Source organism: Perognathus longimembris, chromosome 18 (genome assembly GCF_023159225.1).
Source record: "Perognathus longimembris pacificus isolate PPM17 chromosome 18, ASM2315922v1, whole genome shotgun sequence".
NCBI classification, from domain to species: domain Eukaryota; kingdom Metazoa; phylum Chordata; class Mammalia; order Rodentia; family Heteromyidae; genus Perognathus; species Perognathus longimembris.
Genome location: NC_063178.1, coordinates 43,663,926 through 43,728,991, shown reverse-complemented (window position 1 = coordinate 43,728,991; position 65,066 = coordinate 43,663,926). Strand labels below are relative to the sequence as shown.

Genomic DNA, 65,066 nt, shown 5'->3' with positions numbered 1-65,066 from the left:
AATGCCTTTTGACCTACACGCTCTGGGGCCATTATGACAGCATGTATGGCCTTACACCCACTGTTTCACTCACATACATTGTCACTTCAAACCTGTTATGACCACAAGCCTGTTGGGACCACACACTCACTGCAACCTATGCCCATTATTATCTAAGATACCTACTTATTTTGACCTCACACCCTTTAGGAATTCACAGTCAATAGGACTAATGCCCACTGTGACCTCAAATCCATTAGGACAAGACATCTCAAACCATTGTGGCTCCATGCCCATTGTGATCGTGAAACTCCCATTAGGCTCTCATGTCCAATGACCTACCCACTGTAACCTCACATTCCTCATAAGGACCGCTCATCCATGAAAATCTGATAACATTCATGACCTCATATCCATATTGACCTCACATATATTAGGTTCTCAAACCAGTTGTGACCTCACACTCATTGTTCCTTCAATCTCACTGTGACCTCACATTTATTGTGCGTTTGATCTCACTGTGAACTCACATTCAATATTTATACAGTGATCTCACACCTCTATTAGGACCTCATGTCTACTGTGACATCATGCTCATTAGAATCTTATGCTCTCTCTTATCTCAGTCCACTGAGACCTGACACCTACTATAATTTCATCCTCATTAGGACTCAACATTGTGACCTAACAACCATTAGGACCTCCTTTCCATAGTGTCTTCACATCCATTATGTTTTTTGTTTTTGTTTTTGTTTTTTGCCAGTCCTGGGCCTTGGACTCAGGGCCTGAGCACTGTCCCTGGCTCCTTTTTGCTCAAGGCTAGCACTCTGCCACTTGAGCCACAGGGCCCCTTCTGGCCGTTTTCTGTATATGTGGTGCTGGGGAATCGAACCTAGGGCTTCATGTATGGGAGGCAAGCTCTCTTGCCACTAGGCCATATCCCCAGCCCCCATTATGATTTTACATTAGGATTTCATGCCCATTGAGACCTCACATAGATTGTGACTCCTTTAAGTATTCCTGCACATTGTAATCTTATGCACTTTGTGAACTCACTCTCATTATGTCTTCACACAAATTAGAACCTCACACCCATTGTAACCACACACTAATTGTCACTTCATATCTCTTACGACCTCATGCCCATTGAGAACTAACCTTTGCTAGTACCTTTGCAAATTAGGACCTCATAAATATTGTGACCTCACCTATATTATGACCTAACACTCATTGTAGCCTAACACACATAAAGACCACAAATTCCGTATTAATACCTCAGGCACATGTAACCTCACAGCCATTACGACCTCAGAAACATGGGCTTGGCACCCACTGTGGCTCACACTCTTTGAGATCTTAAAGTGTGTACCTCACAGCCATTGTGACTCTATACTCTCATTAGAACTTCAAAATTACTATACCTAATGTGACATCATCATGGCTGGGAACAGTGTCTCATTGTGATATGTTATTACCAACTAACACCAACTAGGATTGTTTAGCTCTAGTATGTACTCACAACCATTGTGACCTCACACTCATTATAACTTCATGCCCATTTGGCTTCACATAAATTGTGACCTCATATCAGTTAGAACCTTAGCCTACTGTGAACTCAAACTCATTATGTCCTCACATTCACAGCCCCCTCACACCCATTAGACACGTATTCACTGTCACATCACAATGATTAGGACGTCAATGCATTGTGAACTCACACCCACTGTGACCTCACATCTGTCAGGACCTCCTTATGAGGTAGGGTGTCTGAGTCTAAACCACTTCTTGCAGCCATCCGAGTGCTTCATGCTGGGTTACAGGAATTCTCATTGCAGTGATGAAAAGCCTAGTGATAAGAGAGACAATTCATTGAATTTAGGTGCCCAGCTGAAGGTGAGATAGGAGGCCTCTGCTTCAGAGAAGTGCAGATGTCATAGCGTTAGAAAAGCTTTGCATGTACAGAATGCTATGATTCTGCCTTAACTTCCTAAATGGCTTGAATCAACCACCCATGTTAAGTGTATTTTCTGATTGCTGGTCTTGGAGACAGGAGTCCACCACGCAGTTGTCAGCCTTTTCATAAAACTCCAAGATTTTATCTCTCAAAATGAGGCTTCTCTATTTTCTCACCTTAAAATACTATTGTGACATCACAGCATTTAGGATCTCACACCCATTGTAATGTCATACTCATTGTGCATAAACATTAGGATCTCATGCCTATAACAACATCACACATATTCTGAGGTCACACTTTCCCTTTAGATTTGACAGCCACTCTGACACCCCTTGTTTGCCTATTAGGACTTTGTGGCCATTTTGACATCATGTTCATGGTCACTTCACTCTTCTCATTGAGACCACAAACCCATTTTTCCTCATGGCCATGGTGGTGGGTGGGGGAGCTCATAGTCATTGTGACCTCAGACTCATTTGCATTTAACAGCCGTTAGAACTTCATGCCACTATTAAGATCTCATGCCCCCTCTGACCTCACATCGACAAGGACCTCCTAACCTCTGGACACTTCACAATTTGCCCCCCTGCCTGTTAGACAATCATACCCATTGGGACCACAGAACTAATGTCCCTTTACCAATAAGACCTCAAATCTATTCTGACCTCATGAATATTATGACCACATAGCTACAATTAGGACCTTGTTGTGATCATTGTGACCTCATGTATATTTTGTTTCATGTTTTTTTTTAATTGTTTTTATTTTCAAACTGATGTACAGAGAGGTTACATTTTCATATGTTAGGCACTGGATACATTTATTGTCCTGTTTGTTACTTCCTCCCTTATTACCATCTGTCCCCTCCGCATTTCCCTTTCACCCCATCAGTTGTTCTGTTGATATACCCCAAACAGTTTTGCAAGTATTGCTTTTGTAGTTGTTTCTCTTTTTACCCTGTGTCTCTTGATTTTGGAATTCCCTTTCAGTTTCCTATGTCTAATACGAGTATACACGTTATCAATGTACTCAAGTAATATACAGAGATATTGCAGGTACAAGTACAGGAAGGGGATACAAGAGGATCATCAACAATAGAAGCTATGGTTTCACATGTTGAAAGTAGTTACAACAATGATATGACAGATGTTTCCATAACATGGAGTTCATTTCACTTAGCGTCATCTTATGTATTCATAAGGGTATATCTATTTAGTTCTTGTGATCCTCTGCTGTGACTCGCCTAAACCTGTGCTAATTATTTCCTATAAGGGAGACCATAAAGTACATGATTCTTTGGGTCTGGCTCACTTCACCTAGTATAATTTTTTTTTCCAAGTCCTTCCATTTCTTTACGAATGGGGCCTTGCAATTCTTTGTGATAGAGGCATAAAATTCCATTGTGTGTATGTACCACATTTTCCTGATCCATTCGTCAACTGAGGGGCATCTGGGTTGGTTCCATATTCTAGCTATCACAAATTGTGCTGCAATTAACATTGCTGTGCTGGTGGCTTTAGTGTGTTCTTGGTTGTGGTCTTTTGGGTAGATTCCTAAAAGTGGATTTTCTGGGTCATAAGGTAGCTCTATGTTTAGCATTCTTAGGATTCTCCATACCATATTCCAAAGTGACTGAACCAGTTTATATTCCCACCAATAATGAAGTAAGGTTCCCTTTTGGCCACATCCCCTCCAATATTTGTTATAGTTAGTTTTCTTGATATAGGACATTCTTACTGGTGTGAGATGGAATCTCAATGTTGTTTTGATTTGCATTCTATTATGGCCAGTGATGCTGAGTACTTTTTCAAACGTCTCTTGGCCATTATCCTTTCCTCATCAGAGAAGTCTCTTTTTAAGTCTTTAGCGCACTTGTTGATGGGCTATTGGTTCTTTGGGGTTGTGTTTTTTTTTTTTGAGGAATGTAATTTTTTCAGTTCTGCATATATTTAGATATGAGGCCTTTTCCGTTGTATTACTGGTGAAGATCTTTTCCCAGTCTGTGGGCTTTCTGTTTATCTTGCGAGCTTTCTCCTTTGCCCTGCAGATGCTCTGCAGGTTGATGCAGTCAGGACCAGAAAACAACAGCAGGGGAAACTGGGTGGCGTAGATGGGGAGAGCCAGACGGTGAGAGCTGGGACCACCACCACCAAATGAACTATTGTCACACTTCAGCACCCCAGCCCCAAAAAACCCACAGCAGCATGGGACACACACACAATCCAGGACCAGTAAGTTCCCCATTGCCCCCCCTCAATGGGAGATGAGATCTAGCAGAGACCCAAAACCTCTTGTTAGCTCATGACAAGGGGACAAAGAAGCTAGAGCTCCCTCCCTCCCCCTCCCTACCCCGAGGGAACAAAACAGCCCCATATCTGGCGGCTCTGGTACCCTACATCTCCTGGAAGGACACAGGAGCTAGCAGAGGCAGAGCAGCACCCAACAAAGTAATTGGGAAACAACTTCGACCAGCATCCCCCAAAGCCCCAGCTGGGGAGCCTGAATCTGCCGGCACCAGCTCCCCCAGCAGGGACCTGGGGACTGGTAGGCATTTGAATGCCATCTGAGGCACCCTGGTCCATGCGGACTTCTTGAATAACAGTCACAGGCTTGATGGTGTGCAATATCAACCCAGCAGGGACACCTGGGCCTGAGCACACACCCACCCTCACAGCGGAGGCACAGAGTTCGTGGGCACCGACCCAAGTCCAGATACTGGAACCTGCTGGGGGCCATGCATACCGCCCCCACAGTAGATTCGCAAGAGGGAACAAGCACCCTCCAACAACTTGGGGCAGTACACCCCCAAAAGAAGCACTAGAGTGCATACGGACATGACCCCAGAGGGCCACAGCCTGGGTCAGCGTGCTGCCCTCCAGCAGGAGGATCTCCTGCCCAAACCCCTGCAGGAGTGCACAAGTGGGCAAACTGCCCCCTGAGCAACAGCGCCCGCTCTGATAGGTACACTCCATACAGGTGGGCAGGACACCCCTCAACAATAACACCTGCTCTGACAGTAACATGCCGCACAGGTGGGCGAACCGCCCCTCAGTGGCAAGTCTCAATCTGAGAGGTGATCTCTCTTGACCCACAGCAACTAGTGGGAAAAGAATCAAAGAAGAGAAAAGCCTCCACACCATACTGAATCAGCGACCTGCAAACCCCCAAAAGGGGCACACAAGGGTCAGCATAACACAGTGGCAGAGCACCGTCCTGCAGAGAAAGATACAGAACTTACCCGCCCCCAAGTGCAGTGATGGTGACCACCTCAGCAACAACGGAGATGGTCATGCTCACTCATTGGGCAGTAAGGTTCAACAGCCAAACTCAAACCCAGAGCCAGGACACAAATCCCCATGGACAGACCTGCAGGAACCAGCACAAAACCAAGTCAAGGTTGCCACCTACAGGTGCAGATCTCCAGATGTGTAAATCACAAAGAAATATTACAAATTTCATGAAAGGTCAAGCCAATTCTTCAGCTCCAAAAAGTAGTACGACCGAGGAGGAGATGGAGAATAAAAAAAAATGAGACTAAGGTAGAAGAAATGATCAAAAGCCTCAGGACCGAATTCAGAAAACAGATACAGGAGCTTAGAATGGAAGTCTTGAAGGACCTTCAGGAATCCAAGAATGAACTGGAAGCAAAAATGAATACAGTCTACTCCACTGTTAATGAATACCTTAACATCCTGAGAAAGGAAATGCATGAAAAAATGGATTCAAAACACAACTTATTAAAAGAAGAAATCACCACAATGTGAGCTGATCTGGCAACCATACATAGCTTATTGGCATCGATGAGCACGACACTCGAAGCCACATCACAAAGATAGATCATATTGAATCCCAAATCTCTCTTTTGGATGACGATGCAGCTGAGAAGGACCAGAGATTACCACATTCCAAGAAACTGTCAAACTCCAGGGCAGACTAATCCAGGAGCTAGTGGACAAGGACAAGGGTTATTATCTACTTATAATTGGGATAGATGAAGGAGAGGAGTACCAGAGCCGAGTGATACAACATCAATTCAATAGAGTTATTGTAGAAAACTTCCCCAATCTCACAAGGGACTTCACCCAAATAACGGAAGCCTATAGGACGCCTGGCAGACCATACCCTAGGAAATCCTTGAATAGGCACATAATTATAAAGACCTCAGATCTCAAGAATAAAGAGAAAATTTTGAATGCAGCCAAAACGAAGAAAGAGCTATATTAGAATGGAAAAAAGATCAGAATGATGGAAGACCTCTCCACACAAACCTACAATGCATGAAGAGCCTGGAAGAACACAATCCAAGTCTTCCAGGCCAACAATTGCCAACACAGAATGAGATATCTAGCAAAATTAGAACTTAGCTTCAAGGGAAAAACCAGATCTTTCTATAATAAAGAGGATCTAAAGGAGTATGTGAATAAACAAACAGCCTTACAGCACATTCTAAGAGGGGAACCCAACCCAACAGAAAACGTACAGGACCCCCAGACAGAAACAGATAGAGACTACAATAGTCAGAGCCCAGAAGGAAAAGCAGCTCACTAAAGACAAGAAAAAAGGGAGAGGAAAAGAGCCTAACAGGAAAATGGAAGAGAAAGAAACACATTCATCCATGACCTCTTTGAATATAAATGGTATAAACTCTCCAATAAAGAGGAGCAGACTGACAGAGTGGATCAGTAAACCAAAAGTTGCTATCTGTTGTCTTCAAGAGACCCATCTTACAGCAATGGACAAAAAACAGGCTATGAATTAAAGGATGGAGCAAGATCTTCCAAGCATATGCACCTACCAAAATGGCCAAAGTAGCTATCCTGATTTCAGACAAGCTGGAATTCTCATTAAAATCAACTCAAAAAGATAAAGAAGGACACTACATTTGAATACATGGAAAAATCCAGAATCAAGACATCACTGTGATAAATTTACACTCACCGAACAAAAGAGGCCCGAAATTTGTCAAACAAATTCTCACAGAACTACAGAACAAGATAGACCCAAACACAATCATAGTGGGAGACTTTAATACTTCACTCTTTCCAAGAGACAGATCCAACACCCAGAGGATTAGCAAGGGAACTGAAGACCTAAGTAACACCATATCACAAATGGATCTGATAGATCTATACAAAGTCTTTCACCCTACAGAGTCCCAATACACATTCTTCTCAGCAGCCCATGGAACATACTCCAAAATAGATCATGTTATAGCCCACACAAAGAACCTCAGCAAACACAAGAGTATTGACATCATCCCATGTATTATATCTGATCACAGTGGAATCAAGGTAACCCTCAGTAACAAAGGATACCACTGAGGCTATACAAATACTTGGAGACTAAACCCCTCACTGCTATCTAACACTTGGATCACAGACCAAACTGAGGATGAAATTAATGAATACATAAGCCACAACGACAATGAAAATATGGGATGCAGCGAAGGCAGTGCTGAGAGGCAAGATCATTGCCCTCAGCACTCACATTAAAAGAATGGAAGCAGGGCAGGTAAATAACTTCAGGATGAAGTTCTGGAGAAACAAGAAATAATCGAATCTAAAATGACTAGGAGGAGAGAGATCACAAAGATTAAAGAAAAGATAAATCTGATTGAAAATAGAAAGACCATTCAACAAATAAATAAAACTGTAAGCTGGTTCTTTGAGAAAATAAATATAATTGAAAGACTTCTCTCAAGACTTACAAAAAGAAAGAAGAGAGACTCTCATCCATAAAATCAGGGACTCCACCGGAAAAATTACAACAAATATACACGATATTCAACAATCATAAGGAACTTTTTCCAGAACCTCTACTCATTAAAAAACAATACTTTTACAGAAATGGATCAATTCTTAGAAAAGTATAAACTGCCCAAACTGAATCAAGAAGAAATAAATCAACTAAATAAACCAATAACTTACAGCGAGATATAGGGGGTAATCAAGAGCCCCCCAACAAAGAAAAGCCCAGGCCCAGATGGATTCACCAATGAATTCTATAAAACCTTTAGTAAGGTGCTAATACCAATACTCTTCAAACTTTTCCGCGAAATAGAAACAGATGGAGAAATCCCAAACTCATCCTATGAAGCCAATATTATACTCATCCCCAAACCAGGCAAAGACCCAACAAAAAAAGAGAACTACAGACCAATATCACAAATAACACAGACACAAAGCTGCTCAATAAAATATTAGCTAACAGGATCAAGAAACTGATCAAGAAAATTATACATCATGACCAAGTAGGCTTCATCCCACAGAAACAAGGATGATTCAACATTCGTAAATCAATTAATGTAATTAACCACATAAACAGAGCTAAAACCAAGAATCACGTTGTTATCTCAGTCGATGCCCAAAAAGCCTTTGACAAAATACAACATCCATACTTGTTAAAAGCTCTGGGGAGAACAGGAATCGATGGAACATTCCTCAAAACAATAAAAGCCATATAAAACAGACCAACTGTTAATATCATATTAAATGGAGAGAAAATAAAACCACTACCCCTAAACTCAGGAACAAGAAAAGGATACCCACTCTCCCCAGTTCTTTTCAACATAGTACTGGAATCCCTAGCCATAGCAATAAGGCAAGAGGAGGGCATCAACGGGATCCACATTGGCAAAGAAGAAATCAACCTATCCCTATTTCCAGATGACATGATCTTATATCTGAAGAACCCCAAATACTCAGTCCCCAAACTCCTACACCTAATAAACCATTTTGGCAAAGTAGCAAGATACAAAATCAATCCACAAAAGTCAGCAGCTTTTCTGTACACCAGCAATGTAGAAGTAGGAAAGGATATTATGAAAAATCATACCATTTACAATAGCTAAAAAATAATAAATTACCTAGGGTCAACCTAACTAAAGACGTGAATGACGTATTTAATGAGAACTATAAAAATCTAAAAAGGGAAATCAAAGAGGACACAAGGAGATGGAAAGACCTCCCATGATCATGGGTAGGCAGAAACAATATAGTGAAAATGGCCATATTGCCCAAATTGTTATACAAATTCAATGCAATCCCCATCAAGATCCCAGCTACATTCTTCACTGAAATAGAGAAAGCAACCCATAACTTCATATGGAACAGCAAAAGGCCTAGAAGAGACAAACCAATTCTAGGCAAAAAAAAAAAAAACAGTGCAGGAGGTAGCACAATACCAGATTTCAAGATCTATTGTAGAGCCATCATAACAAAAACAGCCTGGTTTTGGTATGAATACAGACCAATGGGATAGAATAGAAGACCCAGAAATAAAGCCACACTCTTACAGTCATCTGATATTCAACAAAGGAGCTAAAGACATACAATGGAAAAAACATAGCCTCTTCAACTACTGGTGCTGGGAAAACTGAAAACCCATATGTAGAAAACTCAAAGTAGACCCTAGCCTATTACAATGGACCAAGATCAACTGAAAATGGATCAAGGACCTCAACATCAGACCTGAATAGTTGAAACTACTGGACAGAATAGGAAAGACACTAGAACTTATAGGCACAGGACAGAACTTCCCGAATAGAGTCCCAGGGCACAACAGATAGGGAAGAGTCTCGACAAATGGGACTACTACAAAATAAAAAGTTTCTGCACAGCTAAAGACATGCCCACCAACCTACAAAGACAGCCAACAATATGGGAAAGGATCTTTACCAGCACAGCAAAAGACAAAGGCCTAATATCCATCATCTACAGAGAACTCAAAAAACTAACCCCCTCCAAGCCCAGTAAACCAATTATGAAAAAGGCAAAGGAGCTAAAGAGAGACTTCACAAGAGAAGAGATAAAAAAGGCAAAGAAACTTATGAGGAAATGTTCAACATCCCTGGCAGTAAAGGAAACGCAAATAAAAACAACCCTGAGATACCACCTTACTCCAGTTAGAATGACCTATACTCTGAATTCAGGCAACAACAAATGCTGGCGGGGATGTGGGGAAAGAGGAACCCTTCTCCATTGTTGGTGGGAGTGCAAATTAGTACAACTTTGGAGAACAGTATGGGGGTTCCTCAAAAAGCTCAACATAGACCTACCCTATGACCTAGCCATACCACTCCTAGGCATCCATCCTGAACAACAGGTCTCAGAATGTCAAAAAGACATCTGTACGTCCATGTTCATTACTGCACAATTCATAATAGCCAATACATGGGAACAACCCAGATGCCCCTCTACATACAAGTGGATCCAAAAAATGTGGTACCTATATACAATGGAATACTACATAGCGATTAGAAATGATGAAATATTGGTATTCACAGGGAAATGGTCAGAACTTGAGCAAATAATGTTGATTAAGACAACCCTAGAACACAGAAAACAAAGGGGCATGTAGAAGGAGGGGGAGACAGTAGAGACCATGTCTGCGAAACAAAAAACTTCTTGTCAGGCTGTATTTCCTACAGGTTTGGGTCAGCGACCTTACATTATGTAACTAAAACCAAACAACTACTAAACATAAAAATATCTATAATAGACCTCTCAGTGGATCACAATAGCTAAAAAGCTATGTATGTATGATCATATAAGACAAGGAAAGGCAAACTCTATTGTTAGACGTTATATTTAAAGTTCTAGGTGAATTTCCTTTGGTGTATGCCACGTGGCTTCTGTATATGTTTTTGATACACTGGGTATATATATATATATATGTATATGTGTCTACCTGATCTAGGGAAGGGAAAGAAAAACAAGGGTGTAAGATATCACAAGAAATGTAAACACTGACCTATTATGTAACTGTATCCCTTTTGCACAACACCTTGTCAACAAAATTTAATTAATTAATAAGTTTTTTTAAAACACTCAGGGACCATGCCCAGGCCCTGATTTCAATCCCTAGACCAGTACAAAAATATAAGTAAATAAAACAAAAAATTAAATCCATGTAAGATCTATCTTTAGTCCATGGAACATACACCTACAAACGTCTCTGAAAAGTATCATGCTTTTCAAAATGAAAAGAAATGCTTCTTAAATTGTGATACAAGCTGTGAAGCCAAGGGCAGTAATAATTTTTGTCATCACTTCTACCAATAGTGATTGTTTATCTCCCTTACTGAAGAGGGAATGATCATTTTGTGAAGCTGACAGGCACTGTGATCTCACTCTAACTTTGAAGAAAGTTGGAAATAAAGAGTTTGGTTAAAAAAAAAAAGCTAGGTGCAATGCCTATGCGCATCTACAAAATAATTATACAAAATAATATTTATCAAAATAAACTCCCAGAAATAGAAAGAAAACGAGAAGTATACATGGCTCACAAAAGTATACAAAGATTTCTAAAAATTATACAAAAATATACTAAACATCTTTGGCAGAAAGAAAATGCTATGCCAAATGACACTGAATTTTATCTAACTTCAGTGACAGTATCTAACTTCAAGAAGACTAATAACAAACACTGCTAAGAATGAAGAAAAAGAGCACTTACACACAAATCACAGTAATTTAATTTCATGGACACATTAGAGAAATCTGTATGTCTGTTCCACAAGATACATATTTTTGATATTATTCACAACTATTACATTGTGAGGCTCAGGCTCATTGCATGCATACATGTTCACATCTCAAGAAGACCTATCTCTATATATATGCTACCAAGAATCTATAAATTCAGTGATAAAATGCTATATAATAAAATGAATAGGCAGGTATAATAGACCACTATCAACCTCATCAGAAAGGGTTTTTTTTTCTCCTTCATTTTTAAATTTCTTATACTTCAAGTCCTTCCTATACACTGTGATAAGTATTGTGTGATAGCCAATGCATGACAATAGACAAGTGTACCATAATACACACCTAACACTGCAGGCATTTAGAGTGTGTTCACTGCCCTGAGGTAGCTGTCTTCTCCAGGGTCACTAAAGTCTGCATGGAATTTTGGCCTAATAGATTTTAACAAGCAGAAAACATAGACTAGCTTTCAATATTGATTAAGCCTTATGCTAAAGAGTAATTTCTTCCATCACTACATGTTTTCAGAGAAGTATATCAGGGGAATAACTTGATCTATGTTAGAAAGTTCAGTACACTTGACCTGTTAGAAGATCAAAGTGCAGAATGGAAATGTGCACCTCAATTTTGGCATGGACCTTGAATTTTTGAATGAAATTGCTGGTTTTGGGGGCTTCACTGCTTCCTTGGGAATTAGTAAATGGGTGTGTTTGTGGTAGGCTGTGCACATGGAATTCTTATTGAAACCTGCTTGAATCCACCAGTAATATCTGGTGGCTGTAATGGACATTGGGTGTATGAACTGATCCTGTGGATACAATGTACTAAGAACTTTGGTTGATAGTTCACTAACAGTTTTTTTTTCTGGCCATTTCCATGAATCCTCTGATGCAATCCATTTGCTTCATCCCAAATAGCTTTCATGCAAAAATTTTTGGACACAGATGTGGAACCAAGTACATCAAAAATAACTTCGTCCCCAGGGCCTCACTGTCTGTGATGTGACAGAAATCACAGAACCTGCGATGAAGAAGGAGAATGGCAAACACGTTTTCCAAATAATATTTTTCTCCTGGATGCAAGGCCTCAGATGCAGAGCCTCAGGGATGGGTTTTACACATTGTCGCTGGGGATTCACAAGAGGATACAAGGAAAGATGGACAACAGTGTATCTCTCTGACACTAAAAACTCACTTGTGCACCTGTACAAAGATATATGACTGTACATACTGGACACTGTGGATCTCACTTCCAGCCAGAATTTCAGCTTGGCAGATGCTTCAGGAATGTGCCCTTTGATTTTCATACTCATTTTTCTCCAGTTTCCCCTCTCTGTCAATTCCTTAGCCAGTACTAACTGCTTTTCCACCATGAAGCAGCGAACACACATGGATGGAGATGTGATGATTGTTGGGTTTTTCCCTCTCTACACTTTGGGAACAGATCGCAGTAACAGTGATGCTTCCAAATATGAAGACAAGCCGTAAGTAACACCTCATCTTATTTCCATGTCCTGTTTTGTTCTCAGGATTTTAAATCACTGAGGGAAAGCTAGATGCACAGTAAATGAATGCTCTCTGTTTCCTCTTCCCTGGCCTCCTATACCTCCCATCAGCAGAACTGAACGCACAAATGGTATTATTTCCTTTTTGTAGTACTGTTGTGAACTTTTCACAAAAACTTTATCAACATATCTTCTTTCTTGTGTTCAGATTAAGTACTCCATATGTGTATGTTCAATTAGATTTTCTTTTTTTTAAGTTTTTATTATCAAACTGATGCACAGAGAGGTTACAGTTTCATATGTTAGGCATTGGATACATTTCTTGCACTGTTTGTTACCTTGTCCCTCATACCCCCCTTCCCCCTCCCCCCAACCCTTTCCCCCCCTGAGGTGTTCAGTTCACTTACACCAAACATTTTTGCATGTATTGCTTTTGTAGTTGTTTCCCTTTTTTTACCCTGTATCTCTCAATTTTGGCATTCCCTTTCAATTTCCTAGTTGTAATACCAGTATACACTGTTTCCAATATACTCAGATAAGATTACAGAGATAGTGTAGGTACAACCACTGGAAGGTGATACAAGAACATCATCAATAATAGAAGCTACAGATACACATAGGACGTTGAAAGTAGTTACAACTGTGATATAACAATCATTTCCATAACATGGAGTTCATTTCACTTAGCATCATCATATGTGATCGTAAGGGTATAGCTATTGGGCTCTTGTGATCCTCTACTGTGACTTACCTAAACCTGTGCTAATTATTCCCAATAAGGGAGACCATAGAGTCCATGTTTCTTTGGGTCTGTCTCACTTCACTTAGTATAATTTTTTCCAAGTCCTTCCATTTCCTTACAAGTGGGGCAATGTCATTCTTTCTGATAGAGGCATAAAATTCCATTGTGTATATGTACCACATTTTCCTGATCCATTCGTCTACTGAGGGGCATCTGGGTTGGTTCCAGATTCTCGCTATGACAAATTGCGCTGCAATGAACATTGTTGTGCTGGTGGCTTTACTATGATTTTGTTTGTGGTTCAATTAGATTTTCTTTAAGCTCACAATTTTCTCATCCTTAGAAGACATGGTAAGCTTCCAATATGAAATTTCACATATGCAAACACTTCTTTTTAATCACTTTATCCTATCATTTGGATTTCCATCCTTCCTGTATTGTTTTCTTTTGAAAACAGCAAGTTCTAATTTACACACACACACACACACACACACACACACACACACACACCTTTACAGTCACAGACATGTCAGATAGGAAGAAAGTTACTTTGGTTTTTTTTTTTTTTGAGTTTTTATTATAAAACTGATGTACAGAGAGGTTACAGTTTCATACGTTAGGCATTGGATACATTTCTTGTACTGTTTGTTACCTTTTCCCTCATATCCCCCCTCCCCCTTTCCCCCCCCCGAGGTGTTCAGTTCACTTACACCAAACAGTTTTGCAAGTATTGCTTTTGTAGTTGTTTGTCTTTTTTTACCCTGTGTCTCTCAATTTTGGTATTCCCTTTCAATTACCTACTTCTAATACCAGTATACACATTATGCTGCTATGAACATTGTTGTGCTGGTGGCTTTAGTGTGTTCTTGTTTGTGGTCTATTAGGTAGATGCCCAATAGTGAAGCTTCTGGGTCAAAGAGGAGCTCTATGTTTAGCCTTCTGAGGAATCCCAATACCACTTTCCAGAGTGGCTGAACAAATTTACATTCCCACCAACAATAAAGTAAGGTTCCCTTTTGGCCACATCCCCTCCAACATTTGTTATTGTTAGTTTTCTTGATAGGGGACATTCTTACTGGGGTGAGGTACAATCTCTATGTTGTTTTGATTTTCATTTCTTTTATGGCCAGTGAGGTAGAGCACTTTTTCATGTGTCTCTTGGCAATTCTCATTTCCACATCAGAGAAGTCTCTTTTTAAGACTTTAGCCCACTTGTTGAGGGTGCTGTTGGTTCTTTGAGGGTTTTTTTTCCCTTATTTATTGACAAAGTGATGTACAGAGAGGTTACAGTTTCATATGTTAGGCCTTGGATACATTTCTTGTACTGTTTTGGAGGAATTTAAATAATTTAGTTGTGCATATATTTTAGATATGAGGTATTTGTCTGTTGTATGGCCGGTAAAGATCTTTTCCCAGTCTGTGGGCTTTCTTTTTATCTTGCAAGCTATGTCCTTTGTCCTGCAGATGCTCTGCAGTTTGATGCAGTCACATTTGTCCATCCTTTCTTTGATTTGTAGCGTTTCTGGTTCTTTGTTAAGGAAGTTCTGTCCTGTGCCAAGGAGCCCAAGTATTTCTCCTACTCCTTCCTTTAGTGTTTTCAGGGTATCTGTTTTAATTTTGAGGTCTTTGATCAATTTGGAATTGATTTTGGTGCAGGGTGATATAAAAGGATCTACTTTTAGTTTGTTGCAGGTGTTGAACCACTTGTGCCAGCACCATTTGTTAAAGAGGCTATCTTTCTTCCATCCTATTTTTTAGCTCCTTTACCAATGATTAAGTAAGCATATTCTGTGTGTTCATTTGTGGGTCTTCAATTCTGTTCCATTGGTCTTCAGGCCTGTTCTGGTGCCAATACCAAGGTGCTTTTCTTACTATAGCTTTATAATACAGTTTGAAGTTCAGTATTGTAATTCCTCCACCACTGTTCTTTCTGCTTAGGAATATTTTTGCTCTTCTGGGTCTTTTATTGTTCCATATGAATTTCTGGATTGCTTCCTCTATTTCATTAAAAATGGTTTTGGGATATTAATGGGTATGGCATTGAATTTGTATATAGCTGTTGGCATATGGGCATTTTGACTATATTAATCCTCCCAATCCAGGAGCATGGGAGGTTTTTCCATTTCCTTAGTTCTGTCTTAATTTTGTTTTTCATGTTTTTAAAGTTCTTATCATAGAGGTCTTTCACTACTTTGGTTAAGGTTATTCCTAAGTACTTTATGTTTTTTGAGGCTATTGCAAAAGGAGTTGCTTTCCTGATTTCAGCCTCAGTCTTTGGTTCATTAGCACATAGAAATGCTGTGATTTTTGAGGGTTTATTTTATATCCTGCTACATTGCCAAAGTTTTGATCAGCTTAAAATAATCATACATCATGATCAAACTGCATTCATCCCACGGATGCAATGTTGCTTCAATATGCGCAGTAAATTAATGTAATCCACCATATCAACTGGAGCAAGGTAAAGAATCGCATGGCTATATCTCTAGATGCAGAAAAGGCATTCTATAAAATCCAGCACCCATTTATGATAAAAGCCCTGGAAAAATTGGGATTCCATGGAACACTCCTCAGTATAATAAAGGCAGTCTATGACAAACAGCAAGCATAATTCTTAATGGTGAAACACTAAAGCCATTCCCTTTAAAATCATGAGCTAGACAGGGATGTCTGCTCTCTCTACTCCTTCTTCCACATAGTACTAAAATTCCTAGCCATAGCAATTGGGCAAGAAAAAACATAAAGGGGATCCATATAGGAAAAGATGAAGGTAAACTTTCTCTCTTCACAGATGACATGATCCTATACCTAAAGAACCCCATAGACTGTACTCCCAAGCTACTAGATTAACGTATATCTATAGGTGATTCAGTCTGCATTATTTTGTAGAACTGTTGTAAAAATAAGGAATCTCTAAAACCATTATTAACTCAAGTAAAAGTGGAAAAATTTTCTTTTCACATACTGTGTCCCACAGTTAATCCTTACAATACTAGAGTTGTGTGAACTATTCTTTGTTACAAATGAGCAAATAACTTCTCAGAGGAATAAAATGTTGATTTAAAGTCATAGGGGTCATGGCTTATGGAACTGGAATTTGAGCCCATATTTCTTTGACTTCAGAGACCTTGTTCTCACCATCAAGCTATCCTGTAATGCCTGTTACTAAAAGAAACAATCAAAAACAACGATATAATGTTCAACTGAAGGGCAGAGTTAGTTTTGCATTAATTTTTTAATTAGTGAATTGGGCTTTTTCTATGTGTTTTCTTTCCATTTATTCCATGAGAGGATTTTGTGAACAAGAGATAGCACAGCATGGTGTTCTGTACTGCTACCTGGAGTTTTCCTAAGTCCAGGCAAGCTTTTAATTCCAAGATCATGTTAGCCCATAGTTGAACTTAAAATAAGCCCAGTGCCAGTGGCTTACATGTACAATCATAGATACTCAAGAGGCTGAGACAGGAGGATCACAGTTGGAAGCCAGCCCAGGCAAGAGAGTCTTTGGGACTCTTATCTCCATTTAACCACCAAAAAGCCAGATTTGGAGCTGTGGCTCAAGTGATAGAATGTTAGTCTTGAGCAAATATGCTCAGGGACACCCAGGCTCTAAGTTCTAGCTTTTGGACTGGCTCCAAAGGAAAACTACAACAACAGCAAAAAGATCAACTTAAAAGAAATAGAATAAAAATCCAGCCTGATGCACATGGCTAAGGATCTATTGTCCTTGATACTCCCATTCTTAGATGGCAGCTAATCTATTTATATGTTCAGAGAGGCAAATATTCTCAGAAGTCAATATTGACATTTTGAAAGAGTCTTCTCTGCTTAGTTTTCATGAATGGAAAAACTTTAATTAAAAAATTCTAGTAGCAAGCTTGTGATGGCATTTAGTAATAGTCCACATTTCAACTAAATCCACTTCTTCATATTTAATAAGAAATGTAAATATAGTATTGACCCCCTAAAAAGAAAAGAAATATAAATGAATATACTAGATTAGTATTGTAGGAAATATAGCATGATTCCTTAGTCAAAACTTCTGTACAGCTTCTGAACTCCATTAGAGTTTCTCATGTAAACATATGCATTTGTATATTTGTGAGTGTGTGAGTATTGATGCAAGGGCATATGCCAGTGGAGGTATCCAGTTAATTTTCTTCTCTGTGGTTCTCAATATTCTCCATAGCTCTGTTCTCTGTAGGGTACCACTGTTCTTTGGGGAAAAGCAAGTTTAGTTCTGTGGGCCTCTGTTCACAATGTTTTCTTTAAAGACATCTTATATAATACATGTGACCAATTTGTTAGTATTGAATTCACATCCTCCTGCCCAAGTGAGGGTTAACAGATTCTTATATTTTCTCTTTAAGGCACTTTGCATCCTTCCTGCACTTAGAAGTATCAGACTGCACCTCAGCACTACAATAAATTGAACACATTTCAGTGGTGAACTCACCAACAAAAAGGCACAAGAAATACAAAAACGCATGACCCTATACCACAAAAAAAGACAGTACAAAAGTGAAGCAGTGAGGCAGAATCTTACCTTTTTTCCACCTGATGTTGGGAATGTATATGTTGGTTAACTCATATTTTTCATTGCTCTCTGTAAGTCTAAAAATGAAAAATGCAAAATCGCATGAGTATTCATCTTGCAATTATATATTTGTGTTAGTATGTGGGTGAATCCACAAATGTGAAATTGATAAATGAGGAAAAACTTGCATACATGTATTTCTGCATACACATGTGCATATGCACATGTGCATGTGTGTTTATAGGAATGTATTAAGATATTGTTGAATTATGGTTAATATTTTATTTTTCTATCAATATTATCTAAGGAAGCATTATTAAAATGAAGTTAGACCTGATTACAATAGCATTGTTTAGATGCAGTCTGAGGGAATTAACTCATTCCTTCCAATTTTTTACTAACAAACCCCAGCATATCACCTTACTTGTTTAATACATTACATGTCTTTGATTTAATTTTTATTCATATACTAATTTTATGTAATTGTCTAAGATGATTTATTCAACCCAGTCTTTGAGGCAGTTTTGAAATGGCATTCCTAGGATGAAAAGGTAACTGTTTTGTAAGAATTTGTGATCAAATCAAATAGGCCTCCAATCATCTTTCTTTTCTCTTATACTTGTCACATATCTAGTCCAATTCAAGCTAAAAGGCCAGAACAAATATTGCTGTACGTTGTGTATTCAGCATCTATCTGTATGTCACCTTAGACAGCCTGCCATAGATGATGCACTCACCCATGAACCTTTGGGGATCCTCGAGGTTTGCCAACATACAGGTAGTGACCTTGACCTCATGGAGTACCCATTACATTCTGGCCCTGCACTCCAGGCCCCATGGATACAGAGGAGTTCCCTTGGAAATGTCAATGCTGTAAGTATGCACCAATTATCAATTATAGTCATGCTATAAGGACAGTGGCATGGGAAGAGTTGTTCTGTGAAAAACCTCAGAATGTGAACTTGAACATCATGTTCAGACAAAACTAATGCCTGCAATTCATTTCAATGGTACTACACTTGAAGGGCAAGTCAATCCCTTTTAATCTTAAATGAAAACAAGGTAACTATCGTTAAAAGAGGGAATTAGAGCTTAAGGGCCTACAGTACTATTTCCTCTCATTTTACAGAAAAGTCAACTGAGACTCAAGATTAAGAATCAGCTCCCCCTGGCCTTTTACCCAGAAAGAGCATTCCATTTGGGATTGAGAGCACAGATTGCAGATAGACTAGCTAGTTTCTAAACTGGCTTATAATCCTAGATCTGCCACTTGTGATCTTAACAAAGATTGTTTCAGTTCTCTTTAACCCCTTTTCCCTTTGTGAATCAGAGGTAGTACTAGTATCTACCTCATGGGATTGTTGAAAAAAACAAGTGATCACTATCTCATTAATAAATGTGAAGTGTTCTGAATAATTACTAAGCAAGTGGCAACCGTCTATTGGGTAAGACTTTCAGAATTTTCCTAATGCTCTTTTTCTTCTCTTTAAAAATTGTTTTTCTTCTGTGGACCCAAAGTGCATCTCATATATGCAAGTTGTGCCTAAGTGGCATAAATATTTTGTCAAATATTTTGAGCTAGGGTGTAGCTCAATTGCTCTAGTCTAACAGGTGAGAGGCTTTGGGTTTCATACTAGTATGGCACACACATGCATGTGGGTATAAGCGGAAACACATTTAAAGAATATGTGTGTTTGAGCACATTAGAAGTAACTAGTATGCAAATGTCCTTTTAGACACACAATTATTATCATTAAAGGTGTGATCTAGTACCTCCCTACATTGAGAAAGATGCAGCTAATTGATTCCCTTTGTCAGCAAATGAATATTGCCAAACTTGTCAATTTAAAATAGCAAATAACTGCTGAGCTATCATTCCTGACTTTTGAAACTACTTTAATATCAAATTAATACTCGATTAAGATCAAAGCTTTTGGGCTGAGAATATGGCCTAGTGGCAAGAGCGCTTGCCTCCTACACATGAAGCTCTGGTTTCGATTCCCCAGCACCACATATATGGAAAACGGCCAGAAGGGGTGCTGTGGCTCAGGTGGCAGAGTGCTAGCCTTGACCGGGAAGAAGCCAGGGATGGTGCTCAGGCCCTGAGTCCAAGGCCCAGGACTGGCCAAAAAAAAAAAAAAAAAAAAAAAAGATCAAAGCTTTTGAAAACTATTTAATGTCTCAACTTGCTTTCTGTAAAGTTTTGTTAGAAAAATTCATGTTTGGTTATTTGTTCCTATTTCTCTTAGAGTTTATAGTTGAAAACCCATGGGATGATGACTTGATTCTTAAACTTTTATCTGGGCTTTCTAAACCAGTGAGTTCTTACCCAAATGCTTTTGAACACCAGTATAGACTTCCAGCCATCAAGCCCAAGACTGAATTCCAATTGGATGAGAATTAAAATGGAGAATATAGTTTTGAAGTCTTATTTGCTTGTGCAAAATTAATGTGTATATGAGATGGTAAAAATAATATATCCTGGAACACATAGCGAAACCAGTTAAACCAGAAGGAAGTGTGGTATTTAGTAAATACTAACATACTGTGGGTTTTTATTTGTGACAAGTCTGTTCTAGTTATGTAAAGAGTCAACATTCCAGGCTCTAGTGGCTCATGTCTGTAATCCTTGCTACTCAGGAGGCTGAGATCTGACAATTGTGATTCAAAGCCAGCCCAGGCATCAAATCCAGGGAGACTCTTATCTCCAATTAATTACCAGAAAAGTCAGAAGTGGCACTGTGGCTCAAGTGGTAAAGAACTATCTCTGTGCAACAAAAAAGCTCAAGGACAGTGCACAGACCCTGAATTAAAGCCCGAGGATCAGCACTCCCCTCTGCCCTTCCCCAAAAAAGGTAACCACAGGGCAACTAGATGTAGATTGCACAGAACTTTGTCCTTTGTTGTAAAAACATATACATTGTCCCAAAACATTATTGACTCTTTATAACAGATTTTTTACATGTTGTTACTGACATCTCAAGAGTCATACAATGCAGAAAGCATGGGTACCCTTTCTTATTTTTTTAATTTAATTTTATTGCCAAGGTGCTGTACAGAGGGGTTACTGTTAGATACGTAGGGTAATGAGGAAATTGTTGTCAATCTTGTCACCCCCACGCTCATTTTTCTCCCACTTTCTCTCCTCCCCCAACAGTGGTACCCTTTGTAAAATGTGAAAACCTTGCTGAGAAGGAGACACATGCCCATGGCCACACAGCTCAGTGTTCTGAGACATCAGAGCTGCACTTGCACCTCTGTGCCAGAAATTTGCTAAGAGGCCTCTTTGGTGCCAGGATTTTTTTTTCACTTTTCGTCTAGACCTTTCCCAATGTATTATATCTACTTTTGTTTATTAGAGCACTTGAACACCAAGAAAAATTTTACAGATTATTCATTGTGCTATAGTCATTAATAATTCAAACATTTTTGTCATTTTAACACCTGTCTTCCAAGGTTCTTTGCTAGTCACATCAATTATCTTCTTGGAGAAAGAGCTTTTGCCCATAGCTATAAAGCTACCCTTGGAGATGAGAATGGGGCTAAAAATCAGCAGAAATATGTTTTAAAGGTAAATGATCTGAGTAGGTTATTATTTCAGCGATATAGAATTAAATTTCATAGCAAAAGGTATTTGCCTTTTTTCCCTTTAAACTGTGTTTTCATTGAGATCTGAAGTGAACAATTACATAAGAGCTATCCTGGGAAGTCTCAGAATTGCCTTGCCACTAAAATAATCTTGTAGTAGTAAGCCTCATGTTGCAAAACAGTTCATAGTTTGTCTTCATTTTCTACACCATGTCCTTCATTGGGATGGATGGACATTGTTTTCTTGATATTCTTTCCACAATGTGAGATGCGATATGAATACCATTATCTGATCTGTATTGCAGGTCCAGAAGCCTTCCAACCCCTGGGAATTCTAGCTTGGGACCCAGCTAGAGAGACTGAAGCCAACCATGGAATCCATGTTTATCAAATTCTCTTCTGCCCACTTATCCCAACTCAGGATACCATTTTCATTGTTTCTAGAATGCCATTGTTCTCTATAAAAATACCCCTGAAAACGTGAGGTCCCAGTGTCTTGTCATCTGTTTTACTATGAAATGCTCCACATGACTGAGCAAGTTCACAGCGGTGAGATCATTCATGAAGACTTTAAGCCAGAAAATTTCATCCAGGGAAACAGGCAAGTGCAATGAGACAGGCCTCTTTCACACTTCTCTAGTAGCTTTTTCAGTTTGTACTAATGCATCTTGGTCCTTGTTTTTGTTTAATCTAGATTTTTGGAACATAATGATGATGATTTAGTTGCTGTCTTGGTGCTGATTGACCTGGGGCAGAGTATAGATATGAGACTTTTTCCAAAAGAAACAACATTTAAGGCCAAGTGTGGAACTTCTAGTTTTCAGTATACAGAAATGCTCAGTAACAAGCCATGAAACTACCAGGTATGGGAGTAAAAGAAGAGCTTGAAAACATGTTCCTATAGCTCTCCCATTAGATGTTCTAAGTGAAATTGGAGTTCTATTTAGTGTGAACTGGTGATTTGAACAGATGAAGGAAAGGTCTGTGAAACCTTCAAAAGGAAGTCATGCTTCCAGGATCCAGCTTGATCTGTAGATGAGAGCAGCTTGGTGTCCTTTTGGGGCCAGGATTAGCCGGGAGACCCAGCCTACTGACCTTAGGCAGAATTGAGTTGGTGCTGCATGCCCCTTGCTATTCTCACAGGCAAGAAGGTGGAACTGATGGCTATAGATGGTGCCACCAGATGTCTTTCCAGATTAGTGCATACAAAAGATTGCTGGAAATGGATTACTGTTATCCTAAAGGAATGCTTCAGAACTTCCATCATGGGTAGCCACCAAGTAAAGAGAATACTGATGAGGACAAATGTAAAGTTTGACGCTAGGGTAAGCAAATCTGCTACCCAGGATCCATGTGGGTCGAAACTATGGCTTTTCAGAAGCCATAGTTAGAATGGGCCAGGATGGGAATCTGGATTCTATACTGTGACTGCCAGTGGGGTCTCCAGCTGCATACATGCTATTAATCTAGTATCTCCTCAGGCCTAGAGGGGGACTGTCAGTCTGTTATTCCACAGACTTGGGGCACAATGGAGGGTTCTTTTCAGTTATAAACACATTGTATACCCAGAGGCCCTGGAGCAGTCAGAAAATAACTACCACAATCCCAGGGGAGGGAGTTGGAACTCCCAAGATGAGGGATTCGACAGTTGTATTTGCCACATGTAACAGAATAAAAGACTTGGGAATAACATTAGGTACAGAAGTACATAGCTTTGGCAGGGACCACCTTGGGAGGCAAGGCCATTGCTCTCCCATGTTAGCTTCAGGCAGGGCCTAGACAGGCAGTGGGGCAGCTCAGCACATTTCAGAAAATCCTTTAAGCCCCATGGTTATATAGCTTAGCACCCAAGTTAAAGTCACATCTTTATAGGCTTTATAGAAACAGGCAGGCAGGCAGGCAATCAGGCAGGCGGGAAGGCGGGAAGGCAGGAAGGCAGAAGATAGACCTAAGCCTAGGTGTCTAGTGGTGCTGGTGTCATTCTGGGTGTTCCAGGTGGGGGCTGGCTGTGGGTTCCGACCTATGTTGTGCCTTGCGAGCCATGGGGATGTGGAGTCTGGAGATTTCTTTCCACACTCTGTCTCAGGAGCTCAGAGCTGGCCAGCAAGCATGTCAACTAGGAGAATTCACTTCATAGAAGGCGATTGCCGTCCTCCCCCTGCTATAACTTTATTCTTTTGCCAAATGAATGGGTGAACTTCCCTTGTGCATATATATATATATATATATATATATACATATATATATCAGTATATTTTTTGTTGTCGTTTTTGTTTCTTTATTTGTTTTGTTCTTTTTCTAGAGCTGAAGATAGAACTCTGGGGCTTGCACTTTCCAGGCAGGCACCTTTCTGCTGAGTTAATCCCCCACCCCTCATTTTTGTTTTTAATGGAATGGGGTGCTTGGCATGTCTGAGCCCCAGGCTCTGCAACTCTACCCCTCCTGTGATGCCTAGTTACTATCTATCCTTCCTCCAACTGAAGAATTGTTGTTCTCTCTCTCTCTCTCTCTCTCTCTCTCTCTCTCTCTCAGAGATAGAGACAATTTGGGGGGGGGCAGTGATTTCCAGGTAAGGGCATTATGCAGCCTGCCATGAAACAGACCCTTAGAACTGAGATAAGGAAGGCAGGGGCCCAGGTTCCCCTCCCTCCCTTCAGGAAGGCATGCATTCTGTCAGACAAATATTAATTACTGGGGGTTGAGGGGATGAGAAATGCATCCCTCTGGAATGAAGGAATGCATTCTGTTGACTCTCTTTGAAGCAAAGATGGCACTTCTTTGTCAAGTTATCTTTTTGTTTGTTTGTTTTGTTTTGTTTTTTGTTTTGCCAGGCTAGGGGCTTGAACTCAGGGCCTGGCCACTGTACCTGGCTTGTTTTTGCTCAGCTAGCCCTCTACTGCTTGAGCCACAGTGCCACTTCTGGCTTTTTCTATATATGTGGTGCTGAGGAATCAATCCCAGGTCTTCATGTATACAACGACAGCACTCAATCACTAGGCCATATTCCCAGCCACAAGTTATCTTGTCTCATTTCTCCCCAACTGACATTGTTCCTTTATTAAGTGAAGTAAGTCCATGAATGAATATCTGCTATAGTGGCTGTAAGCTTACCACATCTCAATTTCACTAATCTACTCAGTGGCTACATTTCTCCAAAAAGGACTTTATGCCCATAATTTAATTGTTAATTAATTATTTTTCCCCAGTCATGGGGCTTGAACTCTCGGGCACTGTCCCTGAGCTTATTTTGCTCAAGGCTAGCTCTCTACCACTTTAGCCACAGTGCTACTTCTGCCTTTTTCTGTGTAAGTGCTACTGAGGAATCAAACCCAAGGCTTCATGCATGCTAGGCAAGCACTCTACCACTAAGCCACATACCCAGACCCCTTTCTTCCTTTCTGTCTCACTGTTTGGCCCCTCCTGTCCCACACCTGCCCATCAAACAAATTGCTTGTAGATCCCAGAATTGTGTGTGTGTGTGTTTGTGGCATGTGTGTGTTTGTGTGTGTGTGTGCACACAGATGCCAGAACTGGGGTTTGAAGCCAAAGGCTCGTCATTCTCCCTTAGCTTTTTCCCTCAAGGCTGGTGCTTTGCCAGTTGAACCACAGCTCCACATCTTGGCCTATTTGCTGGTTCCTGGGAGATAAGAGAGAAGGGCAGAATTTCCTGCACCATCTTGCTTTGAAGCACACTCAGACCCTAGCCACCTGGGGAGCTTGGATGACAGGCTTGAGCCACTGACACCCAGTTTAGATCCTTATTATTGTTGCTATTGTCCATTTTTTCCCTAATGTGAGCGAACCAAAAATCTTGACTAGAGTTCTGTTGTGTTTTTTTTAGGCTGGTTGTGGGACTTTGACTCAGGGCATCAATGCTGTCCATTAGCTCTTTCACTCAAGGCTAGCACTCTACCACTTTGAGCCACAGTTCCACTTCTAGTTTCCTGGTGGTTCATTGGAGACAAAGTTCTCAAAGACGTTTTTGTCCAGGCTGACTTTGAATTGTGCTCTTCAGCTCTCAGCCTTCTGAGTGGCTAGGATCACATGCATGAGGTAGAATAAATTTTGAGCCCTAGTGTCAAGTGTAAGCAGGATATGAGGTGTGGAGAGGCAGGGAAAGCTCTTACTGCACTATGAAAACCAAGAAAAACTTAGCCCTCTCACATGGCACACTGTGGCAAATTTCCTCCCTATTCCTACATTGATCACACATAGCCAAATAAGCCTTGGACCAGAGATGAATAGACTCCATTTTCTTTCTTTTTCTAGGATTGAGGGAGGAAATCAGTTAGCAAAAAGCAGCCCCTTGGAGAATAGAAGAACTTGGCAGTGAGGCAGCTGACTTAACTAAAGGAATGTGACAGGCAAATACAGTTGATTTTATTCTTGTGAAACAACAAACAAAAACAAAAATCATATCCTTGTGCTGATCAAATAGCACACACAAAAGACTATCTTAAAGGAAGAGGATACAGAGCTAGGTGCTGATGGCTCACACCTGTTATCCTAGCTATGCAAGAGGCTGAGGATCTGAGAATCTCCTCAAGATCCTCAAGACCTGAGGATCATGGTTCAAGGCCAGTATTGACAAGAAAGCCCTTGAGGCTCCTTATCCCCACTGAACCACCAAAAAAAGCTATACATGGAGCAGTGGCCCAAAGTGGTAAAGTGCTGGCCTTGAGGGGAGAAAAAAAAGAGCTCAGGGATAGCACCCAGACCCTGAGTTCAATTCCCAGGACTAGCATCAAAAATAAAGTTTTATATGAGACCCGTGTAAATCCTGTGGCCAGCCCAGTCAGTGCCCATTACAGGAGCGAGTCCCAGGAATTTGAAATGGGTTATCTTCTTTAGGAAATCACCACCACCCTACTTTTTTTCTCAGTCATGGGACTTGAACTTAGGGCCCGGGGACTGTCCCTGAGCTATTTTGTACAAGGCTTGCACTCTACCACTTGAGCCACAGCCCAACATCAGGTTTTCTGGTGGTTTGCTGGAGATGAGTCTTACCAACTTTTCTTCCTCCAGCTGGACTTGAACCATGATCCTCCAGATCTCAGCCTCCTGAGTATCTTGGATGACAAGTGGGAGCCATCAAGTGCCTGGCAGGGAGGCCCATTTGAGAAGGAGATTTTTGCCTGGTCAGAGGCTGTGGTTAGATGAGTGCAAAATGTTCTTGGGACAGGAGCCCCTTATCAGGAAGTGGGTGCTGAATTCCATCTGTCATAAAGATGAGTGTGCCCAGCTTGAACAACTCATTAATGATGGCCTAAAGATATAGGATCTACCTAGGTTTGAATATTTATATTTCCAGTATGCCTACTTCTGCACCTCCCACCCACAGTACTGAGTTTTGAACTTAGAACCACACATGCTGGGCAGATGTTCAGCTGATGAGTTAGCAACTCTAGCCCCTCAACTGTTTTATATTTTTTATTTTCATTATTACTTTCTGTGCTGGTCGTGAAGCTTGAACTCTGGGGCCTGGGTGCTGACCTTGAGCTTTTGCACTCAAGGCTAGTGCTCTACTGCTTTGAGCCACAACTCCATTTCTAACTTTAGTTGTGGTTCATCAGAGATTAGAGTCTCATGGACTTTCCTGCCTGGGGCTGGCTTTGAGCCACCATCCTTGTCCAGACCTCAGTTTCTAGAATACCAAGGATGACAGGTGTGGTGGGCCACTGGGGCCAGTTTATGTAGGTCTTAAGATTGCTTTTCTCTCCATGATGACATGGGCCAAATCACAGCTACTTTGCTCTGTAGCCTGGGCAGACAGAAAGCTACCTCTTGTTCACAGACACATTCAAATCTATCCTTTCCCCCATTTCACAGTTAATTCAGAGTTGTGGCTGAAGCTGGCTCTGATGCCCAAAGAATTCCATCAAACATCATCCATCTTTCTCAGGACTAAGGATCTAGAATGTGCCTGGTTACTGGAATGGAAAACTGACCTACCCTGGGTCAGCCAAACTTTGTGTCTTTGTATCCAGATCCTAGGACCTACTGTTTGATGTGACTCCAAGAATTGAGTCAAGAGGCCTGGAGGGAGATGACTTATGGACCAGAGCAGCCGAGCTGCAGCCAAATGGGATGGTTGCCTCCCAAGGAAGGGTACTGCCCTAGCCTGTGTCCTGCAAGGGTTAACAGGATGTCTCTAGGAAACAGCCATGTGTCTCACATTCAAGCTCATTGGACAGCCTAGGGGTGGGGGGCACATGAATCAGTTTCCAGAACCAACCCAGAGGCTCTGGGAAGCCTGCCTGAGATTTTCAGTTATCCTTTAGCCACGTTGATTGGATGCCCACTCCTGCACCTGCCTCCTGGGTACCATCTGCTAATGAAAACTGTTAAAGTACAATTCCTCCTGGGGCAGTGGGCTGGAACCAAGGCAAAGTTTACTCCATGATCTCTCAGGCATGTGTGGGTTCTAAAATTGACACCACAGATATTCCTAGAAGAGAGACCAGATAAAGAATTAAAATTTCCTGTTTTTTATTGCATAGTAAGATGACTAGCGCTAACCATAATATCCTGTGTATTTCAAAAGTTAGGTAAAAGGATGTTGAGTGCTTTAATCACAGAGGAATATGGTGGCCAGGTACAGTGGTATGCACCTGCAACCCTGGCTACACAGTTTTTATAGGTAAGGGAATTGCTTTCAGTCCAAACATGTGACTCTGAGATATAAGTAAAGCAAAAAGGGCTGGAGCTGGTAGAGTGCTAGCCTACCAAGGAAGAGGCCCTGAGTTGTGTGTGTGTGTGTGTGTGTGTGTGTGAGAGAGAGAGAGAGAGAGAGAGAGAGAGAGAGAGAGATAAGTTTTAGAGAGAGAATGTTTGAGAGGCAGCTATGTTTAATGGGATAGAACCATCATTCACCTCATTATACATGCTAATTAAAAATAATTTAAGCCGGGCTGGGAATATGGTCTACTGGCAATAGTGCTTGCCTCGTATACATGAGGCCCTGGGTTCAATTCCTCAGCACCACATATACAGAAAATGGCCAGAAGTGGCACTGTGGCTCAAGTGGCAGAGTGCTAGCCTTGAGCAAAAACGAAGCCAGGGACAGTGCTCAGGCCCTGAGTTCACGGCCTAGGACTGGCCAAAACAAAACAAAAAAAATAATAATTTAAGCCAAGTGCTGGTGGCTCATGCCTATAATCCTAGTGACTCTGGTGGCTGAGATCTGAGGAGGCAGGTTTTAAGTTTTCCAGGTAGATCTCTGAGAGACTTTTTATCTCCAATTAAACTGCAAAAAGCCAAAAGTTGAGGCATGGCTTAAGTGGTACAGTGACATCCTTGAGCAAAAAAAAGTCAAGTGTGAGGGTGAGGCTGTAAGTTCAAGTTACATTACTGGCACCAGAAAAGAAAGAAAAAGAAAAAGATTTCATACAAGTAAAAGCACATGCCAGTGTAGGTTATTTTCCTTCCTTTCTTATTACAAAAAATTAAAACTGAAATTAGGCACTGTCTCCAAGTAGTGCAAAAATAGCTAAATGGAATAGTCCCAATAAGCTGGGAATAGACTTTAACACACTATTTAAAAGTGTGGCCTATATTGTGAAAGATATCATAAATTCTTGAAGAAAAGCAGTGTGTGTGTGTGTGTGTGTGTGTGTGTGTGTATGTCTGTGCATGCATGTGTGCTAGGATAATTACCTAATTATTTTGAGCCAAAATAAAATGCTACCATAATACCCAGTGTTCACCAGAATCAATTCCAGATGGGTTAAATAATCCGTTATAAAAGGTGGAACAACAGTTGGGCCGCTCATGGCTCATGCCTATCATCCAAGCCACTCAGGCAGCTATCTGAGGATTCTAGTTCAAAGCCAGTCCAGGGCAGGAAAGTCCAGGAGACTTACTACCTCTTAATTACATGCCCAAAAAGCAGTGTGCTGGGAATATGGCTTAGTTGCATAGTGTTTGCCTAGCAGGCATGACACCCTGGCTTCGATTCCTGAGCACCACATAAACAGGAAAAGTCGGATGGCTCAAGTGGTAGCATGCTAGTTTTGAGCAAAAGAAGATCAGGGACAGAGTCCAGGCCCTGAGTTCAAGTCCCAGGACTAGAAAAAAAAAGCAGGCAGTGGAGCTGTGGCTCAAGTGGTGGAGCACTAACCTTGAATGACAAACATAAGTGACAGCTTGCAGGTCCTGAGTTTAAGCCCCAGATCTGATACAAAAATAAAACTAAAAGAAGTAATGAAAGTAGAAAAATGGCAAATATCTAATGTTTAATGCCTTGATGAGCTTGAAGACATGTTAGGGCTGAGAACTGCAGATCAATGGTAGAATATACTGCCTAGCAATCGTGACACTGTGGATTTGATCTCCAGTACTACGATATAAATAATAATAATGAATTGTTTAAAAAAAGTTACTGAAGCACCAACACTTCGTGTCTGCTGTCATCCCAGCTACTCAGGAGGCCACGGTTCACAAACAGCCTGAGCAGGAAACTGTGAGCCTTGCCGCCAAATAATCACCAAAAAGTCGGAAGTGGAGCCACATCTTTCCGACCTTCTGTTTGCTGCCATGGATGAGGAGGCGGGGCTGAGTGTACAAGCTTCCCCATCATTCTTCCCGCCAATCAGTAGTGTGAAGGGCGGTGGGGTGTAGGGGCGGGCCGCCTTGGCTGGACACTTCCGGGCACCAGCCAATAGAAACAGAAATTGCTCAGCCAATGAGCGTCACTCGTCTTCTCGGGTCTCTTGAGCTACCTTGGAAATGGACCAGGTGATTCCAAACACGGAGGGGAGTGAGGGGTGCGAAGTTGGCTCGTGCTCGTCGATGTCCCCGCCTTCGGGCTGGTTTCTCCCCCTTCCTATCCCGGAGCAGTGGACCCGCCTGCAGGAGGAGGCAGAGCCACCGGGAGCCCTCAAGTGGATTCTCTGGCTTCTTTCTCGCCCAGGGGCCGGTGAGGCACCCGGGGGCCTTGGAAGGGTTTGTTTCCTGGCTTGGTGTCTCCCTCAGCCGCCTCAGGTATCGTGCAACTCTGTGGGTCGCTCTTTAGGCCTGGGTCTTGGCCTTTCTCCTCAAACTCTGCTCCGAGTGGCCTGGGGTGGAGGCCCACGGGTCCCCAGACCTGGCTAAACCAGGGTGGCGGTTGGGGAGAAGAAACGCGGGGTGCTCCGCTGTGGACCCCGAGCCTTGGCCCGCTGGGTGATGCGGGTGGGGTGAGATGGTGGGGTTGCCGGTGAACCTAGAAAAAGGGAGAGCCAGCTGGGTGACTCTTTCGGGGGAGCAGAAAGAGTGGTGGAGATAGACCATGGGAGGGTTCCTTGGATGGCGGGTGCTGACTGTAGAGTGTCTCTCTATAGATTCATTTCCTGCAGTTTTCTGTATTTGAGTTAATTTTCCAGGTAAGAAGTTACAGTTGGTTTTTTGGTATGTGTGCACACATGACAGTACAGGACTTGAACTCAGGGCATGGATGATGTCCCTCTCGGTTTTTTTCTGGACTCAAGGATTGGTGCTCTGCCATTTGAGCCACGCCTCCACTTCTGGCATTTGGCTAGTTAATTGGACCTAAGAATCTTTCAGGAGCTGGGCACTGGTGCCTCTTGCCTATAATCCTAGATACTCAGGAAGCTGAGATCTGAGGATCATGGTTCAGAGCCAGTGAACCACTGAAAAGCCAGAAGTAGAGCTGTGGCTCAAGTGGTAGAACGCTAGCCTTGAGCACAAGAGCTCAGGGACAGCACACAGTACCTTCTGTTCAAGTCCAGACCAAAATAAAAAAATCTCCGGGACTTTCCTTTCCAGGTGGCTTGAAACTAGGAGCTTCAGATCTCAGCCTCCTGATTAGCTAAGGGTCACAGGTGTGAGGCACTGGCACCTGGTTAGAAGCTTTTCTTTCCTCTTCCTTCTAGCCTTAGGGAATTGAATTGATCCCATAACCTTACACCTTTCTAGGCAAGCACTCTACTACTGAGCTACATCTATAGCCCAAGATCTTATCGAAAGAAAATTGAATTATTTATGACTTGCACTTTCATTAGTCTTGTTCATTATATCATTACATACAGGCCTTATTATCCATAATTATGTTCATTATTATCTAAAATTCTGAATGGGATTTATAAATGCCTTATTTGCATATTGTGCTATTCACACATTTATTTGCAAATTTGCATATGCATCCACACATCATTCATCCACCTTGTATCTCTCAGCGTCATTTCTGTTTTCTTTTTAGGAGCTAAAGATTCTTTCTTGCCCTCTGTGAGGAGTCAACCCAGCAATGGAAAACTTCATTCTCTATGAGGAGATTGGCAGGGGAAAAAAGACAATTGTCTATAAAGGGCAGCAGGAGGGAACAATCAACTTTGTGGCCATCTTCTGTATGGAAAAGTGCAAAAGACCAGAAATTACCAATTGGGTAAGTCTGTAGTGTTTCCATCTGCCTTGGGAGAGGCAGCACTCTGATCTGAACAGTGACTAGCCAAATGCTGAGTTTGCTAGTGGACACCTGTAATCCCAGCAGCTGGGAGGTGACAGGATATCAAGTTCAAGAATATCTAGTTAGACACTGTCTTAATAAACCAAAAGGCTGGGAATGTAGCTCAGTGGTAGAGCACTTGGGCTATCATACGCAAGACCCTGGGTTTGGTACCAACAAAACAAAATGAGAGAGAGAGAGAGAGAGAGAGAGAGAGAGAGAGAGAGAGAGAGAGAGAGAGAAACAAGTTAATAAATGAGGCCATTGGGCTGGGCAGTATGGCTCACCTGTATAATCCTTGCTACTCAAGAGGCTGCGATCTGAAGATCACGGTTCAAAGCCAGCCAGGGCAAGAAAGCCCTGGAGATTTTGTTATTGTTGTTGGTCATGGGTCTTGAACTCAGGGTTTTGTGCTTTTCTTTCACTTTTTCACTCAAGGCTGGTGCTCATCACTTGAACCCCACCTTCATTTCCAGATTTGTGCTGGTTAATGGGAGAGGAGAATCTCTTTCCATTTGTGTGCTCGGGGTTCGAACTGGGATCCTCAGAGCTCCTTCTCCCGAGTAGCCATCCTAACAGGTGTGATGTTTACAAAGATCATGCATTGTTAGCCTGTTTCCCTATGGCCAGTGTTCCTCCCCCTCCTTTCTAATGTCTGGAAATAAGTAAATTACATCATTAAAAAAAGTCTCCTGATTACACAGTCAGGTAGGTTTTATGATCAATAGTTCAAGAACTTTTTATCTCTCCTCTTCCCGGTAGGTCCGTCTCACATATGAAATTAAGCACAAGAATATTGTGACTTTTCATGAATGGTACGAGACCAGCAATCACCTGTGGCTCGTGGTAGAGCTCTGCACAGGTAAGAGTGGGCGCCAGGTGTTGCGACAATTGCTGTGAACGTATTCATATCACAATCTAGTGTATTCCTTGAGCAGATCAGTGACTCTTGTGGTATTCTTCATGTGTGAACAGATTAGGAAGAATGGGAGCCCAGCACAGGCCTGTAATCCCAGCTACTCAGGAGGCTGAGAGCTGAGGATCCTGGTTCGAAGCCTGGCTGGGCAGATAAATCTGAGAGACTCTTCCAATTAACTTACCAGAAGCTGGAAAGGGAGATGTGATGCAAGTGGTAGAGCTCCAGCCTTGAGAGAAAAAGCTAAGGGATAGCTCCCAGGCCCTGAGCTCAAGTCCCAGTACTGGCACATGCACAGTCAGAAATCCATCTCATCTTTAAGATCTGCACTGTTTTTGTAAGGAAACAATCACAATGGCAGCTAATACTTAATATTCATTGAAACTGTGATTAAAGGACTATTGAGCCAGATGCCAGTGCTCACACCTCTAATCCCAGCATCTCAGGAGGCTGAGATCTCAGGATCATGGTTTAAAGGCAGCCTGGGCAGAAAAGTCCATGCGACTCTTGATCACTGATAAAATACTCAGAAAAAGCCAAAAGTGGTGCTGTGGCTCAAGTGGTAATGTGCTAGCCTTGAGCACAAAGAGGCCCAGGGACAGCACCCAGGCCCTGGGTTCAAGCCCCAGGCCTGGCAAAAATAAAAATGTCTGTTGATTCTAAGAACTTTAATATTAGTGAGGGAATGAAGGAAAGATTCAAACCCCACATGCCAGACTCAGAGCAGACTTATAAATAATTTCCATCTCACATCTTCAGTGTCTACCAAGAAAGAGGATGGTTCCTACTTTCAAGTTCTTAGTTTAAACAAGTCCTTTCAAATTGGATTCTGGTTGGCTCACACCTGGAAATCCTAACTACTCAGGAGGACATGTGAGGATCACAGTTCAGAGCTAACCTAGGGTAGAAAAGTCCAGTCAGTGAGACCTGCCGTTAACCAGGCAAGGGCCAGAAGCATGTCTCAAAGGGTAGAGCACCAGCCTTGAGCAGAACAGCTAAGCAAAGGTCCTGAGCCAAATCTCAGTGCTGGCACATATTATCCCCCGCCAAAAAAAAATGATAGGACAGAGCCTCATCCACCCTACAATTTTTTGTCACCAATCCTGGGACTTGAACTCAGGGCCTGGACACTGTCCTTGTGCTGCTTTTGCTCAAGGCTAGCATTCTACCACTTGAGCCACAGCACCAATTCTGGCTTTTTCTGTGTATGTGGTACTGAGCAATCGAACCCTGGGCTTCATACATGCTAGGCAAGCACTCTACCACTAAGCCACATTCCCAGCCCATACCCTTCATGTTTATAGTTTGTTAGTATTATTATTATTGTGGAAAAGAGAATTGCACTTGAGAAAAGCTTGAAGACATTTGAGCTAGTAAATGTCACCACCTAGTGGCCAATTCATGTCACAGTAGTTTCTTTGCACAGTTTGCTGGGAATCCAGTGGAGAAGATGGGTGTGTCAGTTGCCTCCTTGGCTTTTAGCTTGAAAGTTTTTATATTTTAGCAGTAATAGAGCGGGGGGGGGGGGAGGGGAGTGGGGACAAATGGGACTAGACACCAGTAGCTCACACCCATGATCCTAGCTACTCAGGAGGTAGAGATCTGAGGATCATGGTTCAAAACCAGACCAGGCAGGAAAGTCTTTAAGACTCTTTTCTCCAATAATCTTCCCCCCCCCTCCAAAAAAAGAAAGAAAGAAAATGAAAAAGGAAAGAAAAAGCTGGAAGCCGGGCGCTGTGGGCTCAAGTGGCAGAGGACCAGCCTTGAGGAAAGTAAGAAGCACAGGCACAGTGCCCAGGTCCTGAGTTCAAACCCTAGAACCAGCAATAATCAAAGCAGTAAGTTTACATACTTCTATGTATACACTGAATAATAATCAAGGACCATCAAATGTTGAGATAGTTTAACTTCTCAGGAGGCTTGATACCTGAGAATTGAGGTTCAAAGCCAGTCCAGGCAGACAAATCAGAGAGGCTCTCTCCCCTGATCACCCACCCCGCCAGTCCTGGGGCTTGAACTCAGGGCCTGAGAGCTGTCCCTTAATTAGTTAATTTATTTTTTTCTGCCCAGGCTGCGTTTGAACTGTGATCTTCAGATCTCAGCTTCCTTGAATAGTTGGTATTACAGGTGTGAGCCGTAGTACCCAGCTTCACTCTTTTGTTAATATGGTAGTGTGTTATGGAGATGACTTTTACTCAACTCCTTGCAGGAGTCTCCTGAGAGACAGTTATTGCTCAGGATGAAAACCTTCTGGAAGATGTAGTCTGAAAATTTGGTGCTGACATGATTGCTGGATTACACCGTCTTCACACCATGGGCTTTGTGTTTTGTGACATTTCTCCAGGCAAGGTAAGCCACTAATTTTCATTTCCTAACTGCTTACCTCTCAGCTTACAGATTTTTTCCCCTTCCCTGTTCTGGAGTGAACACAGTGTCTGGGCTCTGTCCCTGAGCTTTTGTGCTCAAGGCTGGTGCTCTACCACTTGAGCTACAGTGCCACTTTCGAGCTCGTTCTTTGGAAAGAATAGTCTCATGGACTTTTCTGCCCAGGTTGGCTTTGAACGGTGATCCTCTACATCTCAGCCTCCTGAGTAGCTAGGATGGTAGGCATGAGCCACCAGTGCCCGACTCTATTATTTTTACTTTTTGTGTGTGTTCAACTTTGTGATTTGCATCTATAACCAGAGAGAGAGAGTTTCAGTATTATGTGTGATTACCTTGGCTTCCTCCTGTTTAGTAGCAGAACCATCATGGCATGTTCTGAGCTCCAAGATTCCAGGGAATTTTGGAAGAGCCCTCAGTTGACAAGCAACAGGTCCAAGGAGTGGCCAGCAAATGTGCTGCTCTTTCAGTCTACATTAGCTTTTTAAAAATCATTTAAAATTTGTATTTTTTTCAGTTGTAGGTTGAACTCAGGGCCTGGGTGCTGTCTTGAGCTCTTTTGCTGAAGGCTAGCCCTCAACCACTTGAGTCACAGTACCACTTCTGGTTTTCTGGTGGTTCATTGGACATAAGAGTCTCACAGACTTTCCTGCCCGGGCTGGCTTTGAACTATTATCTATAGATCTCAGCGTCCTGAGAAGCTAAGATGGCAGGCATGAGCCACTGGTGCCTGGCTTTCAATCTTTTTAAAAAATATTTATGTTCTGCTCATGAAAATTGTTATTTTCCTTGTAAAGAAAATCCCACTGAATTGTGCCCTAAGTGTATCAGTGGGGGCCAATTAAATGAATCCATGTTTCTCCTCAGCTATGTCAAATGGAAAATCTGTAAGAGAGTCTATGATGGATGAAAATCTCATCTTTGTTTCTTTGACAGTGCAGTATTTTGAACTCGGGGCCTGCATGTGCTAGGCAGGTGCTCTATCACTTGATGTAGGTCCCCAGCCCTTTGTCTTTGATGTTTATTTTTTCCTCTTGGCAGTAATTTGATTTGAACTCAAGTTCCAGTGCTTGCTTACCTGAGCCACACCTGTAGCCCTGTTGACTCTGACTTTAAGATTAGGGTGTGTCATCTTTTGCTTAGATGTGAACTGGGATCCTCCTGATGTTTTCTTCCTGGCGTAACAGGCTTGGACTCCCATACTCAGCTTCTTCTGTTACCATGGAGTCTTGTAGACTTCTCTTTCTGGGTTGTCCTAGATTGTAATTCTTCTGTTTACATTCCTGTGTGCCTGAGATGATAAGCACCAGCCACAACACTCAGCTTTTCTTGGTTGAGATGGGATCCTGACAACCTTCTTTATCCCCAGCTGGCCTTGAACCAAAAGTCCTTTCAACCTCTCAGGACAGCTAAGATTAGAGGAGTGAGCCACTGTGCCCAGCTTGGATGTATTTCTGAGATGTGGAAAACTGAAAACTGTAGTATAGAAGCCCATGGAATCATGAATGTATTCCATTATTCCTTATTCTCACCAAGCGCAAATATGAAAGTTCCCTTTCAAGTGTTTTCTGAAGTAAAGCTGTACATATTTTTCATCTCTTATGAAGTACTTGATCTATTTTATTATGTTCACCCTCCCTATGCAAACCTACTTGTAAAAAATAATAAAACTAGTATTTTAAGGTTTCTAGTTAAAATACACATAGAAAATAACCTGAAATTTGTAAATAAAAGATACAATAAAGGGCTGGGAATATGGCCTAGTGGCAAGAGTGCTTGCCTTGTGGCAAGAGTGCTTTGCTTTGTATACATGAAGCCCTGGGTTCGATTCCCCAGCAACACATGAATAGAAAATGGCCAGAAATGGCTCTGTGGCTCAAGTGGCAGAGTGCTAGCCTTGAGCAAAAGAGAAGCCAGGTACAGTGCTCAGGCCCTGAGTCCAAGGCCTAGGACTGGCAAAAAAATGAAGCAGTTGTCTAAGAAAGTACGAGAGAAGAGAGAGATGGAAAAGAATGATAGAGATAAAGAAGCCCCAGCTGAGCATACTGACAAGTACACATATAGGGGAAAGTAAGAGGTAAATGTCCAAGCTTCAGAAAGAAATTGACAAAAAAAGGAAAGCCAAATGCTAGGGCAACAGATGAGTTTCTGGACCCACCAAAATCTAACAAAATGTAAACCATGGTAAAAAAAAAAGAGGAAGAAAGAAACCGAGAGAAACCCTCTAGTTCTGAGTTGACATTAGGAACTAAGCACAAACTCACAGAGGACAGGTTAGAAAAGAAGATGGAACAAGAAAGAATATGAGGGGCTGGGGATATGGCCTAGTGGCGAGAGAGCTTGCCTCGTATACATGAGGCCCTGGGTTCGATTCCCCAGCACCACATATACAGAAAATGGCCAGAAGTGGTGCTGTGGCTCAAGTGGCAGAGTGCTAGCCTTGAGCAAAAAGGAAGCCAGGGCCAGTGCTTAGGCCCTGAGTCCAAGGCCCAGGAGTGGCCAAAAAAAAAAAAAAAAAAGAAAGAATACGAAAGGCTTTGAGCAAGTTTGCAAGTGGAACTATAAGAACATTCTAATGGCAGCTACAGACAGATGCTTGCCAGGCAGATAGCACAGATTAATGCAAAGTCTTACCTTGAGAAAGAAGATGATTAATACCTAACAATAGACACCCATGTGTGCTATCACAGAATACTGCCACACCTGCAACTTGCTTTGTAAAAACTATGGAGGAGCATATTAACTGGTGTTAACGGTGCTTAGGAAGTCACTCATGTTTCTTTGTAGTTTTAAATCGAAAGTCAGTCCTTTCATCTTGAAGCGTGATGTATATATCTCCCTATAACTATGATATCCATGGTGGTAAGGAAAAACAGTATGAATGTGCCAAACTGACAAGTACATGGGGACATTGGCTTGGCAAGAGAAAATAACTTTTCTAATGCTAAAAAATAAAAAGGTACAATAAATTAGCCAGGGAATAACCTTAAAGTGACCCAAAAATTACAGTGTTATGTAAACAGAAATGAGCTAAAAGCATTTTTATTTTGATGAGTCTCTAGATGCTTATTATGCCCTAATATTTTCTTGAATGTAATAACAATAATTATTTGTGTTGGTCCTGGTACTTGAGCTCAGGGCCTAGGCACTGTCCGTAAGACTTTTTTGCACAAGAGTGATACTGGGCTTAGGCTAGAACTTTGGAAAACTGAATACCACTAAAACAACTCTTGTATATTTTCAAGTTCTCATCTGATCTGACCTCAAGAACCAGCAGTGGGGCTGTAAATCCTGAAGACCTTGCTCTGAACTCCCCTCAGATGAAACAAAGTGAGTGAGCACTCAGGAGTACTTGTCTAAGAAATAGGCAGCTGGGTGCTGTGGCTCACACCTGTAGTCCCAGCTACTCAGAAGACTTGACACCTCAGGATTAGGATTTGAGCTGAGGCAGGAAATCCCATGAGACTCTTACCTCAGGTGAACTACCAGGAAGTCAGAAGTGGCACTGTGGCTCAAGTGATAGAGCACTAGCCTTGAACAAAAGAAGGTCAGGAACAGCCCCCAGGCCACGAGTTCAAGCCCCAGGACCAGCACAAATAAGAAATATGCACTGAGAAAAGAGTAATGGCAAGTCAATGAATGAAATAATGTTCATAGTTACAAAACTGAAAGTTGTTCTATGATCTTCATTGTTTTTCTTATTAGGGTTGATAATTGTTATTATGTACTCATAGTTGATTTTTGTTTTGGTAAAATTTAACATTTTTTTTTCTGGGTTTGTAAAGGTCATACAAAAAGGTTACCATGTAATATGTCTATGTCTGTCCAGTGTTTGTTGTTGTTTTTTTAATTGGCTGTGGGGCTCGAACTCAGAGTCTGGGCCCTTTCCCTGAGCTTCTTCTTTTTTGTTGTTTGTTTTTTTTTTATGCTAATAAAAATGTAAATGAGAAAAAGAAAACAAAGAACAAAACACAAGGAAACTAGTTTTCCATACATGGGAACTGGGAGGAAGGTTAGCCTCTGAGGAAGCATTCCCTTGCTATTCTACAATGTCCCAGTGTCAGAAATACTCCCACCAAGGGAGGGAATGCCTTAATCTAAATGGATAGGGAGATACAGGCAACACTTTGGCATTTGTAAACACTTGTTTTTGTTTGCTTTTCTGCCAGTTATGGAGCTTGAACACAGGGCCTGAGCACTGTCCCTGGCTTCTTTGCTCAAGGCTTTTGCTCTACCACTTGAGCCACAGCACTACTTCTGGCTTTTTCTATATATGTGGTGCTGAGGAATCAAACCCAAGGCTTCATGCATGCTAGGCAAGCACCCCACCCCTACTTCACATTCCCAGCTCCCTGAGCTTCTTTTGCTCAAAGCTAGCACTCTACCACTTGAACAACAGTGCTACTTCTGGCTTGTTTTGCGTGGTTCATGGGAGATAAAGAGTCTCACACACTTTTCGTGCCCTGGCTGGCCTCAAGGTGCACTCTAGATGTCAGCCTCCTGGGTGGCTAGGATGACAGGTATGAGCACTGGTGGCTTTGATTGTGGTTGTGATGATAAAGAGTGGAGGAGTCATGGGCTTTGATTTTGCTCCTCTTTAAACCCTTTTCCTCTGCTTCCTTCCTGTCCCAGCCAAGAAGTTGCTGTGTCTGAAAGAGTACGGCTGGAATGAGTTTGTGCAGCAAGGCTGCTTGCAGATAGACTCCATCTCGAAGACCATGGGGGCCTCCCACGCCAAGGTCAACCTCCTGTGCTGTTTGTGTGTGGGTGGTGACTCAACAGGACATGGTCACACGCCTCCTCCACCCCCCCCTTGGTGGGGCCTCGGCAGAACATTCTAGTGCCTTTTTTCGGTGCCTGTACTAGGGCTTGACCTCAGAGTCTCATGTCCTCCCTTGGCTTTCTTGATCCTGGATGACTACTGCTTGAGCCTCATTTATACTTCCAGCTTTTCTGTGGCTTAATATGGGATGAGAGTCTCTTGGTTATATCTGCTTGAGCTGGCTTCGAACCAGGATCTTCTGATCTCAGCTTTAGGAGTAGCTGGGATTACAGGTGTGAGCCACTGGGTTCTGCGTTGGTTTTTCTCCACATCCTGCGTGTGTTTTTTGCCTATTTGTAAATCCTTAGCTCCTTCCTGTGGGCAACCATTTACCTCTTAGACTGAGTTATTCACTTAGCTGTTCCTTTTTAGCTGGTGGTTTGTAGACTGAATGTACAATGCTTAATTTTTATTCTAGTTCTACCTGCTCACCCAGCATTTAAGGATCGCTCCAAACTGGGATGTGTATGTACATGTAAAGTGTGGCTCACCATTTTAGGAAGTTACTGCAGCCTGTGTGATGCCACAAGTCCTAAATGAGCACATACTGTGGAGCAATGATAAGTCTGACTTGGGCCATTTCTGGAGACTGCTTGACTATAAACTTCAAAAGTTAAGAGAGTCATTATCCTGAATGTTCTAAATACAAGTCTGAGATTATGAGGAGTTGTAGAAACTTGAAGAATGCTTGTGTATTTGATGTGAAAAATATCAGTCAGTCTATGTGCCAAAAGTGGGATTTGAACTCGGGACCTCTTGTCCACTCAAGTCTGGTCTCAGATTTGTCTTCCCTGGGGCTGGCTTCAAACCTTGGTCCTCAGATCTCAGCCTCTTGAGGATGACAGACTCAGGAGGTTAAGATCTGAGCATCACAGATCTTAGCAAGCCTGTGCAGGAATTGGAAACACATCTCCAATTCACCCCCCAAATTTACCCCACAAAAGCTAGAAATACAACTATGGCTTAAGCAATCAAATGCTAGTCTTTAGCAAATGAAGTTCAAGGACAGCACCATACCCTGAATTCTAGTTTCAGAACTAGCACACACACAAAAAGATGAATATATAAATTAGCTCTCAATGCTGACTTTAAATTACTATTTCATATTTACTGGAATATAATTCCATATCTGTTATCTACCTATGGGCATGTCTACATTTGTACATGTTTGTATACATTTTTATTCCAAAAATGTTACTTGCCAGATTTTAACGGTATTCAGCTGGGCAGGTTGCCTAAATTATTCAAGTACTTTTTTTTAGAAAAGACAGTTTCACATGCTTTTAATCCTAGCTACTTGGGAGGCTGAGATCTGAGGATTATAGTTCAAAGTCAGCCCAGGATGAAAAGTGTCAGAGACACTAAGTAGTCCAAAAGCCAAAAGTGACAGTGTGGGGCTGGGGATGTGGCCTAGTGGCAAGAGTGCTTGCCTCCTATACATGAAGCCTGGGTTCAATTCCCAGCACCACATATACAGCAAACAGTCAGAAGTGGCGCTGTGGCTCAAGAGGCAGAGTGCTACCCTTGAGTAAAAGAAAATCAGGGACAATACCCTGGCCCAGAGTTCAAACTTCAGGATTAGCAATACCTAAAACAAAACAATACAGTCTCTCTCCCTGCTTCTCTCTCTCTCTCTCTCTTTCTCTCTCTCTCTCTCTCTTTTCCTCTTCCCTCCCTCTATCTGTTTTCTTTTACATGTCTCCCCACAGACCCACATGAGAATGAACTCAGGCATGCTCACATCTCCAGGCAAGGTTCCCAAGCACCTCTCTTCATGTCACTACCCACGGTTTGAGAAATATGGAAAACAAGAAGGAAATCAATTCCAGGAACCTCCTCCAGCCAGTAGGACAATAGGTGTTCACCAGGTGACCATCCAGGCCAAATCCATGCCTACCTTCTATATTCAGAGACTTACATTGCTGACATTCACTGTGAAACCATTTTCTTTCCACATTCCCTTCAAGTAGAACTCTGTTCTTCCTTCCACATCCCAGCAAATAGCTCCATAGTTCACCAGGAAATTTAAAAAAAAATCTTTGCTTCTTTTTCTCCCAAGCCCTACTCACCTCATCTATTTATTTGATTTAATTAATGAGACTAAGTTTTGAGTATCATGCAAACACACCCAAACCATTCCTGGGAATTAGGGAGAATGAAACCGTGTCATTTGCAGTAAGGAGGACAGCAATAAAGCACAGGATGTGAAGGGATATGCACCATACAAAATGACAAACAGCCATTCTCTCATATGTGGAAGCTGAAATACTGGCTTTCGTATTAAAGGTATGGGGAAAAGTGGGTGTCTACAAAGAAAGGTGATATTTGGTCCGTGGGAGGTTCTATTCATGTGTGAAAATATCCCAGTATTTCCGTTCAGTTGTACAATAAGCCTACAATGAAACAAAGGTGAAAACAGATAAGCTTCTGGAAATTACAATCCCATTGTGGCTCAGTGTTGGATTGGTTTTGAAATCTAAAACACGAACCTACTTGGATTTCTGGCTTCTCCTCACTTCTCCAGCTAGGTTGTGCTGTGTGTTTCTTTTTTTGTCTTGAGACCTGGTGACTGAATCTATGAATCTGTGGGCCAGAGAGCTTCTTCAGCACTGAAACTCTTCAAGAACCAGAAGAGCCAGGGATGCTGAGCACTGACCAAGGCCTGTCGTGTGGGGATGACAGTGGCCACCTGGGTGGACTAAGATGGTGAGAGAAGCTTCATTTGCAAGAAGTCAAAGTAGAGGCAACACCAAAGTCTTACAATGAGCACAATGACAAACATACTCTCATGGGTCCTTGAAGAAAATTGTCTGCATGCAAGAAAATGGGATAAGGGAACACAGCCAAATGAGGGGAAGGGGGCTTAGAATAACAGAGAAAATATATGAACAAAGTGCATTATATGAATATATGAATGAACCCAGAATGAGGTCACTTTCTGAAAAAGCTAATGAAAAAATTAGCTGGGTGACAGTATCTTATTTATATAATCTTAGCTACACAAATGTAAGATTTTGAGGATCATGGTTTGAAGTTCAGGACACTCTGAACTCCACTAAAGTACCAAAAAGATGGAAGTAGTTTTTGCTCAGTTGGTGAGATTGCTTGCCTTGAGCAAAGAAGGTCATGAAAATCATCCTGGCCATGAGTTCAAATTAAAGGATTTGTAAACAATAGAGAAAGCAAGCAAGGAAAGAAGAAAAATACAACCCACCCCCACCCCCAGATCCCTACATAGAGAAACATAAACAGAGAGAAAGAGACAGAGATAGAGAAAATTAAGAAAATAGGAAGACAGGCACAAAGGAAGGACAAAAGGAAGGAAGAAAGAAAATGTACTAAAGGTTATTACTAAAGTGATTTAAAGAAGTAAACTTATAAATGCCTGCAATAATAAGGATGAATGTGCACTGATGAAAATAAAAGGAAAAAGTAAAAATGAGTTCTCTTGGATGGTCCAAGTCATGCAACAGTTTCCAGAGACAGGACCACAGAGGTGGAGACCAGATGAGCACTAGCTAGGCTTGGGGTGGTGGGAGGCTTGGGGAGGCAGTGGGTGTGGCTATGGGGGGCATATACCCCAGGTGTCTGCAGTACAGTCACCCTGGGGGCCGCTGTGTCTGCATGAATGTTCTGCTGCTTTGCTCTGGCTTGGTTTACCACAAGCTGATTCAGAATGAAAGCTGTGCACAAATGCACATTGTGGAGAGATGTTTATTGCCAATTTTTATCCTTGTTTACTGAATTGAAAATATTCCATCCAATTTTCTTCATATGATTTAGTGTATATATATAATACTATTTTTGTATTTGAACAGCACTCCTTGCTCTGTCTGGTGCGATCACCATGGACACTGAAGGCAGTAGAGGTGTGAGCTCACCTATGTTCCCCAAGCCTGCATGAAGAGGGAGAATGGTTCCATACAGGTTGAAACACATGGATTCACAAAGTGGTGTAATGTGTATCATCCATGGTCTCAAAACCACACCCCTCACTTCCACCTGTTTATTCATTGTGTACATGTTGAACATGCAATTCACCTTTCCTCTCTTTAGAGACCGCACATGTTCTCAGAAAATTGAGACGAACAAGACAAATAGTTCTCACATTGTCTATTTGTTAATTCTCTGATGGATGCATCTTGGAAATAATTATCAAAAATGATTGGGAAGGTGGGCATGTGTGTGTCCGTCTCTGCAGGTTTTCTCCGTGGCAGATTTCATGGAATGTTCTGGGTTCTTATTGCACTGTGGGTACTCAGGATGCAAACTAAAGGAAGCTGATGCAACTCAGAGAAGAGTAGACATTCCCCCCAAACTACTCTTTAAGGAAAACTTAAAATGTGGCTATTAGATCATTTTAAGCTCCATTAGTTCTAAAGCTATTGCACTGTCCAGCCTCCTTGTTGTGTGGTAGATGGCTGTTATTACATTTCTGCCACATGGCCTCAGTAAACAGGCATTGTGTGTGTGTGTATATATATATATATATATATACATACACACATATATATACATATATATACATATATATACATACATATATATATACATATATACATATATATATATAGGCAGGTTAGGGGCCTTCTAAGGTGGGCTTCACTATTGTGGCAGAACACTTTTCAGGACAGCACAGCATTGGAAAGGAGAAGAGCTGTTATTGATGGAAATAAAAAACAAGCAAACATAGAATAAAGTCTGGTGTTTCATATGACGATAAATATTGGATGGCTAAGTGCCCACTGTTTCCACTCATGGTGTTTTCACACACACACACACACACACACACACACACACACACACACACACACAATGCCTCCACACAAAAATTCAAATATTAATGTTTAAAGTCATCTGGTTTACAATACCCAGGTAATAGTTGTAAAAGCAAAATGCATGACTAACGAAAATATATGCCAGATTTTGAGGAGTAATATGTACATACATTGATTTTCGATATTTTTAGAGAAGGAGAATATAACAATACAAGGTGATGATGACAAACACAAATGTCGCAAGCATTCAAATATTAGAAATATACTCTTATTCATGGTGATTTTTATGTATGTATAAATTACCAGATTTTTAAAACGTGCAAGGTAGAAAATCACATTATGTATGATATGTAAACATTGGATAAATTAATCATACAGTAGAGAAACTGATTGGGAGTAACTTAGCTGTCTTGGCATTCATCATTAAAGACTTGGTGTGGTATTGATTATTGATCATAACAATGAAAAGGATGTTTCCCAGGAAATAACACAATACATTACAGGTCTGAAATTTCTATAAAGAAATGAAATACAGCAATTTCCCCATGTTTGCATTTTTATTGCCAATTTTTATCCTTGTTTACTGAATTGAAAATATTCCATCCAATTTTCTTCATATGATTTAGTGTATATATATAATACTATTTTTGTATTTGAACAGCACTCCTTGCTCTGTCTGGTGCGATCACCATGGACACTGAAGGCAGTAGAGGTGTGAGCTCACCTATGTTGAGGTGGCTTGCAGCACACAGTAGAAAATAAGTTTCTCCATGTCAATCCAATTTCTCTTCCACACTAAAGTCTAATTCACATCAGAGTAAGATCACTGGTCAGAGCCAGAGTCCATCAAACCCCAGTTATGAGCAGGTTCTTATTCCACCCATACTCACAGTGACACTAATGGACCACCAATCTTTTAATCTCTAAGGACAGACTTAAAATCATAGTATGAATGTGAAATGTACTATAATATTGTCTCATTTTCAACTGCAGTTCCTCACAGCTAAAGGGCAAATGGTGATCTTTACTTCGAAGGTAATTCCCAACTGTTCATACTTAATATTTTAATTTGCTAGTGAGTAAAAAAAAAGTCCTAGTAAAGAAATGTTCCCAATCGATTCTCCTTATTTGTAATAGAAAGTATTTATTGTGGCTTCTTTTAGAAATAAAATGCATATTTTATTTTGTAAGACATTTTTGTTGTAAAAACTAAGTTCTTGTTTACTTCAGCAGGTGAGACTTAAGGGAATATTTTCTAAGTACACATGTAGGATCATAGTCACTGTCATCCTGGCTATTCAGGAGGTTGAGACCTGAGGATTGTGGTTCCAAACAAGCCCAGTCATGAAATGATTTTCCAATAAGTTGGAAGGGGCAATCTAGATCAAGTAAGAGTGTGTTAGCCCTGAGCTAAAGAGCACAAGGTCAATGTTCAGGTCCAAGGATCAAGATCCAAGACTGGCTCTGTGTGTGTGTGTGTGTGTGTGTGTGTGTTGCTCAAAGCAATTTTTTTTACAATAAGCATGCTTCCCAAATGTAATCTCCTCAGGCTATCTCTTCTGTTCTGGATCTCTTTTTTTTTTTCAAATGATAGGCTACATTTTAAAGCTACTACCTCATTCTTTGTGCTCTTTTTCATTATTGTTGTACTTTTCAGCTATATCAACATTCAAAAAGGGAAAGAACTTCAGAAGAATATTCCATTGTGACCCCCTGGCAATGATTTCCAGAAGGATGGCTCTGTAAGTGGTTTTAAGAATAAGCAGGGATTATCAAGTTCCTTACTTACTTAGGAGAGGAGCCTGGATAGTCCTTACATAGGAAATCACAGACTTGTCTCTGCCTGATTCATTTTAATGGTGACAGTGTTTAGAGATAGGATGTAGTAAGTCAGCTGGTCACCAATGACTCACATCTGTAATCCTAGCTACACAGGAGGCTAGATCTGAGAACCATGAGTCCATGAGACTCTTATCTCCAATAAACTACTCACAAAAAGCCAGAAGTGGTTCTGTGGTTCAACCAAGAGAGTGCTTAAGACAAATAAGCTCAGGGATAAGCTCCCTTGCCCAGAAGTCAAGCCCCAGTAAACAAACAATTTGTTAGGTTATCTTTGCATTAAAAATTGGCTTCAGTGATTTTTATTGTGTAGTACAGTTGAGCTAAAGAAAGATTTCTTTCAGACATGAGCTTGTCTTCATGGATAATAATTTGGGTTGTGTCTGGAAATACCTGAGCCAACAAGATTTTTAAAAGATCCCATAAAATTATTCTTACGTGTAGAATGATAGTGCGCCTTACAAATCACCGTAAATAACTGTAAAACTTAATATTTCAGAACCTTGTTGGTGTTTTAAGTATTACTTCATATTTTCCTCCTCTTTCTCTACAAATTTGAATATTGATGTAAATTAGATGTGAAGGACATTTGTAGAATGGACATTTGTCACTTATAATGCTATAAGAAAATCAAATTGGAATGATCTTTTCACAGATATTCATAGCATAACAAAGATTTTTTTCAACTTTACCAATAACTTCTTTTTTTTTTTTTTTTGCCAGTCCTGGGGCTTGGAATCAGGGCCTGAGCACTGTCCCTGGCTTCTTTTTGCTCAAGGCTAGCACCCTACCACTTGAGCCACAGCGCCACTTCTGGCCATTTTCTATATATGTGGTGCTGGGGAATTGAACCCAGGGCCTCATGTATAGGAGACAAGCACTCTTGCCACTAGGCCATATCCCCAGCCCCCAATAACTTCTTTGTTAAATACCAAACAGAAGAGTGGTCAGTTTCCATAAACGTTGGTTCTCCTTGCTCCTTCATTTCCCCTGGCTCATCACTCTCTCACCAGCCTCTCTCCTCCGCTCCTCTAACAGTAGATTCAGCTTCTGGCCTTCTTCTTTTGCCCATCTCCTAAAGTGGAAAAGGTCCAGGGCTCTGTTTGCATATCTGTCCTGCATCCATATTCAAACTTACCTAGCTTTCGCCTTGCTTTTCCACCCATAACTAAGTTTGTTGGATGTTATTTATGAAGTCAAGGTTGAGAAGGGTAGCATTGTGCACCATTAAAGTCTGGCACAAAGCTCTCTCCTGTGTTTGAACACTGACCATGTGTGGTGTTTTCTGTGCAGCAGGAAAACCATCTTCCTAAGAAGGATGATCATTGGGATATATCCCTGTCCCCAGGGGACCCTGGCAGAACCCTGCTCATCCACGGCCCAGTACAGATGCAGGAAGGATGTAAGAGGAAGAAGCAACACCTCTTCCTGTTCAATGATTTACTGCTTGTGTCGAATACCAAGTACGTGTGCACTGCACACTCTCCTGCTCAGCACAAAATGCATTTCACTAGCAAATAGCATTTACATAGCCCTGGCTTTAAGAGCGCAGGTTCTTTTTCAATTTTGTTTGCAAAGGATTGTATTCTTTGTTTCCCACATGTCCCTGAAGTGGTGTTACTGTTTAGAATATGGTCAAGAATGAAGAACAGCACGAGGCATGCTGTCCATCCTGTAGCCACAGTGTGCAGACTTTGATATAGGAAACAGAGTTAAGATCAGGCTGCATTACACCGAGAGGACCTGACTCCAACACAGATAGGACAAAACGATTGAGAATGTGAGAGATTGATGCTCTCCTGTCCATAGTTGAAAATGATTTTTAAAAAAACTAAGAATAGTTGCAGCTGAGAATATCACTTAGGGGGAGAATGCCCACCTAGCTTGAATGAAGCCCTGGGATCAATTCCTCAGTACCACATACACAGAAAATGTTAGAAGTGGGTTTGTGGCTCAAGTGGCTATGCTTGAGCAAAGAAGCTCAGAGACAGTTTAGGCCCAGAGTTCAAATCCCAGGACTGGCAAAAAAAAATCAAGTGAGTAATTTGGGAGACTAGTTCTTAACACAACACATTGTGGATGTAAATTAAGAGGTATGGTGTTTGTTGCTCTTTTTAGGTATAAGAAATGCTTTAAGATTAAGAATGTTATCCCACTGCATGCCCTGTGGATGACTGAATGTGGGGACAACGAGAAGGGTGGTGATCATTCCAGAAAGTCCCTTCTTTTGGGCTGGCCCATGGAGAACATCAAGGCCACCTTCAGGTAAGACTTATGGCTGGCCCCTGAACCTGCAGCGAAATAGCAAAGAAGTGATTCTGCATTCATCACTTAGCTATTCTAGCTCGCACTACCATGACTTACAGTAATCTTGATCATTGTTCATGCTAATGTAAAATAAATTTTCCAGGATATGAGACAACATTCTACACTTCAGAAAATGCTTTAAGGAGGTGAAACATTCTAGTTTTTCTCATGTTTCCTGTTGGTTAATTGCAAATTTTTCTATGTATTTCTGGATAAAGAATATTCTATTTAAAGAACATGTTTCTTCTCTGTACTTTAATCTGGATGTTCTTTAAATGTTTGAATAGCACATCCAGATTTGTTGGTATTATCACAGAGAACTGAATGTAGGGCAGGTGTGAGACTGGCCCATGGTGAGGGGGCTTCCATCACAGGTAGCAGTGATTCCATTCCAATCCACTCCTCTTCTCCAATAGTTTACTTAACATCACAGTAACATCACCATAAAGGCCACAGTCCATCAACACCCCAGTTAACACTAGGATTGAGTTTATCTGTATTTACATGGATACCAATGGATTGACAGTATTTTCACATTTCATGATTTCTTAAGATCATGTCTATGAAATGTCACTAAATATTGTCTATCATTTTAATTCGCAGTTCTACCAACAAAAGGAAAAATTATATGTAATATTTCACTTTGTTTATGAATGGAGAGTTGAAAGCCAATATCCTTAATATATGCTCACTCATTTATTATGGTTGTTATTTATCCTGGCTGCAATTCTAAATAACATTCATTCTGGATTTTATGACACTTCGATTATAATCTCTAAATTTTCCTTCACTTTAAGTGATAAGTTAACATTCTCTGAAAGTATATATCTAGGTCATCAGCCACTAGAGGCTCCATCCTGCAATTCATCCTCCTCAGGAAGCTGAGGATTGCAGTTTGAAGGCAGTCTGAGCAAGAGAGTCCAAGAGACTCTGATCTCCAATCAACTCCCAGTAGATTCAGAAGTGGAGCTGAGGCACCGGTGGTAGAGCCATAGCCCAAAGCACAAAAGCTTAGAAACTGTGCACAGACTCTGAGGAAAGCCCCAGGTTTGGCACTATCTATGCTCTTATGCTGCATGGAGCTAGCTCCCAGCACCTCTTGCTTTTGGTTGTCTAGGTAATTGTTGGCCCTCCCATCTCGATAGTCACGCTTGAAACACTGGCTCTGATTCCTTCCCAAATGTCACTGTGCAGGACTCTCTGCTTGCTTCTCAATCCTATCCTACTTTCCTCCAATGTTATTTCATTTATTCAAATGCATAACTGATCCATGAGTGTTGTCAACAACAAAATATAGATCGAAAACATATTAACTATGAAGACTGATGTGAAAAATCAGTTACTAGCTAATAATGTACTACTTTGGGTTCTTATTGAATGGCTTGGGTATACCAGCCTGGCAAAAGAGGAAAACCTGGACGATAGCATTCCACTCCAGATTTTCACCAATGAGTTCAAGAACAGTTGCCTTGTAAGTGATTTTTACAGCAGAGAGGACGTTTCTAGTTACTTGCTCAGGCTGGAAGGGGGAGAGAGTTTAAAAATTATCAAATGGAAGGAAACATTTTAAGAACAATGATAGGAGGAAAATTAGGAAAGAAAGAAATTGAGGGATGAGCTTAATTACATTTAGGTAAATGTGATAGCAATTTGTCTTAGTGCAATTACTATATGCTATTGACAATTATCTTCTATTTTGGAACAATTCTGTGTCCTTCTCTTTGTAGAATAGCTCCCTTTATTTCAAAATCCCTTTCCAGCGTTCATGCTGAATCTTACTAGGGGTATTTTGTATTTTTAAATCACTGTAATGTAAATTGAGAAACTTTCTTGAAAATGCAATACCTGTTACACCCAGCTGGCTCATGCCTGGAATCATGGCTACACAAGAGTTGAGATCTGAGCACTGTAGTTGAAAGCCAGCCTGGGAGGAACGACCTTGAAATGCTTACCTCTAAATGACCAGCAAAATAGCTGGAATTGGAGCTGTGGCACACGTGGTAGAGCTAGACTTGAATAACAATCCTAAGATACACACCCTGTCTGTGGATTCAAGCTCCATGAGGTGCACAACTTAACTAAGTCAGTTGTGTTTGCATATGTTTTTAACATAAGAAAGGAAGACCAACTGGGCAGGGCAGAAAAGTCCCTTTGAGACTCTAATAGACAATGAACGACCCTAAATCCAGAAGTGGAGCTATGTCTGAAAGTGCTAGACCTCTAGCCTTGAGCAAAAAGAACTCTAGGATGGAGTCTAGGACATGAGTTCAAGTCCCCAAATAAGAACAACAACATCAAAAATGAAAGGGAGACCATTTAAATAATGTATTATCATTCATACCTTTATGTCTTTCATATATAAAACTGTGTACTAGACAATATGAAACTTTATCCACTGTTTTTTAGCTAACATGTATAAACAGAAGCAAATTTTAATATTAAATATATACAATTTGTCACAGTTTTGCGGTACAGAAGGTCATTTCTATCATTCAGGGAGGTATTCTTCCTGGAATTAAACTACTTTTTCATGTTATTATTATTTATATATGGAGTGGTTATCATTAATTTCATACATTTTTGTGGAATTAAAAAACAACGGAAAGGTACCAAATATTAAACAGAAATCAGAATATTTCCCCCAAAGTTTCTTACTTAGAATTTTTCACATAATTGTTTTTATTTTTCCCTGTTCTAGAACAGTGTCAGCATACATGACAGCATACATATTTTTGAGAGTCTTTACCAAATATCATAGTCCTTCATGCTGAAATTTATATACTTCTGAAAAATAATGGTATTCTTTTATATCTATACTCTTTCCTACTAAACTTAATTTTACTGTGTGTATGTACATAAGTATGTGTAACATATATTGTACATATATTCATATATATCTTACATTAATAGAATGTACATAAGCCTATATAATTATACACAAATATAGGTGGCTATTCATATATACATAAAACATAACATGCATGTTTACATACACATTTCTATGTATGTACACATACAATATACAAATGTTTATACACACATAAGATACATTTAAGGTATACATGAATATACACATAATCATTATATGTATTCTCTGTGTGGGGTGTGTGTGTGTGTGTGTGTGTGTGTGTGTGCTTGCATGATGGTAGGAATTGAACCCGGGGCTCATACATTCTAGTCCAGTATTGCCTGAATCAGCTACACTCCATGCCATTTCATATTTTCCAACTACGTAGATTTTCTCAATTGTCCCCCATAGTGTTCTTTTTTTTTCTTTTTTTTTTTTTTTTTGGCCAGTCCTGGGCCTTGGACTCAGGGCCTGAGCACTGTCCCTGGCTTCTTCCCGCTCAAGGCTAGCACTCTGCCACTTGAGCCACAGCGCCGCTTCTGGCCGTTTTCTGTATATGTGGTGCTGGGGAATCGAACCTAGAGCCTCGTGTATCCGAGGCAGGCACTCTTGCCACTAGGCTATATCCCCAGCCCCCCCATAGTGTTCTTGAGCCAGAACAAAAAGCTCCATGTTCAAATATTGCTTTAGAAATTATGCTAAATTATCATGTCCCGCTCTTGTTAACATCAGGACTCAGTTCACCTGAAATCCATGAATCAGAATATGTTCACCCCATCGCTTATAATGCCTGTGAGAATATCAACTGATACTTACCACAGTGGGTCACATATATATGCTGACATTGTAGTAGAGTAATAAGGAGTTCATAGTGATGAACAAAACACATCATAAAATGGTACTTTGGTCTTCAAGGGGGCTCTACGTGACACAAAATAGTATTGTTCATTCACCATGGCGGGTAGTGAGTGCCTTGCAAATGATCTGAGCCATTTCATGAGCCCGATTCATAGCTGGAGGGAGAAGAGAGTGGATAGGTCTGTTGTGGAAAGGGTAGACTTCTCTCTGCCTGACTCCCTCCAGTGCTGACAGGGCTGAGAGACACATCTGTTTGGTCAGCTCTGCATTTTTAAATGGCCTTCAGTGAGGTCCAATTTTCATGACATGAAGGCTGCAGAGGTGCATGATTACTCCTGAAGAGCCAAGTGTCTGCCTATGGATTGGTGTTCTGCCTGTGGAACGTCTCCACATCCATGCTCATGGACCACAAGGAGGTCTTTCCTGAAAATGTCCTTATTTGACCTTGACTCTTGGAAGACATTTTCACTGAATTGTCAGCTTTGTGAACATTTTTTTTCCAGTCAGTATTTTATGGTATTCCAGTGCCTTTTGTCCTCCATATTCTCTGCTGTTTATTCAGCTTTGACTTCTGTGGGCTTTTTTCATGTGTCTGAAATGCATTCTTCTGGCTTCATGTTATACAAAGAAATGAAGACACAGTTCTACTCAAGGTTTGTACTCTTCACAGGAGTTGCCTTTAAATACCAGGAAACAAATTGTGCTTTGGGGATGAGGAAACCAATTTGGAAATTACTATATAATGATACCATTTGCATTCTTAACATTTTTTCTCACATGTCTTTTCTAGCCAATAACAGTAATAGCAAGAAACTCAGATACAGTGAAGGACATTATCAGCAAGTCACTATCAAAACTGGGAATAAGTGTAAGTCCCCTGTAAGCCATTTGTAAATTAGAAAGAGATTTCCTGTTGGTGATGAATAGAGATGCACTTCTGCTCACATGCCTATTGTGTACTGCCATCATAGCATTGCTGATGTCATACAGTGATGTCATACTTGTCCCTCTCCCCCACCTCTTGAGTAGTTAGGATTACAGACATGAGCACCAGCGCCCGGCTCCCTTTTGCTTTTAATGTAACTCAGTGGGACAGAATGAGGTAGAAAGGTTTCTGAATGCCAACATGTTTCATTCTTCTTTTTTCATCCCCTGAGCTTTCAATAAAAGTTTGAAAGATACATTCAGGCACCAGTGACTCACACTTGTAATCCTATCTACGCAGGAAGCTGAGATCTGAGGAACACAGATCAAAGCCAGCCTGGGCAGGCAAATCCCAGAGTGTCTAATCCCATAATTAATCAGCAAAAAGCCAGAAATGAAGGTATGGATCAAGTAGCACATGGCCTGCCTTGAGCAGAATGAGCCAAATAAGAGCTCAAAGTCAAGCCCCAGTACCTGTGTATGTATACACACACACACACACACACACACACACACACACACACACACAGACACACACACAGAGTTTGGAGGACGGTAGAAACAGTGTCGAATATCTTCATTAACTATCTAAAGGGAAATAAAATTACTATTCATGCAAAAGAAGCATTTAATATTGACCTAACAAATGGCTTGGATTTTGTTCTATTATGTCAGTCCTTTCAACTTATGTTAAAACACTGGGCAGTGGCATAAATATTTAGTCTTTCATCCATCCTCTGATGAGCTAGTTGTATTATAACTGCAAGTGCTGGCAACATAAATGGCCTGATATCTGATTTCCTTTCAGTGAAAATTCTTCCCATATAGGAGGTCTTGTCCACAAAAGAACTGTGTGAAATGTATGCTTAATGTTTTATTTGAGGAAATTACCATTGAGAACGCAAGAAGTGATGTTTGGCCAGGCACTGGTGGCACACACCTGAAATCCTTACTGCTCACGAGGTTCCAATCTGAGGATCAAGGTTAGAAACCAGCATTTGCAGACACACCCAAGTGACACTTATTTCCAATTACCTAGTACAAAGCTGGAATTGAAGCCGTCGCTCCAGGCATAAAGCACCCCCCCACCACCTTGAATAAAAGAGCTAAGGGACAGTGCCCAGGGCCTGAGTTCATGACCCAGTACTTTCATTAAACAATAAATGGGTTCCATTATATATTTTAAGCAGGCTCAAATTGCAGTAATTGCAGTATGAACTGCGATTTAACATTCTCTGCCACCCACATGTTGGTGCTAAGATAAGCACCCCCTTTTGCCCCCCCCCCAAATCGTTGGGTGTGACTGTGTCACTACTGATCACATTTCCTTTCCTTCTGTTTCCTATGTACATCACTGCAATATTCCCTTGCTTGTTAGGAGTTCTAAGTGGTTCTAAGTGGCCAAACCTCACAGGCCTTTGGATCTATCATAGGCCATTGCTGTCAATATACAGCATTCATCGATAACAAAGAAAGTAAGAAAAAGAGCTGCACCAGACACTCAGCAAAAGAGATGATACTTTGTTTAACAAAACTCACTATCATTTTTGGAATTATAACAGAGGAGTAGCAGAGATCAATGAAGGAAAGGTTGAAAAGAAAGTTGTTCCTCAGAATGGAGGTCACAGAAATTCCCAAGAAGAGGAAGAGAAGAGGCAATTGGAAATCTGGCTGTTGTGTCAATTCAAGTAGAATAAAATCCTTCACTAAAGAGCCGTTTCCTGAGGCCATTTTTGCCTAGGTTAAATCTATAAAAAGAGGGGGAAAACCCCAATAACTTCAAAATAAATTCAGTTCTATCTATCCAATCCCACCAAACAGACGCTGAGGCTCAGATTAGAAGAAGTAACCCAGCCTCCAACCGTGTCTGTGAGTTTTCCATGTAATTCATAAGATTTGGAGACTTTATAAAGAAATGTAAAACAGAGGGAAAGTAATTTCTTTGAGAAAAAGATTCAAATGGTCACTAATCACTCTTGCTTCTACAGCATCATTCTTCATTTCTGTCTTCATTACACCATCACCTCACGATCACTTATGGCTTGAACACAGAGAAGTTGTCAGCATATCAGAAACTCATGGATTCCCATAAAGGGTGTCATAAAACAATCACAGTCCCTACAATTCAACATCCGCTCATCTTTCTGCATCAAGATTTTAGAGATGTTCTTTGTTAACTCTGTCCTTTATTCCTATAGAGGTAAACGCAAAGCTCTTTGATGAATTTTAGAAGTGCACAGAGCTGAAAAGAGATTTGTCTTTCATATTCCCTTTCTTAGAAATGAATTTTGTGCCAAGGAATATGAACATAGTTCTCAGTACCTGACAATGAAAAATAAAGACAGGCAGATCATTATTTCTGATGGTGGCTTTTCCCAGACTGTTCTTATTCATCAGGGAGGTTGTGAATACCATGTGTTGTTGCCAAGAAAATCATCTGCTATGCTACTATGGCTCAAGAAATTTTTGTGATCTCAAATGTCCTCAGGACCTAATTAAATAATGGGAAGATTTGTGTTTCTTGAATGTTTTTCCCAGAGATTATATTTCACTGCTAAAGAAATCAACCCAGAATCAACCCTAATTTATAATCATGTTTATAATTATAAACCCTTACTGGAACTCTGTTAAGTTGATGGATGCCAGTTTCCTATCGAGTATGGCAAAATTTCAAGTAGAAAGCAAAAGTAAGTGTTCCTTATTCACAAGGGTTTCTTCTTAGCACCTCTTACATAACTGGAATACTATCCACTCATTTTCTGATTGTCTTGTACTTACATGGTAGGAATTTTGTCTATTCCTTTCAGGTATATATGTCCTATCTTGAGTAATAATCATCCTATGAAAAATCTATCAATAAAAATATGTATAATGAAATGATGAATGAGGGAAAATTTTGATCTCACATTCTCTGGGATAGTGGCCACTGTACTTTCACCCCATACATTTCCTTCTATGTCTCTGAAAAGTTAAAAGAATCCCTGTGGTACATACTTGAATTTGTTTCATTATTTTTTATTTTAATTTCATTGTCAAGGTGAGTTACTGAGGGGATACATTTAAATATGTATGTTAAGGAGCACATTTCTTGTCATACTTCTTAAACCCTCCCCTCCTTTTCTCCCACCTTCCATCCTCCCACCCCCTCCTGATTTGTACAGTTAGTTTCCAACATATTGTAATGAGAGTATCGCTGTTGCACTGGATCACTTTATCCTTTGTCTCACTATTTTGAAATTCCTCTTCTCTTTCCTTCCCTAATTCAGATAAATGTGTATATGATACCCAGGAGCCTAAAATTAAATACAGTAACAACAGAGGATAAACCATAGGAAAGATTATACAATTTAAGTGTATTTTTGTAACATGTGAAACCCATTCTTGGAATTTTGAAACAATATGGGGAAGGCAGAGAGGGACAGGAGGAAGAAAAATGAATGTAAAAAAGTCAGGGAATGAAAATGGAGAGGATGAGGGGAGATTGATCCAAAGAAATCAGATTGAGGAATATGAAAAATGCAGACTTATGAATAGAAATATGCAGCACATATACAAAACACTCTAATGAGTATATGGAAAAAGTGGAACTTTGATGAGAAGAAAATAATACAGAAATGTATTTGAGAATTAAGAAGGAGAGTGATGTGCTGACAGGAAGTAACTGGTTTTTTTAATTTAGAAAATTAACCTTAATCACAACTACTCAGGAAGCTGTAATCTTGGGGGTCATGAATTGGTGCCAACCTGGGCTGAGAGGCCAGAGTCAAAAGTAGAGCTGTGGTTGAAGTGGTACAGTACTAGGTTTAAGCAAAAATACTCAGGGACATTATGCAGGCTTTCAGATCAAGCCACAGGACTGGCACCAGAGAAAAAGAAATCTTAGGCAAATGATTAAGAGAGGAAAATTAGAAAACAAGTTAATAGTGAAAGTATACTAGTGAAGGTGATGGAATATGTGAGGGGTAAACATGAAGAATTAACAATATACAGAATAAAATTCAAATTTAACTGGCTCAGGCCACAACTAGTGACATTACCATAACTGGAAAAATTTGTAAGTGTCAGTTATTCATAGAAGTGATTCCAACAGCACAAGTTTGTATCAGATGGAAAAAGGGAGTAAAGATTTACTATACACCTTCTATACATTTGAACAAACATGTAAGTTTCATCTTACTAGGACTTATTTCTCCCGGTGTGTGTTTTATCTCAGAAGCCATGCAGAAAATTTCTGTCTGGCCTTAAGAAGATGATGTAGCACCTAGGGGCAAAGATGCAGCCCAGGAGCCCTGCACCAGAAGCCAAGATGGAGAAGACCTCCACAGCCACCATGACCTTTCCCCTTGGCACTGTGGGAGACAGGCAGGAAGGTGAGCCACACACTGCAGAACCCCAGCATGCTGAAAGTCAAGAACTTTGCTTCATTGAAGGTGTCAGGCAGGTTCCTGGCCAGGAAAGACACGGTGAAGCTGGCCGGGGCCAGGGAGCCCAGGTATCCCAAGACACAGTAGAAAATAGTGAGAAAGTAGTGAGTACTTGAAGAGGTGGCCATGTTCAGAATGTGCATCTGTGTCAATGAAGAGAGGTTCAATGAAGAGGTTCCCAGTCAGAGTCCACAGAGTCACCTGGATCAGGGTGCCGATGGGAATGATGAAATTAGGAGCCCCTGATACAGCTGCCACCTCATCCTTCTCCCTGGAGAAGTGACCTTGAAGGCCAGAACCACAGTTACAGTTTTGGCCAACACAGCAGAAACAGCTAGAGTGAATGCAACTCCAAATTTGGTTTGCTGCAGAAAGCAGGTGAGTGTGTTGAGTCAGCCAATAAAGAACAAGGAACAGAGAAAACAGGAAATGAGGGAACTGAGCAGGTTGTTACTGAGAGCCTGGTTATTAGCCTTAACAATGGGGGGTGGTGTGATGTATCACAATGACCCAAAGAACAACTGCTGTGAGTATAGATAAGCAAAGAGCCATGCAGGTCAAGGCCATCCCCAAGGGCTCTCCATAAGCCAGAAAACTTCCACCTCTTAGGAGGCACTGGTTTCTCTATGTGTTGGCATACTGATGATCTGGCCGTTTCATACACTGCTCCATATCTGATGAGGAAGTACAACAGCCATGAGTAACTTTTCAGTACTTAAAAACAAATTAGGAAGTCCCTACATAAAGATAGTTCTACCATGTCAATATTTAAAAGCATAAAAAACCCTTACCAATTATTACCAGGTATCATCTCTATTTAATTTTTTGTTAGTTGATGCTCTCACAGACATTCCCACACTCTATTTTAATCTAATTGAAAATGTTTTACCCATAATAACTATTGCTAATATTATTCCTTGCCATTTCTAATTTTCTAACAAAGTTTTCTGAACCCTTCATGCTGCCATCATGATTCTCAGCCTTGTTTGCCCCCTTCAACTCCTCATCTAATATTGTAGATAGTAACACTTGCACTTTTCTGTATGTTTCTGAAAGTAGGCTGTATGTAAAGCCCAGACCTCACTTTTATAGTGTTATATGAACTCCAGGCCCATCATATTTTCTTCTTTTCCCAGTGGCCATAATGTGAGAGTCTTCTCATATAGTCTACTGATTCCTCTCACCAAAGAGGTTTAAGTAGCATGACAACTAACCATTGAAGAAAACATCCACAGAACGAAGCCACATATACCTTTCAAACACTTCAAGTGATTGACTCCTCCGGTACATTGTCTGAGTATAGAAACCTGCTAAGAAAAATGCCATTTATATTTTATGATGACATTCTAAGTAAACATTTAGAAACACTTTTAACTGTTTTTTGGGTGCTAATCCTGTGGTTTGAAATTAGAGTCTGGACACTGTCCTGGAACATTTATTTTTCCTGAAGGTTATCACTCTACCACTTGACCCACAGCTCCATTTGACTTTTTGGTGGTTAATTGAGATAAGTTCCTCAAAGAATATTCTTTCCACTGGGCTTTAAATTGACCTGTAATGGTAAATCTGAGGACATCAGCCTTCTGAAAGGATAGGATTATAGGCATGGGTCAACATTTCCTATCCCTGTTAAATTTGTCTGTTCCCTTTGTATGTAAGAGTCAGTTAATACAATTTCTTAAGCTGGAAATAGATTCTATGGCCCACTCTATCATATCTTCAGAAAAAGACAGTTGATGGCCATACAGAGTATTTGGGGAAAACTTTCCTACATTCACTTCAAGTTGAAGATGTTCTGGAAAACTCTAAATGTTCAAAATGTCATACTCTGCCCCCAATGTCTTTTTCTCATGCAAAATGACTTCATCTCCAGCAGGATTATGAAACTGGATGTTCTTCAGAAAAGGTTGAAGCTGAAAGAGATACACCATCTGATGGTGAAAAACATCCCAGGGTTAACACTGAAAACCTGAACTAAGTAAACCTCTTCACTGACTTTAATTTTTGCTTCAAAATTTAAATGTGAGTGTAGCAGAGAGATCTAATGAACTATCCCAGAAAAAAAAAAAAAAAACTATGGAGGAGTAAAAGCAATCTTTTTAAAATCTTGGTCACTCAGCAAAGAAGTAGAAGGCTTCTTTTCAGCAGAAACTGATTCCATGTAAATAGTCATGAGTGAGAGAATTTCCATGTAAATAGTCATGAGTGAGAGAATTCTCAGTTGCCTAGATACATTTTTCCACAATAATAAATTTTATGAATGCCTATAGTTTCAGGTTAATATAATTATAATATGTAAAGCAGAACTAAGCTAGAGCACTTAGGCAAATTATGGATAATTCTGTTTTACCAGGTCTCACTTTGCTCTTGCTTAATAAACTCATAGAGAAAAGGTAAACCTATAGTTTTCAAAACATTAACTATGAGCATGTTGAGGTTATTTGTAACTAAAAGAATATATAGAAACATGGAATATATTTTGTCCTTGCTCCTGGCCTACATTTCCTTATAGTGTTCCTCACAGACATTTAAACAAGTATAATTTCTTGGGTTTTGGAAAAATATTTCATTTCATACAATTAAAAAAAAAACATTTAGGAAGTGGCTTTCCTCATGGTGTGTACCATCCAAAACAGAAGGCCTTATCTGTGTAGGGGAAGGCACCATCCCTTTCCTATTTCCCATTATTGGTACTTCAGTTTGATGAAGAAGCAGCTCATGCAGAGCCTGGGCCACAGAATACACAGTGCTGTATATATTCATATAAAGTGAGGCAAGCGAGGATGAGGAAGAAAGAAATAACACACGTTTGCTCTCAAAAGTGGAAGTCAGATCTAGAATGCAATGAAATATGTGAAAAAAATTACAGGGTTTGATGCATTTACACACAAACTGACTAGAGGTTGTTATACTTGTGGGATGAAACCAAAGGCATATCTCATCTGAAAATCTGAAGTTCAGTTAAACATAATTGGTATCAGGAAATGGAGACATGTTGAGGGGCCAAAGGGAGGCAGACATATGTAGAGTACAAAGGTGACCAGTTCATTGTATTCAAGGCACACTATGTAACTTGTAGCTAGGGATGGGAGGGGCAAATGCGGATGAATAAAGGAAAGGTAACATTTTTCATAGAAGCATTGTATTCCCAACACATTTCTGGAACTGTAAACACTTTCTACAATTGCTTAGCAGTTCGAGTTTTTAAAAAGGGAAAAATCTAATGGGAAAAGCTTGAACATTTAATAACAGGCACATGTAATGCAGAGAGCTCTATCTTCCATCACTCTACTTAATGGATTATTGTTGAAAAATGAGTGGTTCTTTTGAATGCTATGCCTTCCCTTTGTCATAAGAATATCTAAATTTCTTTCAATATTTTTGCCTTTATAATTGATAGACACTAACTCAGAATTAAGATCAGGTGTTCAGTTAAAAGTTCTTTCAAGATTGCTTTCAGAGAAACTGCTTTGATAATACAACTATTATCTCTCATTTAAAAATAAGTAATGACTTAATGTTATTAGAGCATATGAGGCATATATGCCCAATGGAACACAAAATTACACTCAGTATACTCAGTAGTAAAATTCATTTTTTGGTACCAGTACAAGTACTTTCAATTAAGATCTAAGAGTTGCCCCTTAATACTTTTGGTTAATCCTTCTGGTGCTCTACCATTTGTGCCACCACTCCACTTCTGGATTTTTGGTGGTTCAAGACTTTTGTGGACTTTCCTTACCCAATATTCCTTGAACTTTTGTCTTTAGTTCTCCCCTTCTTGGGTAGCTAGGATTATAAATGCAAATTATGAGCACCTGTCTTGCAGACTTCATTCCTAAGAAGCTATAAGAGAACCAATGCTAGCAAATAGAATGATTTACATTAGGAATATGAATAAGTTGTCATTTCATGCAACATATTCATCAGCATTTCCAAAATAACATTTTAATGATTATGGGTTTTGTCTCCAGATTAGTCAAATAGTGTAAAGCAATTACATGCCAATAGCCTTCATCCTTAAAATGTGATATGGCGGTGATGGGTCTAGATGAATTTTTACCTTGACAAATGTCTGATTCCTTATAAACAGAGGATAAATATCTGTTTTCAAGTATATATTTCCCTATTTTAGAAAAATTGTGGGATCTGTTCTATCATTAACCATTTCAGAGGACAGTTGTGAATAAAATATGTAAAGCACCCCACCATTATTCCTCCAAATTCAGACTACCATTTCCATTGTTGCCATTCTTACAGTTCTTATTCTTTTCCTTTATCTTCCTGATTGTTTGCTTCATTTTCTAATGTTCCCAGAGTTTTTTCCATGTCTTTCATCTTGGCTAGAGGAGAAATTTTATTTCTGGCCACTTTCTGTAAAGAGATTATATTGTTGGGTCATGACTATAGTATAGTTTCAGGTAGAATAATTTTATTAAAATAGTCTCACTGGTTACTTCAGCTATCTTCAATCTACTATTATTTCTTTATCATACTCTTATCAGAAAAAGAGTAATATGGACTGACATAGAAAATATTTATATTATTTGAGCTGAGAACACCATAGTGAAGGTATAGAGTGGGCGCTGAAAGCAGTTGAGAGAAGGTAGTAACCATTATGACATCAGCATTCACCCCTTCCCAGGACTGCCTCTGAGAATCCTCTGAGGTAACGTCTCCATAGTTACGAAGTTCTTGTCTCAGAGCAGTTTTGATGTGAATCCTGCCCCTGCTTTGACATTTACAACCCTCAAGGTTGGACAGCTGGAGGGAGAGTTCCATAGTCTTCTATTGATGAGTAGATCTCAAGTCAGAAGTGGGTAAGTATGAAATGAATACTACTGGGCTCATCCTCAATACACCACTGACCCGATGAGAGCTGGACGAACCTAAAATGATAACCCAGTCTCCATTCCAACTCCATCTACGATGAGAATATGTGAGTATTCCTTCTTTCTTCCTGTCTAAAATTGGAGAAATGTATTTTATCTGAAGAAAACATGTCTATTTCAGTTTCCAGACGTCTTTGAACCCCAGGGCCAGAGTAAATTTACAATGTCATATACATAGGTAAATGTGGCATATAATTAAGAAAGCAGTAGTAGAGCCATAGTTATCCCAAAGATTGGAATTACCAATATAATAAAATAGCTATTTTAAATAAAGGAAACTATTAAAATATGTGTACAAAATGCAAGTTAATGAAAAGAATTTAAACAGAGAAATGTAATTTCTAGAAATAACTGTGTAAACTTTCTAGTATATGAAATTCAGGTAATATAAAATGAGCCTAAATTTAAAAGCAGATAAAATAAATATATCAAGTGTATCACTGAGAAAAAAATTAAAAATACAAAGGTTGGATAGTTAATACACACCTTTTTTCCCAGATACTCACTAACTTGAAGTGGGACCTGAAATCTGCCTGCACAAGAGAGCTAGATTTCTTTGAAAATAAAACTAAATGCAAAAGTGGTAAGCATATAGCTTGAAGGATTGAGCAATTTCTAAGGACAATGAGGATCTAAGCTCACACCTTAGTGCCACCCAAAATCAGAAGAAAATAATAGACTCCATAAAATGAACAGCTATTTGTGCAATTTGTGTATTGGGGAAGACCAGATGGAGAAAATACAGTATTTGAAAAGATTTTATCTATAAACTGATGAGTATTCCAAAGCGTGCAAAAGATTTAAAGCACATATTCAAGAATTTCAGTGAGTGTAAATTGAATAAATGCGATGAAAACATATCCTAAGATACTAGAGCTGAGAGTAAAAATTTAAAACAATCTTCAAACTTATGAAATAAAGTACATAAAAATACAAAACTCCGATTCTAGTATGAGTGGAAGACTTCTATCTGATGGGGTTAGTGATAATTTTATCCATCCATGATGGAAATCAGTCTGTAAATTCCTCATAAAAGTATAAATAAATTTATGATATGAATCAGTGCCACTACCTTGTGAGATTATGGTCCACTGCATGCATACGTATAATGTGTCTAAATAAACGCTTTGGACAGCTATCATGTTTTACTGAGAACATAAAAAATAAGTGATAAAATCCTGTGTAATATAATGAGTATGCAAGTATAATAGATGAGTTGCAACATCATTAGAAACGTTTTTTTTTCCTTCTGCTACTTTAAAGTACATATGTTTAGTCCTTCTTTTATACTGTGATGCATAATTTCAGATTCCCAGTGCATGATGATCAGTGTAATGTATATCCAACACTGGAGCCTTATACAGAATACCTTCACTGCTCTTGAATTAGCTCTCTTCTCCAGGGCCTTTGAGGTCTGTGCATGGAATTTCGTTCTACTATATTTTGACAAGCAAAAAACATAGAGTTGATTTTGGTGTCCATTGAGCCTTGTGATAGAGAAGTGTTCTCTCCATTACCACATGTTCTCAGACCAGTGCATCATGGGGAAACAATCTTGATCTATGTTATCATGTTGAGTGCTGAGTAAAAATGAGGATTTTGAAGTTGAAAGTTAAGAATGCAAAGGTGCAAATCAACTTCTGCATTGACCTTGACTTATTATTGTTTTGTTCGACAATAGTGAAGGAATGCATTTGTAGAGGTCTCTGCACTTGAAACCTGCTTGGGTCAACCAGTGACGTTCTGTATCTATTATGGGCATTGGTGTGTGAAGAGATTCTCTGGGTGTGATGCCATAATAACTGGCTGATATCTCACTAGCATACATTGTTTTTCTGGGCAT

The 65,066-nt window shown here is 40.5% G+C and overlaps 1 protein-coding gene and 1 pseudogene across 3 annotated transcripts; both read left to right on the top strand.

Moving 5' to 3' along the window:
• Nucleotides 1–4,770: 4,770 nt before the first annotated feature.
• Nucleotides 4,771–22,667, top strand: LOC125366995 (annotated as a pseudogene).
• A 9,244-nt stretch (nucleotides 22,668–31,911) lies between these two features.
• Nucleotides 31,912–35,410, top strand: LOC125366762 (serine/threonine-protein kinase ULK4-like). 3 transcript variants are annotated; one of them, XM_048367459.1, is made up of 3 exons: nucleotides 31,912–32,173; nucleotides 32,996–33,048; nucleotides 35,359–35,410. In XM_048367459.1, exons 1-3 carry the CDS (start codon nucleotides 32,036–32,038, stop codon nucleotides 35,390–35,392), a joined length of 225 nt encoding a protein of 74 aa, XP_048223416.1. In that variant the 5' UTR covers nucleotides 31,912–32,035; the 3' UTR covers nucleotides 35,393–35,410. The 3 variants fall into 3 exon arrangements, 2 of the variants coding, with proteins under 2 accessions (XP_048223416.1, XP_048223415.1); XM_048367458.1 differs by having other exon boundaries at nucleotides 32,996–33,095; nucleotides 35,359–35,389; XR_007213967.1 differs by lacking the exons at nucleotides 32,996–33,048; nucleotides 35,359–35,410 and adding an exon at nucleotides 32,672–32,872.
• Nucleotides 35,411–65,066: the final 29,656 nt, after the last annotated feature.

Coding starts and splice junctions, on each gene's coding strand:
- LOC125366762 (XM_048367458.1), top strand. CDS start 32,036: ATGGAAAACTTCATTCTCTATGAGGAGATTGGCAGGGGAAAAAAGACA. Junction 32,174..32,995: donor GACCAGAAATTACCAATTGG/GTAAGTCTGTAG, acceptor TCTTCCCGGTAG/GTCCGTCTCACATATGAAAT.